General features: G+C 37.6%; 1 protein-coding gene across 1 annotated transcript; it reads left to right on the forward strand.

Moving 5' to 3' along the window:
- The first annotated feature begins 1682 nt into the window (after positions 1 to 1682).
- LOC140161001 (coiled-coil domain-containing protein 138-like) lies at positions 1683 to 42277 on the forward strand. Its single transcript, XM_072184368.1, is given in 15 exon segments — positions 1683 to 1866; positions 9964 to 10012; positions 11674 to 11868; positions 12636 to 12901; positions 14662 to 14814; positions 16372 to 16491; positions 17191 to 17397; positions 23607 to 23747; positions 24770 to 24895; positions 28378 to 28476; positions 28479 to 28581; positions 37247 to 37299; positions 37301 to 37424; positions 37538 to 37676; positions 38780 to 42277. Coding segments are annotated over 15 exon segments (2004 nt in total). The 5' UTR covers positions 1683 to 1800; the 3' UTR covers positions 38943 to 42277.
- Positions 42278 to 72089: the final 29812 nt, after the last annotated feature.

Genomic DNA, 72089 nt, shown 5'->3' on the forward strand with positions numbered 1-72089 from the left:
GTCCCCACCCCAAGCCTCAGCTGAGTCTAGGCCTATATTGGGAATTCCAATTGAATGAATGCAGCTTTCAATAGCGTGACGATTGTTTGCGTACACTGCGCGATGTACGCCAGCGTGTGCAACTGTGCGTGAGTAAACGAAAGTAAATCCAACCATCATGACCATGCCAACACACTCATGATTGGTTAGCATTGTATCACAAGTGCGTTCGCGTTGTAATTTGAAATATGCAATATACGATCGCGGTTGGATCGAGTACAGCTGCTGAAAGCTGCGTTTATTCAATTGGAATTCCTACTATAGGCTAGGACTAGTGTGCATGCACATGTGCAGTCCTGAGCTAGCAAGCATGACATATGACTAGTTCGCAAGGCAAACTAAAAAAAAACGGGCAAAACAGACGTGTCATTTATCGGTATGACATTTTCGTTATGATGCTGAGCTAAGTACGGTATGGGTTCCTCGTACTACATATGACCCTTTTGCATCGGAGTGGCGAGCTTCCAACACCACACCAATACTAGATATGTCCACAATGCTTATTATAGAAGGCGACATTCAACTCAAAAAGCTCAAAAAGTTGCGACCACAGTAAATGGCTTAACTGTGTAATCCCCATAGCCTAGAAAATACAAAATTTTGAAATTTGGACACCAGAAACTTGGAGACGTAGTCTAAAAAGTGCCGGTACTTTATCCTTGATACAAAAGTCATCATACAGTGATAGTTAGATTTCATAAAATAAAATCGCCTTTGTGTAAAATGGATCATCGTGGTGAAAATTGATGCATTACTGGCTCTTTTGTACAGTAAGTCATTGTAAGGCATTGTCAAAGATGGCCACAGAAAAATGAAAAAGTAACAGACATTTACCCATAACTTTATTGATATTTGAGCTACAGACACGGTTGACCCCTCATTTTTTAAGTTACATGATCACCTTTTTAAACAAAATAATTTCCATGTGAAAAAACCTACTTGAAAATTTTGTGATCATGCCTACCAAGACTAGGTCTAGGCGCATCATCATCATGACCATCATTAACAACTTTTGCTTTTCCAGGAGTGATCAAGTCACTCATCACTGACTGACCGACATTATCATGACATGAACAAGGTATATTATTACAATTAATAAATCTGAGCATGTGAGCAACTGAGCATGTGAGAGACTGAGAGAGCATACAGAGAGAGAGGAATGATGATGACATTGAACATCATTCATGCATTTCATGATTAATATTCATCATGTTCATTTGACATTGTCAAACTTACGCGAGAAACTTTTTTTTTAACTGAAGTTTGTCTTCATGACAGGAATTTTATTGATCAACTTCAATGCAATCAGCTAGGCTCTGTCCAGTGTCCACCCTCCAATCAATCATGCAATGATCCATCAAAATCCAGGGGTGTCAACAGGTCAAAATCAATGACAGGATAGGAGGCCATCAATTTTTATCATGCACAACTTTTTTGTCCAGACGTGCTTGCGGTGGCGCTATACCAGAGGTGTTTTTATTAATTACTTTTTTCAGGTGACTTTTTTAATTAATCACAAGTATACCGAGGTAATTTCTAATCTTTAGTCAAGTAATTGCCAGCATCTAAATACTCACTCAATACCAAAGAGCTTTTTAGAAATAAAGGAGCTTTTTAGAAACTTGAAAATACTTTGCTTTATTATTGTTTATAGAAACACCAAATGTGGGCACCAATTTCAAAATGGCGACGAAGTCTGAAATTTAAGCTTCCGTAACAACCCAATAAACCCGGTTTTACCGCGGGTATACAATCAGCAATATGTTTCGACCAGGTTTGGAAGAATCTGATACGTTCTATGAACATCAACCAAAATTAACACGGAGGGTAAGCGGCTTGTAAATAAGTATATAAGCGAATTAAATACGGAAAGTATCTGTTCTATGTTAATGTTTCGAATTCGAGTGTCATGGTCATTTTTTGTCGTCATCGTTTCATATCATGATACACCGCTGTTCATATCGCGCTGTAGCGACAACTCAGTTACAGCGCGGGCGTAGACTTATCTATAAACGCGCAGTCGTTTTCCTATCACGAGAGCGCGGTGTAACATGGCGATGTCCATGTAACCGAAGAGCTCGAAGAGAGCAGACAAAAAAGCTGCTAAGCTGGGGTTTCCGTCATATTGATAGAATTCATTCAGTATGCTGAAAAGAAGACATTTCGAGCAACTATTGGTGTATTTAATTTCGTTGTAGGGATAAAAATTTAAGTAAATATGCTCGGTCTAATTTGCGCCAAGTCCGTGCATCCGTCAGTGCGCGATGTACAGGATCGCTACACGTTAGTCGGTAGTCTCCGTGCGGAGTGATTTTGTGGCCAAGTTTTTACTACATTATGGGGTTTACCTTTCATATTTATTTGAATTAAATAAAATTTAACATATAAACAAGCTTATCTATAAGCTGAAATCACGGTAGCAGATTATTTAAGTTCTCAAATGAGTGTGTACAATAGTGCGTTATTTAGGGAGTGTTTATAAAATACTTTGGTATGTTGGGTGAAAAAACTGGCGCTTGGGCCTGGGACACAAAAAAATTCTTGTTTGATCCCTTTTTTAAGGTCTAAATATTTTTGATTCCCCTTTTTAGGGTCTACATTTTTGATCCCCCTGATGTTTATAAGACAAAAAATAACAAACGTTTATATAAAAAAATCTAGGCCCACTAAACTTACCTTTACTCCATATGTTACCGGTATTCATATGACAGGTAGGCCTATTTAGATACAAATGTGTAAATAGGCCTACTTACTAGGCCTACTTGATAGTTTTTTTTTCAATGTAAAATTAGCTTTGTTAGTAGTTTCGTTTTTTTCCAAACTGTGCTATAGAGGAAAGGAGGAGGCCCTTTTTAAATGTCAAAGGATAAACCCCCAAACCCCCTAGAGTAGGCCTACCATGAAAAGTCTTGGAAATGATTCCATGTTCTCTAATAAACGTTTTCCTAAAGTATTTCAAAGTCTAAAAAAATTAGAACATTCTAATGACTTCTGACAAATCCCAGAAATTGAGGAGGGAGGAGCGAGAACCATGACATTAATTTTATATGGCATTAGGGGGTTGAAGGGGGTCCCAAATTAAAAAGTCGGCAGGAATAAAATAGCAACCCCCCCCCCTATTAGCTCCTATTTCGGCAACAAAAAGTTGATGACCCCACCCCCACCACCGATACACTTTAGGCTAATTAAAATTGTATTGAAATGGCAGTCTTTTTGAATAATAAACATCGCAGTTGTGACTTTTTGGTTATTATCAATTTTACCCCGTGGCGGGGCGTGAATTTTCTTGTCCCCCCAGTTTGCCGCCTCCCATTAGGCCTACCCCAGAATTACGTAAATTTCCACTTTTTGTGTCAATTTTATGCTAAATTTGTCGATTTTTCACCCTGACATTCACTTTGTCCCCCCTGCCCCGGGAATAATTCCTGGTGTCGCCACTGCCCCGCCCCCCTATTTTTCTTTTCAAAAATTTATGACCCCAGTATATTTGGGATACCCCCCCCCCTTAAAAAGCAAAAAAACCAGCCCCTTACTTTGTTTCTGAAATTGTTTCTGAAAAGACATGTTTAGAAGTTCTTGGTTTATCAAAAACACATTGCAAAAACTTTGAGAAAGCGTGGACGATAGTCATGTTATAGTGCCCTAATGCATGATTGTATACATAGGCCTACGTGCATATTCGTGCCGGCCCATGTCTTTATATTAAATGATAGTGAAATATAGGCCTAATAATAATCAATGTGTGTATTCACTTTGCACCCCGATATGCAGTGCATGTAAAGATGCATTCATCAGTTTTGTTTATAATATTTAATTGACATTTTGCATATATGATGTAGGCCTATCCCTAGACGCAGACTAAAGACCCATTTAGTGATCACTGCGAAAGTGTAGGCCTATATTGAAATTGTTTGTAAATATAAATTGCTTTTAAAAAAGTGAAGGACAAGTCATTCAAATTGTGATTTAGTATTTTTGAAATGAAACGTTGGTAAAAAACGAATAAAACAGCAAAAAGGTACCAGTGGCGTACATGTATAGCCAACACTTTTTCAGAAGGTGTGCAGGAGGTGGGGGAGGCAACTTTCAAGGGGTGGGGGGCAAACTTGGGTAATGCTTTAATTTTTTTAAATATCAGGACAGCTAGTATCCCAGAGGGACAGGAGGAAGCCCCCGCCTGGGTGGGCCACTTAAACGAGCTCAGGAACACAACCTGAAAACCTCTCTTCCTAAGTCATTAATTTGTGAAAATCTTCTGGACGAGACCCTCTTTTTTTTTACCTTTTAAGTTGCGTTTTGGACCCCGAAAAAACTCAGGAAAGTTTTCTGGTCATTTTAAGCCAATAAATGAGATCAAACGAATAAAAACTGACTTTCTATCTTGGCTGCTTAGACCCTAAAATAATTATAAAATTAATGTTTTGGTTCTCATCCCCTCCCTCCTTAATTTCTGGGATTTGTCAGATTTTGTTTAAAGATTTTTCACCAATTTTTAGACTTTGGGATACTTTAAGAAAACTATGCATAAAAAAAAGTTTAGGCTTATTTATAGAGAACACGGATCACTTACAATAAACTTTTTGTGGTAGGTTTACTCTATTAGCCCTCAAAATCTCACATTAAAAACAAAACAAAATATTCACGAACTTCCTCTGGACGAGAACCAAAACATTATTTTTACGGCCTTAAAAACTATCATGTATGGTCACGCATGACGGATTTAAGCGTTGCTTTCCCGGATTGCTTTGTTTTAAAATTATGGATTATTCTGAATCCAATTTAACTGTTTAGGCCTACTTCGGACATGTGTAAACATTATTATCATGATTAGGCCTGTGCCAAAAAAAAAAATCAGATTTGTTAAATGATCAAACTCCTTTTCAAATACCGGTATCGTACATTTTTATCACAGGCTTCGGAAGATGTTAAATAACTTTTTGATTGAACACCGTCAGGCATCATCATGCCGAAAATTATGACATCCGCATGCATGGCATGATGACTTTAGGCCTAGCATGCTTAGGCGAAAAAAGAAATTAAAAAAAAAAGATGCTACCAGTTGAAAATACTTTAGGCTTAGGGCCTAGGTCCTAACTAGTAATTCAGGAGGTCAAGCCAAGACACAAGAAAGAAAACAACAATGACAACTCCATGCATTGTCATCCATGACCCGATTGAGTCAAAACAAAGTCATGAACAAACTTCCGCAGGCTTGCATATCCTCATTCCAGAGGTAGGCCTACTAGAATGATCAAGTGTGACTATGGTATTTCCCCGGGCATTTCAAATAATATTACTTCACTTGATTGGAAAACTGCCCATTCATAGGCCCTATGCCTAGATAAATAATATTCCACAGTTAAAATCCACAGCTTTTTATATCCCGATATCGATCATGCACTGAATGATCCATTCATGCAATGAATTTATAGGCCTACTTCTTGACTTTCCGCGATCTTTCCAAGAAAGCAGTTGCAAGCAAACTTTTCATTTAAGAGTTCCACTTGATAAAGAGCATGTTTACTGCAAAAATTGTGTTTTATGGTTCAGCTTTTCTGTCACTCCCAAAAGCAAAAACGTTAACGTGTAATTGCGTTGTGATCACTCCCGTGTTTACCGTACGGTTCCACGGTGCATTTTGCAAAAAATACACATGTAGGCCTATGTGCGCGTCTAGTCTGAGGTTTGCAACATCGGGCCAGACAGAGAATCTTCTCTGATTGGCTGCAGGGCCGGGTATTCGGCTGCACCCGCACCCCCAGATGTGGTACATAACTCGTCAAGTACCGTACGTACATGGCTAGCATGTAGCATCAACAATAATAAAAACAATCAATAATAAATACTGGGATCAGTGATGACGGTAGGTTTAGCTTTTTAGGCATGAGCGTGCGGGGTTAAACAGTGTACATCGCGTGCATTGTGACTTATGAGGCCTAGGGATCGACGACTCGTGCAAGAAAATAAATTCTGCTACCGGGGTGTCGTAAACTGTATAATAAAGTTAAAAGGGTGTTTTTAATAAAAACGTCAACATTTCTTTCGGCTAAACCACGCCAATGATAAATATAAAGCGATAAATATTGTGGTTTTGTGTAAAAATATCAACAAAATCAACAAAATTCTTCTTTTTTAAAGAAAATTAAGATATCAGAAAATTTATTAAGTAAAAAAATATAAAGCCACCAAACTTCAATAATTATATCAACATTGTTATTGATAACAAAAATATATAGACGGTAAAACACAATCTCGAGGCGAATTCCTGTTATGAGGTATGATCCGATGCGCCCTGCTATGACTGTACGGCACTTTCAGCGAAAATAATCAATTTGCGCGGGAAAATAATAAGCGGATATCATCGGGATATGACGTCACGCGTGAACTCAGTTACTTGGTGAGAACAGCGGTGGATATCGACACAGTTGACACTAGACTGCTGCCCTCAGTCGTCAACCGTCTGGATTGACGACTGAGAAAACTACGTGGAAAAAAAGTGACGGATTTTGCAACAGGATTCCTGTGCTGGGCATAGAGCGTGCGCAGTTGTGTCCAAATTGACCTTTTGACCGAGTTTGTTGTTTTTAGAAGTTCAGAGCGCGATCCGTTACAGCGGCGCGGTACAGCGACGCGGTACACGGGCGCCGCTAGTCAGTCACGCTACGGCGCACAACCAAAGTCGCATTGCATAGTTTTCAGAAGTCCGTCATGATATTGGCTGTAAGATAATCAGTCGTCACTACGAAGCATACACAGTACATGCGAAGTGTAGACGGCTGATCGGAATTAGTCTAAGTTGACATAGACTAGTACAGGGATCTATACGGTGATTTTTTTATTTTGGGTGGATCACCGTATAGGCATTTTACAATGAAAATACATGTCACCCATGCTAGGCATGATCACAAAATTTTCAAGTACCGGTACGGTAGGTTTTTTCACATGGAAATTATTTTGTTTAAAAAGGTGATCATTTCTGGTTCTCTGGAGTCTGGTTCTGGTTGAGTTACCCTGGGTAAAGATAAACACTTGTACTGAGCATCAAATTGGTCACTTATCGCTCACTGTTCAAAATGTGACATCTACACCAATTACAGTCCCCGCAACTGCCTACTTTTTAGCCGACCACAATTCCGAAACATTTAGTGATAGTTAAAATCGATCCCCAACCCTTTGGTTACCTTTGCCTTGGGCGAATTTGCAAAATCTCCGCTGAGTCTCCGTGTCTGAAATTCCCCGAAACAAACATCGAAAATGTCGCATTTCTCAGTCCCGGTGATGATACTACATGTATATATCCACATCGCTGTTTTCATAATATGCATATCTCTTACCCCTGTAAGGTCAAAAACGTGGCGTTGATTTCAACCAATCCGATCCACCGATTGTGACCTTTTCATGAATATTTAATAAGCAGCTTGATACTGACGTCATATCTGAGGTGACAGGAGGCAGCAGATACCATTTTGGTCAACTGAACTCGACTTGTGCGTTCTTTTGGTTGACATAAATCGAACAAAATTTTCAATAACGGGTAATAGTAGGATTTCAATTTTTTATTAGTGAAGTTACTTGTAGTTTTGAGGAATGACAAAGTTGTTTTTGGAAACTTAGATGTTTGTTTCAACTGATGATATAGGATCGCAAGGTGAGTGAATTCGTGAAGAGATTTGCTTGTTTGAGTGATAGTAGGATACAGGATGTATAGGCTAGTCCTCTGTGTTTGACCGGCTCCGACGTCTCAATTCACACGGAATTATTCGTACCTGCTAACCAGACAGCAATACTGCGTATTGCTGTGTGGAACCAGACATATGGTTGAGTCAGCATTGCTGTACTTCACCAACTTCGCGGTCAAAGGTCTATGCGCATTTAATGGCGTCGCGTCGCGAAAAGAGCTAATTGATGAAGATTATTTTTGAACATTTCCCCGCTCGTCGCTGTCACTGTCGTCTCGTCTCGTCGAGGTCATTCCAGTCGGTCGTCGTTCTGTGAAAGTAGCTGAATTTGTGTACATCCTTCCTGATCAGCTCCCTTTTGAGTTTCCTGCTGTTTCCTCTTGTTTTCAATCCCGCTGTTCCAACCTGATGAACATAGTCTTCCGCTCTGATTTAATGTAACTGGTCTGTTTCGGACGTGACAACTTGTTTAGGAAGTGACAGGTGTTAATGGAAACTTTATAATGCCTCGGAAATTTAAGCGATAGGGTACTTTTTCGTACCTGTCATTTATATGTGATGTAAGTACTTTAAGTAAAATTTTAGTGTTAAAAATAGAACTGCTACTGCCTATATTAATGTTATGATAAAAAAAATTAGTTGTTTCGGATGTGACCAAAAAGCTAACGGAAATGTTAACACTCAATTTGAAACTTTCACAATTTTGTTTTAGGTCACAGATGAAATCTTTTTTTACAATGTATATAGTTGAAGCAGCATTAGTAGTTAATCACAGGAATGACAGGATACAGTTTGTGGGTAACTACAAAAATTAATCTTGTTTGTAGGGAACAACAGGTATTCAAAAATAGGCATCAATAATTGCTAACGGAAAATGTCACCTCCGAAACACAGATTTACATCAACGTGTCTTCAGAAATTAGATGGATAAAAGCAGGGAAACCACGCTAGCGTTTAAGTTTCGACACTTGCCTCTTACAGCAACTAAACAACAACTATGAATTCAATCCCTATAAAAAGTTGAGGCCCTGAAACAGTTACCCTTCAAGTGGTAAGATAATCACCATGTTATTGGCTCCCAAATCTGAAAGGAGAAAGCTAGCAAGTTGGTTATGCTACCTGAGGTAGCCCCTGGTGGAAGTAGTCTCCTTGCAAAAAAAACAGCCAAATCAATCATGTTATTAAAAAATTACATACCATTAACTGTCAATATTGAAGTTACAACATTGATTGTGAACAGAGCCATACTTTTTATTATGTACAGCGGTTGAGTTTTGAAAATAACAGGCTTGCTACAAATTGCACTTCTGGAAATGTTAAGGGGGCTGTCAGGTGTGCTATTAAATTGCACTTGCCAACTTGGTAAGAAGTTTAGGACTTGAGGTGTGCTTATAAATTGCACTTGGACAGATGATTTAAGGTGTGCGATCGCACCAAGGTCGTTAGGGAGGAATTGAAGGTTTGAGTGTGTAAATTCAAAAACCTGGGTGTGTAAATTAAAGATCTGTGTACAAAGTATAGACCATGTGGGCAAACTCAGGTTGTGTATTTATTTAGGTGTGTAAAACACTTCCCTACACACAACCAGTGTAAAAAGTGGTCATCCTGAAGCCCAGATTTGCTGGCGGCTGACCAGAATTTCACTGCAGGTTGTCCGTTGGATGCCCATACATTTTTTTTTTAAATTAATATTTTCCCTTTTGGAGTGTTACTTGACCTAGAGCTAATTGCTAGGTAAATAATACACAGATTACCAAAAATTTTGGCGTATGACCAGATTTCATGACCTGGTCATCCACTGGATGACCTGATTTTTTTTTCTTAATTTGCACACTGCACACTACTGTAATCCAGGAAAAAAAGGTTGCCATGCTTTGCCTATCTTTTGGTATATCTCTGCCTCTGCTCCCCCCAATTCAATATTGGACCAAGCCATGTTGTCAATAGGTCCGTAAGACTCTCCAACATTGAAAGATGGGGAGTGGGCAGTGGGGAAAGGTGAGATATAGGGGGAGTCTGTACTTCACATATATTGCATGCATGTTTCACTTGCCTCTCCAATTTTGATAGGGCACACATTTCCATTGTTTAGTGCAAGTGTGCCAACTATTTTTTTTCCTGTATTGTGGGTGCATAAGCCCTTGGATCGCACTCACACGCCTTAACTCAATCCCTGACTTAATCCAGTGAATGAAAACTTTGTTTTGTATAACATATAATTAAATTTATATTTGTTCTTTCACAGGGTCCTTCTCTACTTGCAGAGAATACTGTTTCACCTGATGTAGCCAAATGTAAGTCAAATGTAAAAAATTAAATAAACTTGCATGTAGGCATGGGAACGTTAAACGCATGTACCGTTAAACACACGCATGATTGCGGTAGACGTGTTCACACAATTCATTTTCAACCTTCAATTTTCCATTCTTCAATGCTAAAGAACATGTAGCGATGCCACACATCAATCGGCGCTACTATTCTGTAACATGTAAAAACTTGCTCTCGGAGAATTGCCCTAGTTCCATGAATACTTGAAATATTTTGCTATAATAAGTATGTTTTAACTAAATAGTAATTCAAATTTTGAATAAAAGCTTGGAAAAGTTTTCCGTAAATAAATTGTAAATTAAGTGGTCCGAAAATCGTGATTTTTGAAATGACTCCAAATGGCGATCTGCACATTTCCTGGTCATTGTGTGGGTAAAACATTGTAAATACGCTAGAAACGTTATCGTTATCATACGTTATCGCTCGAGGCGTACGGCTGGTGACAAAGCATTTCGTGTGGTTGACCCATATCTTTGGAACCAGCTTCCTGTTGGCATCAGAGAAACGGCGTCCGTCCAAATCTTCAAACGCCATCTGAATACCCATTTATTCCCTAAAGTTTAGGGATTTGATTATTATGTGCTTCTTTTTGATTTTTGCTTCTTGGTTTAATTGTAATTTTGTATTATTGTAAGGCGCTGTGATCTCTGTAGAGTGCCATATAAGTTTTCGTTAATAATAATAATAATAAGCAATATTGTACACACAACAACTCGCATATCAACTTGACATTGATGCATGTTTAAACGTTAAATGTACGCATCACTGATGTGTTTAACATTTAAGAAAATAATGACACATGCCTACTCGCGTGATATCAAACATTGATTGTCACAATTAACATTTATATTTTTAGATGAAGTTTTTAGAAGTTTAGCTATTATAAAAATAAAAAAATTTACAATTTTAAAACTGTGATGTAAAAAGAACTTTTGAAGTGTAGATATTAATATTGAACAGAGGAGTAAAGATTTGGAATTATACTACAAGAAAATACATGTCAAAGTATAGATCTGTCTGATAATGTAATGGGCTATTCCAGTTGAAATCCACACTACCCCTGTGGAAGATAATTTAGATAAAGTTTTCCACAGAGGGAGTATGAGTTTCAAATATAAAACTTCCATTTGAAATACTCACTCCAGTTGTGAAAGATATAGGTAAAGCCGTAATTCAAAATGATCAACTCTGACCAATTACATTTGAAAAACATACTCACCCTGTGGAAGATATTTCCAAAATCTTCCACAGGGGTAGTGTGGATTTCAATTAGAATAGCCCAATAGATCAGATGCTCTAAAAGGGTATGGATATATGTGAATACATTGACTGTGCATAATCAAACAGTCATGTGATGCAATTGTACTATTGCAAGTGATTATCACATACCCTAAAATCCTCATATAAAATGTTTACATGATTTCTTTGGACATCAGTTTAAAAACTGTTCAAATAATCAATTTTTCCAAAACTGCATTTTCTGGCATCAAATGTGTGCCATAGCTCTGATCTTTGTACATGTAGGCAAACAATTTTGCAATTCTATAATTTGTTGGTTCTTGTCTGCCAATATTTGGGCCCAAATAGTTGAAATTTTGTTTTCAATCATTTTTTCACTTTTTTCTAGACCTTTCTCCATCCAGAAGTTTAACTACCACTGGGTCTCCGTCACGACTGAGCACAAACGAGAGAAGACACTACAACCGTGCCTTGAAGGAACTGTGTAAGATACTGACCCTAGAAGGTCAGCAATTAGAGGAGTCACAGCTTGCTGAAGATTGGAAAGATACAAGTTATCACAGCAGTGGATTTGTTAGAAATGGTAAATATTGAATGGTTGGTCCCATTGACCTGAGCTAACACTTAATTCACTAGATAATCAAGATGGGTGGACCTTAGAGTCTGTTGCCACATGAGGCTTGGGGGAAGTAGTACTCTTTTTATGATAGGTTGATACTGCTGGGTCTAATTCAGTTCAAAACAACAGTGAAAACTTGGAAAATGTGTGTTTTATCAAATCTTTTGTCAGCTTCCCTCTGGAATCATTGTATGCTATAAATTACTATAGTTAATGGTGCAATCACATAATCATACTTGGTCCATGAATCCATGTGAAATGGATTGGATTGATTTGAATAGATTGGATAATGATTTATCACCCATGGCATGAGCAAAGTAATTCTTCACCCAGTAAGGAACAAGTATTCCAGGTATCTTTCTGTTCAACTTTAAAGTAAGAGCCCTGAAAATTGTGTTTGCACACAGAATTAGAGAAGAAGAACCAGGACTCGACCGTGATCATGATACAGGCATGGAGCAAAAATTAGGGGTATTCATTTTCCCTCAGAATGCGTTAGAGGCAATCATTGTCATGCAAGCGAGAGATGTACTTGATGCGACCTGCACGCAATACCAAGCCGCTTCAGATGAGACACAGAATTGTTTTCCTTCGGCAAAGACCCGAATACCCCCAATTTTCTCCCCATAGCTGATGACACTATTGTATGTGGCGGTATAGGGAGTCTGGGTTCTCCTTCTCAAATTCCGTGGGTTTGCAAGTACTCAAATTTATTTACATAAATTTCACAGATCATCTTGCAACAAGTGATGCAGATGCTGATGTCGATACCGATGGTCTGACTCCAAGTCTCTATGAAGATGAGAATGACAACTTCCTTACTCCAAGCGCTCATCTAAATCATGAGAGAAAACCAAGGCGGAGAAAATACAAGGCACAGGAATCAGCGATGAACAATGACGATGGAGGGGATGATAGGAGCCTGAAGACAGTTTTGTCGCAGACATCAATGCAAGCTGTGTATGCAGAGCTGGCTACTATAAGCCAGAAGCTACAGGTGAATGGGTTTTTATTTTATTTATTTTTTTATTTGATTTGTTCGGGATAACCCAAGAAAGCCTCTATTAAAACTTATTTCCATTGGGATCGATTTGCACACCGGGACGAGTTAGGAATAGTCAGGGGTTAACACCCTACTCTTTTCGAAACTGGCTGTGAGATACATGTACAGGTATGGCTCTCTGTACACAAGACCGATGGCTTAACGTCCCCTCTGAGTAATTTCATGATTCACTATACCCAATTCTAAATGAACCATGGGGAGAGCGGAAGTCTGAATTTAATCTACAGATGTTGCCAATTAATTTCAGATGTTTTTCCCCAAGTCAATATCCCAGCAAATCCTGGGAATTGAAACACCTTATGCACTAAAGGCAAGTACCCTAGCTAACCATTAGGCCACACTCCCCCTATAGACGAATCCAACGAGCCAAGTCATGGTCAGGATTTGGTCGGCCATCTTTGGTTACCCGCTAGCACCAACCTGGTGTTTTGAGCGCCCAATTGTGCAAATAAAAGCCGCCTAACACTAGAGAAGATGCCAGGACGAGGAGGGTTAATAGAATAATACAATAGAGATAATTCCGCAGGTAATCCCATCGCATCTATTCATACATAGTCCTTTTGTTCGCAAGTACATCCATTTGTAGCATTTGATATGGTGTACTTAATCCGATTATTATGTTACTTCAACAGCGAATAGACCATGTAGGAGCTGTGTGTTTGGCCGAAGGGAACTGTAGAGCCTGTTGTGTTGTAAACTTTAATCATTCTTTTGTCTACCTGTGTTTTCGCAGAAGGTGTAAAACGGGTGATGGAATGCAGTTTAAAATTTCTGCCAAGGCCGAATCATTTCACATTTTGGGTGCATTGTAGCCGACGGGTACCCAACTAAAGGCTGCTAGTCAGGTGTAGGAATGCGTGGAATTGGATTCGTCTATAGACCATGTTTCACTATACCCCATCATGCACTATTCCAGGGTGCCATGTCCCCAGGGCCATGTCATACCATGTCATGAAACCCCATTATGTTATTCTCATATATATACACATATGGATTTGCAATGGGATTACTGTGCAACAGTAACACATATATTATAACAGTGTTGTAACGAGTCTGGGTCATTACAACACAGCATTATGACACAAAATTCTAGAATCCTGGTGACATATCTTGACTGATAACCACTCTGGCTGACATTTACATCCCCTTGCTGAGATGGTTGGAAGGCATATAAGAAAACATCAGTTTCATTTTTTGTTTCTTTTTGAGCAGTAACATTAACCACTCAACCTTTGTTTGTTTTTAATTGAAATTTAACCTTTTATGTAATCAGTAATGTACTATGTTGTATATTTCCGAGATATTTATATTGTTTTGGATGACTATACAAGAGATAAGAATTTGGTTATATCTTGGTTATTGTAATTTGTGTTGATTAAGTTGTCATTTTGTATAATTGCTGTAGCCAAAATATTAAATTCTAGATCATGAGAGCCAACTTGGGTACGCACAGTTATTTGCGTCAAGCATACTACGCAAAGACCGGCGCTTACGGCGCAAACACAGCTTTTGAGAATTGGCCAATCACACGGTCGTTGCTAGGCAAGGTCAAGGTTCGGTCATGTAGATCGCGCGATCGTGTTATTCTATGAAAAGTACGCTGACGCAGAAGGTACATCCTCTCATGATTGAGAATTTGTTATTTTGGCTATAATAAATATGATACTCGCAATACTTATATTATTCCATCACAGGAGCAGAGCATGATTCTTCACGAGCGAGAGCGAGCTCTACAAGAAAGAGAGCAAACCTTGAAGGAGCAGTTGGAAGCCAGTTTTACAGAGCAGAGCAAGGCAACACAGAATGCTCGCAGAGAGATGACAAGGAGATTTGTTATCCTACAAGAGGTAAAGATGCCAATAGAGAGGGTGGTGCAATGATTTGAGGCACTGGTTTTAATCCTCCTGGTGATAATAACTTAATTGGCTTGGGGAAAAAATCAGAATTTTATAAATTCCCGGTATATTCAGACTTCTGATCTTGCCATGGTGCATTTTGTGAATCCATAATTGAAATGCACACTGACATTTATGATTACACTAGAGTAATATGCAGTACAACAAGTCAAGTTAGCTCAATCTGTGATTTGCAAGTTAGCTCAATTGGTGTGGTGTTAGCGCTCTGGTGCATTGGGTGTATGTTTGCCGATGCGAGTTCCCGGCACAGTGTTTCCTTCTCAATGATAATTTAGCTAACTTGGAATTCCCCTGGGCAAGGAAGTGACTGCTTATTTCTCAGTTACCCTTTCCCATATGAGAACTCTGGGAGCTGATCCTGACTGTGATGGTTTATTGTTGTGGTTTACATAGGGTATGCACTTCTTAGCTGCAATTCCTGCAACAACCTGCAGAATGCAAGGTGCATTCTCTATAGTAGAGATCAGTTTCTGATTGTCTATTGGTAATGAGAGGTTGAAACCTGCTGACTGTCAACATGTCAAATTTAAGTTTATATTATTGGACAAAATTAATTTCTGTTCCCTTATGTTGGTTTCATACTTTTCTGCCGCTTTGCTGCTCTGAAGATGATTTTATTTCACTGCGCAGTCGTACCAGAAGCGCTAGCGGTGACCAGCGGCAAGCCGATATATATCGATCACTCCACCGCTTTGCCGCGGTGGCAGCACCGCTGGGAGTTGACTTCAAATCAGCTCGGAGCAGTACCGCTCTGATGTATGACAACAAAATAACAACAAATTTTGGAGCGGTGCTGAGCGGCAAGAGTGGCTTTCAGAGTTATGCCGCTCAACGGTGTGCCGCTCCGCTTGCAGACAAGTGCAAGCAGCATGATGAAGCGTCATGCCCCTGCAGAAAGTATGTAAACCAGCATTAGTCTTTGTAACAGTTTTTTTTCCACTGCGATGGCTTGTCACATGCGAAGTAGTTTATGTGATTTATCTCAAGACTGGATGTCTCAACCGTATCAAGTACAAGTAAACAACACGATGTTGTTGTTTTTTAACAAAGTGTTTCAGTGACAGCAAGTTGTGTATAGCCATGACAACTTGTGGCCAATTCCTGACCACTTTTTATGTGTTAGCACCATTTAAGAAGGCACTTAACTCTCACCATGGCAACCTGGGTTTGATTCCCTGCAATGATGAGCATGGTTACCCATCCATTGCCGTCCTTGGCATATTTTTTCCCTGGGTACTGTTAGTAGTTTTTTTCCTGGTTTTCTTCCTGCATTCTAAAATCAGACTTCTTCCCATATTCCTGTCCGTCCCATCTTATCCAGCTTATCTCGTTGCTTCATTAGATTGCGCTTCACAACAGCATCTTGGTGAATATAAGTCATGTGTTATAAATCCCTACTTTTTTTTAAGGAAGCCGGCCGTGTTGTGACTGATCATTATTTGATCACCATTGGAATGGGTGTAATATGTTTGCATTTTCTTTTAACAGGAACACAAGGCTGAGCTGATAAAGATGGAAGAAATTCTGAAAGACAAAACCAAAGAGAATAAGAGAGTCAAGTCATCGTTTGATACACTGAAGCAAGCTAATGATGTGCTTAGACAACAGGTAGGGCACAGAAAGGTTTGAAATCAGAGACAGGGGTGTGTTTCACTTAAATATTAATCCATCATAGCGCAAGTAACACATCATGTAGTTACGATAATTGGCACAGCGCACACTTACATGAGTTTACATGATCGTAAGTTTGGATTTTATTGATGTGTTCAGTAACAAAAAATGAGTAATTTTCGCTATTTTTAAGGTTGAGCAGAGTATAGCAGCAAAATATTGGTGCAGAAGAAGAACATGTGGTGTAGATGCAGGACTGGTGCTAGTATTCAACATGTACTATAGAGGCCCTGCATGAAATTATTGATTGGCTCCAAACAAAGGATTTGTACCGGTGTCCTTCACCGTAGTTATGGCGGAGTGCAGTCCATTCAATCAAATGTTGTCATCAACCTATTTGATCGTAGTGCAGGGTTATGTGTTTGTGACAAACTGTCACGGTAGATTGCAATCATGCTTTTGTTGAATGCATTTGAGTAGTCCGCCATATTTATGGGATGATACGTCACATGCAAGGCCTCTATACTAAACTAGTTCTAATATCTGTATCAATCAGAGAATTGGCAACATTAAAATTATTAGGAGAAAACTCACTGTACAAGTGTCTAAAAAACTTTTTTTTGTTTGATTTTTGTTTACCTTATCATTAAAACACACACATTAATTTCTTATTTTCTTATCACTCTTAATCTGCAGCTTGATGAGCTTCAGGCTCAGAACAAGAAACTTGAGACACAAGCTGTCAGCGTGCAACACAGACTCACTAACTTGCAACGTCGTCAAGAGTTATCGGAAGGACAAAGAACTATGGAAGCTGTGTCATCCAAAGCCAAGGCCGATACCCAGAAGAAGCTTACCAAAGAGATGGGGGAAAGTAGAGGTGTTGGGAAGCAACTGGCAAAGGTAACCATGTGGCAGGATTGTTTGAACCATTTCAAGAGTTTATTTATTTATTTATTAACCATATTTAAACAGGGTAACCTACTCAACAAATATTACAATGTTGATTTTCAGTAGGGCCCTGAGACAAACATATATAAAAGCATTAAATACACGTAGATTATACATTATTAAAAACCATAAAAAATATTTTTAAATGCATTAAAATACATTATATAAATATTATACAGCATGAAAACCAAGTTTTTGTAATTAAAAATAATTGAAAGAGAAACACGTAGTATTTAAAAACATTTGACATGTATGAGCTGCAGAATTAGTTGTGCTACAATTTCAGGTCTTCTTTGAGTTTCTTTTTGAATTGCTTTAGTGAGTTGACTTGATGAATATCTTTCGAAATAACATTCCATAATACGCTACCTTTGTATTGGAAAGAGCTTTTACCATAATTTGTATTGCACTTTGGAACATATAAATCGCCATTTACACTACCTTAACAGAATGAATGATATTAACTGGACGAAACAAATCATTGAGGTAGGAGGGTGCAATTTCATTTTAACTTTAAACATACATCCAGTTAAGAAAATAATACGGTCTCTTATATTCATGAAGTATGGTACACTTAGTATAATTGGCATTGCCATGTTTTGGAGTTTTTGAAGCTTATTTAAGTTTATTACACTGCAGCTACTCCAAATAGTAATTGCATAATCAAAATGTGGTAAAACCATAGTGTTGTAAATAGTAATCAGTGAACTTCTTGGGACAAACGGCTTAACTCTTCTCATGACTGCAAGACTTGTACACACGTTACGACAAATATTGTTGATCTGCTCTTTCCATTTCAAGTTAACATCAATTTGAACACCAAGATATTTGAAACATATGTGACATTTTCAATCTCAACATTATTCATATGCACTTTGACGTGATCAATTTTACTAGTTTTTACAGGTGTACCAAGTAACATAACTTTTGTTTTCTTCACATTTGCTTTCATAAGATTATTATCAAACCATTTACAGAGTGCATTAAGGGGGTACTACACCTCACGATAAATTTGCGTCTATGTTTGAATTTTAAAAAAAAACTAATAACACAGTGGTAACAAAGTTATGTATATTATAGGGGCAAGGAATCCAATTACTACGAATTTCAGTGACCCAAGACAAGGGTTTGTTATTTATGATCAGAAATAAGGTACCGCTAGGATGTACCTCGTTTCCTATCATATATACTGAACGGCTTGTCTTGCGTCACTGAAATTTCAGTGTAGTAATTGGATTCCTTGCCCCAATAATATACATAACTTTTGTTTATTTTTTGAGAAAAATGCAAAAATAGTCACAAATTTACCACATGGGTGTAGTACCCCCTTAAGATCTTCATTTAGGTTATTCTCTATTTCCTTAACATCTTTGCTACAAACATAAATCAAGGTATCGTCGGCATACATGTCAACAACTGAATGTTTTAGATCATTTGGCATGTTGTTAATAAATAAAAGAAATAAAAGTGGCCCAAGGATAGAGCCTTGTGGAACTCCAGATGATATAACATGGGGCACAGAAATGGAATTATTAATAGAGACATATTGGGTACGCTTTGGTGAGATATGTTTCAAACCATTTTCTTTCATTATCTTTAACACCCAATGCGTGCATCTTTTGAACAAGCAGTTTATGATTTACCATGTCAAAGGCTTTACTAAATCTACAAAGACTGCGCCAACATAATTACCATTATCTGTATCTGTACTCCATTTATCAATCGTATTAAGGAGAGCTGTACAGGTGGAGTGTTGTTTACGAAAACCAGATTGACCTTTGTACAAAATATTGTTATCGGTGACATAATTATATAACTGACTATGAACAATCTTTTCCAGTAGCTTTGAGCACACAGGTAAGATAGAAATGGGCCTGTAGTTGGAAAACTCATCTTGATTACTACCTTTATAAATGGGAATGACACGAGCTATCTTTAGATCATCTGGGAAGCAACCTTGTTTAAGAGACATATTGAATATTTTACAAAGAATAGGAACAACAGCTTCTTTACCATATTTGAGAAGTTTTACACATATGTCGTCCAATCCACTAGCTTTCTTTGGCGAGAGAGAATTGAGTTCGTCCATAACTTGAGCAGTTGTGATCTCAATAAATTTAAACTTAGTGTCAACCACATAACCAGGAATGTGAATTTCACTGTCAGAAACTGTATTGTCAAGCCAAGTTTCTGACATTGTGATTATATGAAATGGTTGACTTTTAATCCAAAGTTGAACTTGAAGTTCATCAAAACTTGACATGAAACTTTGCATGTTAAAATGACAAACCTTTAAACCTTTCTTACTGAGGTTGGAGTTACGTGAAACAAACATTTGATCTTTAACTCTGTTATGAGCTTTATTTTTAGAAGATAACTTTGCTGTTTTGTTTAGCTTCACATCGATACCGTTAACATTAACATCTTTACAACCAAGTACATTTTCAACGTTAACATCGGCACACTCCGCGTGGTCAGATCTTCAACCATGAAATTGGATAGATTTAAATTCACAGTACTTTGCTTTGTGTCCAAAACCGTTACATTTGCGGCATTATAGCTCAGAATCATAGTAACAGGTATCAGCATTGTGATTGAATAGTCCGCATTTCCAACATCCTGAATAATCCGAAGAATGTCGGTAATACTCTTTCTTGGTCTCTGCTGCGATTATAGTTTTGGTCATTATGTCCAGTCTTATCGCGAGCACGTTCAGTGAAAGATCTTGAGCGGTTTCCGAACGACCTTGTGCACGGTTTAAATTGCTTATTCTTGTTTCGCGAAAGTTCGTTTTCCGGAGTTTTGTGACACATATCATTATTTGCAGGCTTTCTGTTTTTTCTAACTACATCAGTCCACAGCTTGTCATGATTAATCGAAAGAACTGCAACGGAAAATGATTTTAGAAGAATACGCGTTCCACTTTCATTCAAATGAAGACCGTCAGCATATTGGTTAGAGTCAATAGTGCCGTCCAGGTAAGTTACTTTCGGTCCAATGTCAACATAGCCACAGGAAAGACGAGAAGCAAGATCCTTGAAATTTTGGTTGAACACCGCTACTTCTTCACTTTTTGAGGTCCGTGGACAAACCGCTGATATGTGTATGGACACGGTCGGCGCTTTGACCATAAGAGTTGTTATTATGGCTTCCATAGTCTCGGTAACCTCTTGGACATCATTGTCCCGTGAAATGTCATTGGTTCCAGCATGAATAATGATATCACCAAATGGTTGGAGTTCATTTGAGTTGGACATGTTGTTGACTTCCCCGAGAATACGTTTGACCGTGGCACCGCCTACAGGTTTGATCATTTTGATCTGCCTTTGGGATATCACGCAACATTGAATCCCCTATGATCAGAGTTCTTTGTGGTTTTTGAATTGTGTCTATTGCTGTTGGTTTCTGAGTAGACACCGATTTCTGTAATTCAGTTACTAGTTCAGAGAGTTTTGTATTTTCTTTCTGAAGCAATTGGTATTGGGTTTTAAGGTGGTTTTGGCTGGATGTGAGTTCGGTGACAGTTTTCTGGTGCGAATTCACTGTTTGACAAAGTGCCCTAATTGCAGCATTGGTGTCTGATCTGCATTCCGGACAGGACCAGGCTGTTTTTGGGCTGGTCGCTTTTTAAGTCCAACACATGCGATGTGGTATTGTCTTTGGCATATGAAACACTTGCATTTGATTGACTGATTTGGGTCTGATGGTTGAGCACATTGGAGGCTATTGCATAGATTAATGACATTAATCGTGTTTATGTCTTCAACATCACTTGTAGCTTCAGCAGCTGCTGTCTGCGTTGTGGGAATGGGCGAGGTCTGCTGTTTGGGGGTGGTTAGCGAGGTGACATATTCGGCCAAACCATTTTCTTTTGTACTTTTGACTACAGTTTGTTCTTTGGCACTTTTTTCTAAATTCTGTTCCTTTGCCTTCTTGGTAGCCTGGATTTTATTGTATGTTATATCATCACATGCATCATAACATTTCCTCACACTGTCGTACTTGGACTTCTTTTCCTTTATTTTGTTTGCAGTCATAACAGCTTCTGTATTTAATGGGCATGTTTGAGAGAAGATCATGCAGATGACACAACTCTTATTTGTAGTTCTAATGATGCAGCAACTCTTCAAGCAGAATTAAATGAAAATTTGTCAAATGTTGCCTCTTGGTTGAATGAAAATAATCTCACCTTGAATATCAAGAAAACAAAACTCATGATTTTTGGTACTAGTTATATGCTGAATACATTTGATGACATTGATGTTTCATACAATGGTAATAATATTGAAAGAGTTGATAAATTTAAGTATCTTGGTGTTGTATTTGATCAATTATTATCTTGGCATGAACATGTAAACCATCTCTCTTCTAATATCTCAAAACGTATTGGCATTATTCGTCGACTGAAATATTATCTCCCAAATGATACCCTTAAAATGCTTGCCAATGCCCTTGTCATGCCACACTTTGACTATTGTAGTCCTGTTTGGACAAATTGCATAAACTCTCTTTCAACTTCACTTCAAGTACATCATAATAGACTTGCTCGTATTCTTTTATCAGCGGATATAAGAACACCTATTAAAGACATGATGGATTCTCTTAACTGGGATAAACTTCATACAAGATGGGAGAAACAACTTTTGATTATTGTGTTCAAGTGTCTTACCCATAATGCACCATCATATTTATTTTCTCAATTTTCTTATATGCAATCTCTTCATACTCATGGTACTAGAAGCCAAACTTTCAATTCTCTTGTCATTCCAAAATGGAACATAAATCCTGGTAAGAGAACTTTTCACTACAGATCATGTTATGCTTGGAATAGACTCCCCCAAGACATCCGTGGAAAATTTGATTCTATGACCGTTCATACTTTTAAAAACTGTATTTCAAAATTGTGATTTGACTTAATTTTTGATTTCTTGATTTTTTTGTCTTTTACTCCCTATTTGATTGTAAAACTTGTACAATGTTATTCTATTACTGTATAATGTAATTATTACTTGACCTGATGTACAATGTAAATACTGTATTTAAGTAACTTTTGCTTCCATGCATTGCTTTTAATTGTTATCAACTTATTTTATTATATTGTGTACTGTAAATTGTCACTCAGGGCCCCCTTGGAGATCAGTACCAGTTACTGAAGGGGCTACCCTGGTTAAAGAAAGAATAAATAAATAAATAAATCACTAGGTCCACGCTTCAATAAGCACGGTGAAAGGTGTTTATCACACGTTTGAAATAGGCGAACCGAGATAGTTATTTAGATCCGAATCAATGGTGCAAAAAATACAAAGTCACAAATCAATGCAAGAATCGATCAGTCAATAACAATCAAGATGTAGTGAAAGGTGGTGAATTCAATGTACTATTCGTGAAATATTAAAGACAAGTTCTTCCCGAAATCACACAGATATCTAGATCCAAGATAATTCAAAGCACCAAAATGAATCCCGGAAACTTACAAGAACATTTACAGCTGTTTAACAGTACCTTATTTGCGAAAATACATGCCGAAATCGTATAAATTGGCCAGTAAAATCAAGAGGAAATCAATCGAATGTGTGTCCTCACTCCTTAAGTGTTTCTATGATAAAATATTTGGCCTGTATAAGTCCTCAACGAGACGAAAGTATTTAATATACAGCACTCTGCATATCCTTGGGTCTCTGCTCAGTTTTGGCAGAAAATTCACTTTGTGACCACTGACTCTACTCGCAATCGGGACAAGAATATGAGTCGTATCTCCAGACTCGCTTACCACAGTCGACAAGCTGTAACTCCCAAACCCGTCTGTCAAAATGAAGTACAACTCGCCAGTTGGCGACGTCATAGTCTCTGACAATAAATGAAACACACAGGACCAACGAGAGCCGATTCAAAATTTATTGCAGGGCCGCACCCATCATAGTCATCTAAACCATAGGGTTCATAATCACATCGTTCAAAGTAATCCTCTGATATGGTAATATCTACTAGTGTAGACTTTATTTTGAATGGTTTGCTTCATCCATGTTCAAGGGCAAAAAGTACATATGAAGTTTTTCCCGCCCAGTCCCAAATCTTAACTCTGACCCTAAAACGCAGGATGCTGAGGTTACTGTGAGGTTATGCCAGCCTGTTTAATATCTCATTTCTCTATTCTTTGACAGCCTACCAGTCAAGTATACAGTGTACTAGGTACTCTGTTGGAATGGGTGAGTGACGTACATCTGATGCACGTCTCCTTGGATACATCCAAACCATTAGATTCCTTGCCTGCACCATCATTAACACATGAGAGATGTATTAAGGTAAGCAGTATACTTTGTGAAATATATGTGTCTAATTGTATGACATAGAACAGAGTTAATGAGAGTCAAGTTACATCTGCCGCAACATGGTCTCATCGTATCCCATTAACCCCCACCCCCCCACCCGTCCTAAACTGTAGAGTCCTAAACTTTCTGGGACTCAAAGAAGAACAGATAATTAATTGTGTTTTCAACTGAAGTGCCCTGTCCCAGGTTACTGAAGAAATAAATCAAACAAACAAAGTGTAGCACTACCCTTGGTGCTGAAGGTATGCCTTTTTTCTGTTTTTCATTTTTTAAGAACATTGTTCATTGCTGCAACATGTACATAACATTTGATTGGTCTTTTTCAATTTTTTCAATTTTTGCATATTTTCTTTTTTTAACTTCAACTTTATTTCCCATAACCCATGAAACAACAAAGAAAATAAGAAAGTGAAATGGAGTATGTAAGAAAACAACCAATTATAACAACAATTTAAGTTAGTATATTTAAAATAACCAAAATAGTTACACAAAACTGAAACAAACAACACAAATTTCTGTGGATTTCTCCAATTCATTTCAAAGTACTAACTGATTATTTTGATTTTAAACTTAGGGTGTCAGATCCCGGTGGAACAAAACTTATTTTCCATTTCTTAACAAGTCCACTTGGAACTTGGAAGACATGGTGTGCAATAAAAGTTCAAATCCAAATAAATGATCTCATCTTTTCACATTGTTTATATTGTATTGGCTTAATTGCCCTCCAAAATCAGGTTGGTGTTAGGGTTGGGGTGGACTATATTCTGTACACCATTGTATTTTGTTGTGATTTGGAAATTAAGTAGAAGTTATAGGCAATTACCACCACAGTTTAGCTACATTTAATATGCTTTTTAAAGCATATTTAATGTAGCTAAACTTTAAAAAGCCATAACCAATAATTAATCTACCTTTCCAAATCTGATCCTATTAGGACCTAAGTGTGTTTACACATGGAACAATTAAATAGATGTTGCTTTCTTCATTCCATTCAGGTGTTGCCATCCCTTGTTGAGATCCTGCATCATCTGCCAACTATTTCAACTGCCAAGATACACTTGCCATGTCTACAGTTCATCTATTGGTCAATCATGCACATTGATACAGGTCAAGGGTCACAGGTAGGTCACAGAATAACAGAGGGTTAATTATGCCTAATGATAATATGTTTGTCAATGGTTCAGTGTGAGAAGTTTAGTGTAAATATTATTATTGTAGTTACAGTAATTGACATCACCTGAATTAAAATACAAAATTCCTTTTAAAAAAAATGTGCGTGCTACTAAGTGTCTTGTGCATATTATTTTGTGCGAGGTCAGAAGGTACACGCTTGACATCACGAAAACACACTACGTAAGGACTACGCCTAAAAGAAATCATGCTCTGTAGTTTTAAGAGTTTATGAAGTAATTAATTGGACATTCTCAGTTAGATTTGTTTGAAACGCTACTTTAAACCAACTGTTAACCAAAATATACCACTGTCCATAAAAACAGAGCAAGCAAAATGAAATGATGTCAAGGCACCTGCTTGAGGGCCCACGGTGGGTTTCAGTGTCAAAACTGCAGCAGAAGTCCAAGACTAGAGCTCTGGTAGGGTCCAGTTTTAGTCCATTAAAGAGACTTTGAAAGAGCCCACTTTTAATGCAATTTTTCCAGTGAGCGCACTGAACATACGAGGGCTGGTCAATAAATTCCCGCAATGTGTCTAAAATTTGAAGTATAAGGAGCTCAGACCTAAAATTTTCGGGTTTTCAAAAGAATTCTCCTCCTGCATCTACACACTTTGAGCCGACTTATCCAGTCTCTGGACACTGCTGGAAAGGCCTCTTCAGGTTTCAAGCACTGATGGATAGCACTTTCTGCAGCACTTCTCTCATTACACAGCAAGGTCAGCAAGGTCAGATTTGAGCCTTGGGAATAGCCAGGTCTGGATTGTAAGGTGGATTCGGGAGGATTTGTAGTGACAAAGTCTTCCACAAGTGCAGACTATCGTGCTGTGGCATTTTTATGATACAGACAAATCTGACATCCCAATCTATGGGCATTTTGAAACTTCTGCACCTTGACGGGCAGTACTTTTGTGCAGTAGTACTTGCCAATCACAGATGCACCCGTAGGTGTTGGACTTTCCACCTCAATTACATGTGCGTCAAAAAAAGGTTATGTACAAAACCTTTGTAGTGCTGGTTTGGCGAGGAGCTGTATTAGGCTTTTTGCCATCTTTGTCCACCCAAACTTTGTACTTTGCCTTTGACTCAATGTCCTAAAGGTGAATCCAGATTTCATCTCTGGTAACAACTTCCTTTAGGCATCTTTCATTGCAATCTTATACATAATCATCTAACATGTATTGGGCAGTTTCTACCCTTTGTTGATTCTGATCTTCACTCAAAATATGGGGCACCCTTCTGGTGCAAAGTTTCCTCATTTGAAGGTGGTCTTTCAATATTTGCTCAGCAGCTTCCTTTGAAATCCCCACCAATGCCGCTACATCTTCCATAGTTATTCTTTCGTCTTCCTCTGCAATCTTCTTTTACTCACCTTGTTGACCATTTCTGGTGTCATTGCAGGCATCTTAGGTCATCTCTGGTGGACAAAGTGACTTCACTTTGTATACAGGTATTGAATATCAGTGTCATAACCCTGGTGATAGCTAAAACACATCTGTGTCATATAATAGGCATTTGTTTGAAAGAAAACCTTTATGATTTAGAGATTTAAGGGGTTTGTGGGGACTCATCCCTACTTGTTAGTTATTAACTCTAATGCCCCAGTTGCTTTTTTGGGGAGGGGGGAGGAAAGAAGGAAGAAAGAAGAAGAAAAGGGTTTGGTTTTGAACCACCAACCCCTCGAGTGCCAGAGACATACACAGGCCTACCTTGCCACAGGGGTTTAGCTTGGCCAGCCAAGCTTTCTGTCACCATTTGACTATTCACATGATGACGCAATCGCAGTATGTGGAATACTTGCCCATGCATCTGCTTTTGGAATTATGGTTTTTTGATGTTTGGTACAATTAGGGATAACTTTATTCTATTACCCCCACAAAAGTGGTATATTTGAGTGCTGTAGAGGTATAACCAATAAGTGGCATACCATTGGCAAGCTTGGACTTTTAGCTTTTAGAAAAACATGTTAATTTGGACTATATTTAAAAAGTTTAAGGACATTTTTGGGCTATTTTTAGGACAAAATTTGGCCTAAAATGGTTAAAATTTGCAGGTTTCCAACATTTTAAACCATTTTATGTGTAAATGGTAGGTTTTTGGAAAAAAAAGGGTTTTTTTTGTTGGTAGAGAAGTCATAAATTATCAAAATTGTTCAAAAGATAAGACCTTATTTGTGAAACTGAGATAAAGGTAAAAATATAGAGTAAAAAACAACAAAATACATAAGAAAATAGACGTCAAAAAACTTGATAACTTTAGAACCAAGTATGCTAGAGCTTTGGTGTTTTCAGTAAATGATAGCCTATTGTATGTATAATTAGTCCGGCTGCAAACTATTGTTTTATTTGGTTAGATGGTTTTGCCAGTTAATGTGTTTTTCTTTGCTGATTATTAATCTATAGGTGGTACAAAATGAGATTATGGGGGATGTAGAATTGTCACCCCTGGGCAATTCAAGATTTCCAAGGTCAAAGTTTATACAGGGGTCAAAATTCAAAATTGCACATTTTTTTTAAAACTCATACCAAATTGGTCCTCTGATCCTCAGGATTCAGAAAAAGTATAGTTTGACCACCTCCGACTTATCGTTTCGGAGTTATAAGCCAAAAGGTCAAACTTTGAAGAAGCACAGGGGCTGAAAGAGATACAATGCTCCAATTTTGATGAAAATGGTCTTGGCACTGTTATCTCAATCGAATAAAGAATAGTTATTACCAACTGTAATGACTCGTTACCTAGGTAAGCATTCAGAGAAGTACCAGTAGGTCAACATTAGTAGGACTCAATTGACAATGACCTATTTTGATGTGTTACCATGGCAACAAGTCATTCTAGGTAGTTCAAACTATTCAATATTCGAGTTGTGGTACAGAAAGACTAATTTGAGGCCATTTTCATCAAAATTGGATCATTTTTCAATTTCAACCCCTGTGGAGTTCTCTATTTAACCTTTGACCTTTTTGCTTATAACTCCACAACGACAAGTCGTAGATATGTGAAACTATATATTTTCTGAATCCTTATGACAAGAGAAATAATTTGACATATGTTTGGACAAAATTGGACAAGTTTATAATTTTGACCCTGTATAAACTTTGACCTTGGATATCTCGAATTGCCCAGGGGTGACAATTTTACATCCCTCAGAATCTCATTTTGTACCACCCATAGAACAATAATCCAGAAACAAAAACACTTTAACTGGCAAAACCAACCTACCTTGGTCTGCCACCGGACTATAATGTAATAATTACAGTAACTCAATTTCCAAAATGCTGCCTTTGGCCCCATGGACCAGATCGTGTCACATTTATATGTAAATATTTTTTACATGCATATTAAGCCATTTCATGCCATATGGCACGGAATTGATGGGGTAATAGGATAGGGTTAATAATTACATAATTTTGCCATCTTTTTTTCCCCACACAGCGTACCTCTCTGTCAGCAACCTATCGTAGACTAGGCGAGGAACTCTACAAGCCCTCAATGGTGAAGTCTACCAGTGAAGATGGCAAGGACCTACTGGGTAGTTCCTCATCGGAGATAGACTAAAGGCAGCTATTTTCTACAGGAGCCCTAATCTTCATATAAGATTCTTATCATCATTGATCATCCTCAAGACCCTCTCCCAAGGTAAGATTTACTTGTCAGCTTGTCGTCCGAACTCAAGGCAGCTATCTTTGTTTCATCATACATCATTGCAGGAAAATGACTTAAACCATCGTCTTACTAAGTTATGGGATGTACCAACCGTCCCAAACCGATTTTTCCTAGTGCACTTGGATGCTGAAATTAACACTCAAATGTCTTGGTGTAATCGTAAGTCAATCCTTTGTGCTTATTACCCCCGGACAAGGTGGTTTTCACTAATTATAAGCCAAACAAACATTAAGTGTTCACCTGTTCACATTCAAACTCAGCCTTTATATCAGGGCATGGAAATGAGAAGTCCTAAATTCTTATTTTTCAACCCAAGCAAGGGCTCAGAGCAAAATTGTACACTTGACTTGTTGGGAGTTTCTTTTCCGTGCTCTTTTTTCTTCAATTCTTTATATTCTCATCATACAGGCCAACATGCTTCTATAAGCTTTTCAGTGGCTTGAGCATTTTGCTTGAACCTGGTCCCATCAGGACCAGGTGTGTATGTGCGTAGACAAAGACAAAAATATGGAGGCTACTGATAACTACCAATAAGCTAGCTGATGCTTAAACAAAGGGTTAACAAAATGAAATTCATGACCACTGCATGACAACTGAACTAGTACGTATCATCTCCAGAAGAAACAAAATCTAAAACTGGCGCCAGTGAGTGTTAGGTAGAATGTTATTTTAAAAATAAGGCAGCTAAATTTAGATATTGATGGAATTATATCATTGGCATGGAGGAGTTCAGCGATATGCGTTGTGTTGATGCCAACCATAAGTGATTCCAGGAAGCATGGGCGGTTGTTCGCCTGAATCAACCTATATTTACCTGTTTTCCTGTTGTGCTATGGCCAACTTGTTCTAGTTTATACCTGGTGTACACCTGTGTGCAGTCATTAATGCTCTGCATGCTGGCCATAGGCTTCAACATTAAAAGTTCTGAGTTTTTAGATATTTTCTCAAAATATCAAGAGCTATCTTAAGAACCACTGAACCAATTGTTTGTACTCATTTGAATGCATTTTTCATTTTGATTTCAAATATGGTCATGAAAATTCACAATTCTGACATTTTTGACAAATTTAAACAAAATTTGAAACTTGTCGTCTGCAGTTGACACACAAGTGGAGAGACTTAATGCATACTATGCTGAAAAAGATGAAAAATATTTCTTAAAAGTTGAGAATTGGTAGCAATTCTCTGAAATATTTTGAATTTCCACTCTATTTTATGTAAGAGAAGAGAATTTAGTCATTTATTATTTTGGTAAAATATTTATTAAAGATATCTCACAGGTGATTACAGGGTGATTAAATATCTTTAAATTTTTGATACGAGTGCAGCAGTTTCAAAATTTGAAAGTGAAATGTGTGTAAAAGTGTTAGTGCGCCCTCTATAAAGAAGTCCTTTAAGGTCTGAAGTCATGATGTAAGGTATTTTTTGGTGCATTAATGTCGTGACTTTGTTGAAAATGCGCATAAGGAAAGTCTTTTAAATTCGCTGTCTACTCCCAATTCCAGAAAAACGCAGCACTAATTTTTAAAGAAATTAAAAAGATATAATATCCTGTTTTGCCAAATGAAACATAGCTAAATCCTAATTAGCAATAAAAGTCCAATTTAATTATTTCTGCAATCAGAAGGAAAATTGGCCAAAAGCATGCCATTTTGCATGTTTTCTTACAATTGCAGTCCCAAAATTCAAAGACTTAGAACAAATCTAAGCACTTAAGTATAGGCTAAAAGTTGGCTACGCCATTGAGTGGCTGTCATTTCATTCAGTGTTTGTTCAGTGTATAGAAAACTTCCAGTATAGAGTACCTGAAATCTCATGACATTGAAAAAATATTGGTCAATGTCATGAGAATATGAGACGAAAACATGCAAATTATCCACACTCTACCCCTGTGGAAGATTTTGGAAATATCTTCCACAAGGGGAGTATAGATTTTAGGTGGAATTAGCACATTAGGCTGCTCCATTTGAATTTCATATGCCCTCTGAGAAATAAAGATTCAATCTGAATCTTCCACTGAGGGAGAGTGCGTTTCAAATGGAGCTGCTAATGTGTTTATTGTTGGAAATCAGAGTTAATGAAACTTCTACTATCAATAGAAATGACGGCAAAGACATCAGTCGTATGTGGCGCTCTCTATTTTCAAACAACCAATCACAGAGCGGCTAATCTTATCACATCGTATGTGGCGCTCTCTATTTTCAAACAACCAATCACAGAGCCGCTAATCTGTACCGCGTCCGCGATTAAGTGATATAAACGCTCATCGTGCATACAATCAATCAATCGGTCCATGAGTGGCCAAATGGTTCCTGGTAAGCCGTATACTTCTATTACAGTATATGCAGTCTACATGTTCTCTGTTGACAAGGGGCAGTCTTCATTGAACAGCTCTTCCTCAGAGCGAACAAACCTTTAATTTAGCAGATAGGCGAGGTCTGCTTGTTTTCTGTTGACAAGGGGCAGTCTTCAGTGAACACCAAAACTTGCAAAATCAGCAGATAGGCGAGATCTGCTTGTTTCTGTTGACAAGGGGCAGTCTTCAGCAAACGGCTCTTTTCAGAGCCACCAAAACCTTTATATTAGCAGATAGGCGAGATCTGCTAGTTCTCTGTAGACAAGGGGCAGTCTTCATTGAACGGCTCTTTTCAGAGCCACCAAAACTTACAAAATCAGCAGATAGGCGAGATCTGCTAGTTTCTGTTGACAAGGAGCAGTCTTCAGCAAACGGCTCTTTTCAGAGTCATCAGTAGACAAGGGGCGGTCTACATGTCTCATTCTTAGGTACTTTGTCCTGAAGAAGTCAGAGCTACTCCTGACGAAAGCTTGACAGTTCTAAACTTGTCCGACGGCGAACCCGCTAAAAACCCACTAATTGTTATGAATTCCCGTCGTAAAAGCCTGTCCCACAAAATGTGTTTATTCCATTTGAAATTCATACTCCCAAAAATCTTCCACAGGGGTAGTGTGGAGTGTAAATGGAATAGCCCAATTCATGATTATCCGATTTTGATTCTTTTTTGAGTAGTGTATTTGACATTTAGAAATAAAAAGAGAAAAAGCACACATCAATTTCTATCAATGCCTCAATTCAGCTCCATCAAGTGGAAAACAGGCAATTTATTGCCCTAAGCATGTCACATCTTTGAAATACTTAAACTCACCAGATGGAAAATTGTATAATCTGTGATTGGCATCTTGTCTTTAAATATTAATACTAATATCAAACTTCAAATCCTGGGCACAGAGATAAGACCAGGTTTTTTTTACTTCTGTGTATGTATGTGACAGGAAGTGTTGAAAAGCTCGCTCGAACAAACCTAGATTTACCTTGAACAAACTTTGATTTACCTGTTTTCCTGTTGATCGCATGGTGCGTAGTCATCTACCTGTAACCTCATCCAGTCCCGGAGGAATTGAAGGTACCAGTTGAAGACAAGTAGCCACGCTACAGCCAGGGTTATTTATAGTGGCGTACTAATGGTTTGGCTAGTCAGAGATTAACAACCATAATATACATCTGATTTCCTTTTGATCTTCTTTTTTTGTGCCCTCGTTGTCACTGCATGATATTGACAGTTGAGTGTATATGTAGCAGAAGATATCATGTTTTACGCAGTTTTATAGGTTGGAATAACTTCAAAAGTTAGTGGGTCAAAATTGTATGCAAGGTGAAACCTTTAGTTACAATAATGTATCTCACATTGAAACAGTACTATAGCTATCCATCTGTCAGTGTGGACAGAGAATTTGCTCCGCTCCTGAGACAGGCAAAAGTAATGCATGTGACATGCGCTATAGCTGTTGTAGAAGTTTTATTGAACTCAGAAGTAGATCAAATTCAAATGAAGGCCAAAGCAACACATAATAATGAACTCACACTTAAACTGAATCCTTAGTAAGATAATAGGCTTGTTCAGACGATCGCTTGTAAAGTCGCTTGTAACTACATTAGAATGTAAGCTTGCATGTCGTGCCCGTCTAAACGCACTCGCATGTAGCTACATGCACTCGCATGTAGCTACATGCAAGTTACAAGTGAAGATTTTACATGTAAGATACCTTACATGTAGCGAGCTACATTCGAATGGAAGGCCAGTGTGAACAAGACTTGCATGTAAACTCACATGTAAGCATGACCTTGATGACCCAATCCTATTCTGATTGTGCATACTAATGGCATTGAGTAGGCTTACAAGTAAGTCCCGTGTGGACACACACTCTCTTGTAGCATAATTTAATTGCTGGCTCGCTTGTAAGTTACATTCAAAAGTAGGCTACCGTCTAAACACACCTACTGAAGCCTGGTTAGTGTTTATAAGGTATAGACACAACGGTGTTAGTTTTTCTTTATTTGTTATGTTTATGATTTAGATATATTTAGATAGTAGGAAGTCATTTAACATATTTTTTATAATTGATATAAAATCTGTTTAATGCATGCAAGTAAGGTGAGTTACACATTCTGGGAAAGCTATTTTGTGTTGGTTTTTGGTTGAGTTTGTTTAGTTGTTTTGTTTGTTTCAAACACAATCATTTTGGAAAGAGTTGGAAGTCTTGTTTAAGGTCAATGAAGCAACTGAGTAAGATACTGACAGTCAATAATGAAAGCATAATGCATACTAATGCAAATCAAGTTATTTGATAACTCACTGATGTCATAGCTCCCTTATACAGTTACATGGATCCAGCAGTAATTCAAAAAATCCCAATGATGAAAATTTAACTTAGCCTAAGGATTGTTGTTTTGATCTTTCAAAGTTACATTCAAATTAAATGTAACTTTTTTCATTCTCTGACATGTCTCCAAAATGAAGCCACTACAAATTTAGTGATTTGTGATTTAGTTATTAAAAAAAAACAATGAATATATATGTTCTTAGTCATCCAGTCATTGAAATCACAAACTTGTTAAATTTAATGGAGTACAGGAATTTGCTCGGTATTTCAACTTGTTATCAAGTACCGTAAAACCCCGTCTACAAGCATATAGAATGATTCTGATGAAATCTACATTAATCCAGGCACCATTATGGAGTTCGAACAAATAAATTACGGATCCAAGCATATGCAAACAAGTATTATTTTAAGACCAATCTATTGTATTGGTATATTTGTGCTTGCTTCGAATTAATTTGGCTTTCATAAAAAACACTATATATGCTTGTAGACAGGGTTTTACGGTATGTCAGTTGCCTAAAAAGGTCTGATAAGCTTAAACCAGTATCAGACACAACTGAACAAGTTGCAATGTCAAGCATTATTCGATTTAATTCAACAAATTCAACTGAAAACATATTTTAGTCTTATATTACCAGAAAATCACTTTTCAGTTAAGTTTGGCACTCTGCACACCCCTACCAAAATTAAAGATAAGTGCCCCCCCCCCCAGTTGCACACCTGATAAAATATGCAAGACAGAGATAACAGGAAGCAGCTATTTATGTTTCCGTACTATCACACTGACAATACTTCTACTTGCTGACTCACCTGAGTTGGTTGTAAATAAACTTTGTAACTTAAAGAAAAACCATGCAGCAATATACCACAGGGAAAGGAAGTATACCTGAGTTGTATGAAACGGAGCAAAAATGTCGCATTTCCTTGACAACAAGTTATTTTCAAATCTGATGACACGTTTATTTGAATGAATGAATTTGTATTTTGATCGTTGTGATTTACGACTCTGTGATCTTGAGTAAGTCGTTCTCGTTGACTGATGCATGCATAGGTGTGTCATGTGAGGGGTTATTAAGGATTGATGAGCGTGTAGTAGTGATATTACGAAGTCTTGAATATTGGGTTTTGCTTGAATCATTTTGAAATCAATTCCCTGTATGAGGATCTTGATAGTAGTGACATTGAGCATTGCAAAATAGGAATATACAACTGCAAAGCACAGTATTTTTGTGGCAACAAATTTTTGTGATTTGGAAAGAAAATTTATATTTTGCTGCATAAGATTTCCACAAAATTGTTTAATTTCTGTTCAACAACTCTTCCTATACCTTTGTACAGGAGCCAAGCGTTGTTAATCGGTGATGAATCCACACTTTTACTGTAGTGTATACACAAACGCAAGCGCACCTACGCAAGCGTACAAGTTGAAATTTGTATTTTGCAGGTAGCGGCTAAACATTGCTGTTATATTCTGTAATTTTATTGAAGATATCAACAGAGAATCGCTGAAGTTTTTTTTAGGCTTAGTGGCAATGATTAACTGACATTCCTCATTAAATTATCTTGTGAATTATACAACCTTTAGCCTGTTTTTATTGTCGGGCAGCTTTTTAAGTAAACCACGCACATGACGCGGCCGCATCGTTATTAAACGGTGATGTACAATGGTGTAAAATGATTGAATCCCTAATAAAAGCATGTCTAAAATAAATCCATGTGAGCATGAAAATTTTGTGAAGCCTTATTATTATTATTTAAGTTAATTGTAAAATCATGATTTCTTTCTCGTGCATGCAAATAATACTTTCTTTTTTAAGTATATTTGACTAAGATCAAAAGTCGTTTTTTGTTGTTGCTTGTTTGGTTGGTTTTTGAATGGGTACTGGGTGTTTTCCTATTTAGGGGATGACTGTTGGTGTTTTTTCTGTGAATAACTTGTTGCTGCATTTTCTTTTGAGTCACTTTAACTATTTTAACCTATCAGATGGTGGAAATATCAAAAGAAGTATCAAGTGAGACTTTATACTTAATTGCCCAAATATGGAATGATTTGTTAACCGTCAAGTTTTAAATTTTAGAATAAAGTTGTGATTAAAAAAAACCCTGACCCAGCTACTGATTTCATCTTGAAAATATTTTCTCCTTTAAGGTTATACGAAGAAACGTATAAAAAACGTATAAAAGACGTATAAAGTTGTTCTCTAAAACCGCGTTTTCTCAGCAGTCAAATATCGCAGTGAGTCAAATGTTGGTGCACGGATGTATCTTTACATTATTTTTGTGTGTTTATACAAATTTTTAGAATCCGTTTGAAAATCCTTCGTTAAAATCGTTTTTACGCACCATGTTCACAAGATCAAAAACACGTTCCATGAAGTTTTTTTCAAATGTTCGCTCCGTATATAACCACGCCGAGTGATTGTTTTCTTCTTTTTTGTATTGTACTACAAATCGATTAAAGAAATAATGTTGCCATGGGGAAGAACCAAATACAGTACCGATTAAATTTTAAAAGCCCGTTTTGGGGAACATTTTCGAGAATCTTGCCTGAGAAAAAACTGTTTTGTGAAATTATCGATATCTTGATTACGGGACGTTAATTTAGACATCTGAATACCTACATCATTTCTCAACATTCTGCCAATTGCTATCCCATTTGATTTTTACTCCAAATTGAAGCTAGTATTGCAAAAAACGAGGTTTTTCCTCAATCAGTTCGTTCAAAATTTCAGCGCCGACATGCGTGTTTATTCTTAGAGCCATTGTGCGGACGCGATTGTAATCACGTAATTGCATCTTATTATAGTTATATATCCGCTTCGAGAACATGCAATTACATAAGCTGATGTATGGCCGAGTGGATAGAGCGTTGGACTGGGAATCTGTTATGAAACTTTTTTGTGGGTTCGAGTCCCCGTGTAGCTGAATTTTCTTTTTTTTTCTCTTTTCTCATTTTTACTTCCTTTCTTTCCTCTATTCTTTCTCCTTTTCTTTTTTTATTTCTTTTTTTTTTCATTTCTTTCTTTCTTTCTTTCTTGTTCGTTCTTTTCTTTCTCTCTTTCTTTCTCTTTTCACTATTTCTTTATTCTTTCTTGCTCCTTTCTTTTTAGTTTTATTTGATTGATTCGCTGACTGCAGTGAATCGTGATTAATTGTTTTTCACTTTATATAATTCAGATATTTGTAGGCCTGCTATACGTCTGTCTTGTTGAATATTTTTCCCAAATTTGATTTGCCAAATAATTGCTTTTTGATATTGTTGTTGATGTTATTGCTGTACCCTATTACATTGTAATCAGGGGAATAGTAGCATTGATTTTTTCATCAAAGATATCAAGGCTTTAAATTCAAAATCAACACATTTTCCAGGGCGTAGCTTGACGAAGTGCCAATCAATTTTAAAATTGATAAAATCCTTATGAAAATTGCCGAAAACGGCTTGTTCCCCCCCCCCCGGCATCCGACCCAGCATGCCGCCCCTCATGACACCTCCTCGACTCACGAGTGGCGGCATGCCGCCTCATCACACCCCCCTCCTCGACTCACGAGCTCTGGGCACGAGCTAAGCCAAGTTTCATAGCCTTTTCATGTCTTGACCGTGGATCGATATTCTATTGTAAGTAGGCCTCACGTCCCGACGCTTGTTCATTTTCTGCATGGCTGTTTCTGTTATGAACTTACGCCCCTCTGAAATGAAGCGCATGAAAAACTCTCGGCTAACCTTAAGTGAGCTTGTTCTACCATTCGTTTAGCATAGGGCTGCCATCATACATACACAATTCTTTATTTGAAATGGAAGTAAAAATAAAGCTCAAACAAACAGTAGAAAAAATGAAGAAAAAAAGAACAGTGTTCCAAAATATAACTTCACAAGTGGAACAGATCTTGTCAAATTTTGTTAATGTTAATGTTATTGTTATTAATTAAAATATTACCTCTTCTGCTTTATCAATTTCAGTTGACTATCTTGCCCAAGTTTTTGACACCCTGAAGAGTGACTTGAAGGACGAGAGAGACCAAGGAGCTATTCCTGACATATCATGCTACTAAAGTAATAATACCACACATGAAGGCTGCTAATAGAGCACTTGTTGGGAGTGCTGTAGATATATGTCTACAGATGTCTATGGAGTCAAGTAAGTATTCCTGACATACATTCTGAAAAGACTCTGAAAACATGATAATGAGTATTATCTTTGCAATTATATTACTTTTTATCTTATTATTGTGATCATTTTCATTTTCATAGTGCTGATGCAGCAGTTTCTAGACACATGCAGCACGGAGGGATGGTTTAGAGCCTGCTCCACAATGCTACACACACCAAAGCTGGATGTCAAGATATGGGAGAAACTCAGCATTGTGCTACAAAAACTCTCCAAAGTCAAGTAAGTTACATTTATATCAAATGGGGACAAAGTAAGCACGTATTTTCATCTCAAACCAACACTCAAAAGCTTGAGAAGCACACCTTGTGATGGAAGATACCAGGGGTTGAGTTTTGAACATAACAGGCATGCTACAAATCGCACTTCTGGATATGTTAAGGCCGGCTGTCGGGTATGCTATTAAAATTGCACTCGGTAAGAAGTTTAGGAATTGAGGTGTACTATAAATCGCACTCGGACAGGTGATTTAAGGTGTGCGATGATGTGTGATCACACTCGCTCGCCTTTGAATCCAGTCAAGAGAGCTCAATTGATAAGATGCTAGTCCCGGATGCTAGAGGGTATGAGTTCGAGCCTCAGTGGTGTCGTTAGTTTACCCTTGAAATTTCTTGGACACAAGGTAGCTTGAAATTTCTTGGACATGGAACTTGCTGTACATTACTTGACCTGTTGTAAGTCCTGTTGGCCTGATTAGATCAGATTGTGTCAAAGATGTTTGCCTGTCTTTGTGAAAAAAAGTTTACACACCTTTTTGAGAATTGAGAAAAAATTGGCAGTGTAAGAGCAAGTTCTTTGGAGTATTTTGTGATCCTAGCATCCTCTTTTGGACAGTTTTCAGTAGCTTATATCCAAAATTTCAATTGATTCCGATTTTGTGTTTGAGAGTTATGCATGATTATGTGTATTACACTGCTCCATAGACCACTGTTTTGTAATTATGTTCTGTTAACCAGAACGTAGTACAAATTGACAATATTTTTGCTAAACGAATTAATCTGCAAGAATTTTTTTGTACATAAACATTATGAAACCAGAGGTTCCCAGTGGGATAAAAATCTCAACTTATTTTGAGAAAAGTGGGGGGGGGGCGAGGCTGTGGATCACGAAATGCCCCTTAAAGCAAAACAAAAATTTAACTTGTGGCAGTTTCACCTATACTAGGCAAGAGACTGACGACTTCAGAATGATGATGGTTGAGCAACTGGTGACTTTCTAATTGTAAGATAAAGTTATGGTTTCCTTTAAAATAGATCTACCAACAAACCCTATTGAATCTATTTAAGGATACTCATTCTTTTGTTATTTGATGATCTCTTCCACAGATCCAACAAGAGGTACTTTGAGGTGTTAGGAATCAGCAGTGCTGTACAAGAGATGATCCACGCTGCTGGTCCAGAGAACGCATTCCTGTCCCTCAATCTGAGGTCTATCTTGTTTAATTTGGGTGGCGCTAAAGGCTCACCTCCTCAGCAAACTCATCTCTAAAGATTTGACTGAGATTACATTCCTGGTTAATCACTTGCTGGCATGATGCTAGGCGAGTGGTCGCTTTTCACAAATATCAGTATTTGGGTATAATCAAGTAAAGCCTCAGTCTTAAAACGGTATTTATGTATTCATGTTGAAATGCGCACAAAGTGCGCTAAAATTTTTAAGTTTCTCCGTTTGGAGGGGGCACAGAATCAATTTAATGCTGAATTGGCCGATTCTATGGCAGATTTTGGAAGATTCGCAGCGAGTGATATTTAGTGTCTATGGGGAGTGGAAAATCACTCACTAGAAATCAAGTTTGGTCGAGCGGTGGAGAGCGAGAGTCTCAAACGGCAAGGCCTGTTTCCTGTCTGTCATTCTGAGAACTACCTTGTTCAATTTGGTTGGTAACTCTCCACCTCAGCAAACTCATCTCTGAATATATGACTGGAAATTGACTATTCCATTTAAAATCCACACTCCCCCTGTGAAAGATTATGGAAATATCTTCTACAGGGGAGTATGAATATCAAATAGAATTGACACATTAGGCATGCAGCTCTATTTGAATTTCATAAACCCTCTGAGAAAGATTCAACATGAATCTTCCACAGAGGGAGGGTGAGTTTCAAATGGAGCTGCCTAAATGTGTTAATTCCATTTGAAATTCATATTCCCTCTGCTGAAGATATTTCCAACATCTTCCACAGGGGGAGTGTGGATTTTAAATGGAATAGCCAGATTGATAAATTCATCTGTGAATATTGGATTGAGAATCAGATATTATCGTATGAATTTATTTCAGGTTGGGCTTCAATTTCGCAAAGCTTTTTGCCCATAAGGCCAAAATGAAAAAAAAAACATGTTTGTTTCCTGTAGCAGGTCAAAAAAGTCAAATGCGAAATGCGGTTTTTTTTAATCCATGTCTTCAAATGACAAATATACCTTTTTTGGCTGCAAATTGGAATGGGGATTTCCAGTGGGTCTCTCCGACACACACACAAAAATCATATTCAAGAATATTTATGATCCCCTTTCAACCTGCAGATTAAAAAGTGCAGTAAAAAAAACTGCTAACTGCTAAATTGTTGGTCTTAAGTATATAAAAGTATACATATTTAGAATGGCAAAGACTTAATGAATCCATCTGTGAGGTCAAATTTAGGCAAACAATTTTTTTTTTATTCTTGAGTAAAAGAAATGTTCTTATTAATTTTATTTTAATAGATATAAATATCTAGGACACTATTTAAAAATTGTTTGAATTTTGACCAACTTTGAGAAATTTTCACCAAATATGATTAAAAAATGCTTAATTCTGCTCAAATATCATAAAAAAGACTGATTTTCACCCAAGTTTCAAACATTTTTGGTGAAGTTGATCAAAATTCAAAAATTCTTAGATATTTATGAATATATGAATGTAGTAATTTTCTTGCTCTATTGCTCTAGTAATGAGATATTTTAGACAATCTAAACCAAACCATTCCTTATCTGGTTTATAACAAACAATTTGAATCCAGTTTCATTAAAATCTTTTTGGATCCTAAGATTTACCGCATCCACTTCCACTGCGCATGGTAAACTTAACCTCATTGGGCAAAAAAAAAAATAGTTTCCTTGCCTTGTCCGCCACAACTTTTTCAGAATTAGGTTGATCTGTCGGGATTATTTTTTTTAAATATTTGTTTAAAGGTCATAGCCAAAACATAATTCTATGCCTTTAATTAGCTTAACAAATAGCCCAAATAGTTGTGAATTGGGATATTTCTCTACTGTACACCACTTCATTCATGTTTATAAAACAGTTGAGAAGTATGTAGAAACTTTTGAGGATGTCCAAAAAACTTTTTCTGGAATTTCCAAAATTAGGGTTGGTATTCATTTGTGCAGAAAAACAAAAAAAAATTTGTTTTTCAGATTTTCCAGATAAGGGTCGATCGGTGGAGGACAAGCAAACAATTCTTTTGCCATACTTTTATTTCTCTAGCCTTACCATTGATGAATATAAACTGTAACTCCTCAGTGTAACTTATGATGGATTGTCAGTTGTACCGCCAGGGGGGAGCATGGGAAGCAAATGCCTCCCCCTCTCCTCAGTCAGATCTCGGGGTTCACACCAACCTTAAAGGCTGTTTCTACGAAAGACTGACTATAGAAAGACAAACTTTTATTCTATCAACATTCAATTCAACCTAATAAGCACCCAGTATTTTTACATAAATCCTGAAGGCACTTGGGAAAATCCTGGTTGTTGAGAACTTGTTGATTTACTTTTATTCTTTTTACCCCAATTTCACCCAAAAAATATTTTACAAAGTGGCACCCAACTACCCCATGATTATACCCATAATGAAGAGGGGTTAAGATTTTCCCCCTTTGACATTTTATTCTCTCTTCCCCCTCCTCTTTAGGCTGTTTATTCCACAATATCACACAAGCAATCATGGTTATCTATGAAGCATAAATGATTCAAAGTTTAAAATGTTGTTCTAAACATTTAAGGAATGGGATATTAACGTTTAGCGACATTTTCACGTATTTTTTGTTAGAGCTGAGAGTACACCAGACTTATCAAATTGCATTCTGAATATTTTTGATATTTAACAATCCTCGAAGTAAACTTTATAAATCTAATGATATGTACTGAAAGTGTATGTAGCTGGGATGAAAAGCCGACGATCAGTTGAAAATGTTGACCTTTCATATTATTGATATACATTTTTTTTCCAAAAAGACCTAAATTTTTTTGGTGTTTTGGGGAAAAAATTCCATATCTTGAATTCGAGAGGTCGACATTTTCAATTGATCGTCGGCTTTTCTTCCCAGCTACATACACTTTAAGTACATATCATTAGATTTATAAAGTTTACTTCGAGGACTGTTAAATATCAAAAATACCATTTTTAATCATTTGCCATAAAATGTGTCCTATATTGCGAATTTCAAAAAATCTAAATTATTTGATATCAGAAGGACATTCTTCGTATTCAGAATGTAATTCGATATGCCTGATGTGCTCTCATGTCCCACAAAAAATACTGTCCAAACGTCCATACCCCATCCCTTAACTCTAACAAGATCCCTTAACTCTAACAAGATCGTTCCATTGAAAATATGTATATATATTTATAGTGGAAACTAACCAACAGTGGAAACTAACAGCTGATTTTATATTGCCCAGTGAAATGTAAAAAAGTGCCTTGAATTTTCATTGCGAAAGTACACTTTTGAATCAAGATTGTAAATATTTTTTCTATTATTTAATACCCACTTCTTGTCTATAAATGCAGAAGTATTTTGTATGTGTGTTTCAAAATAAATGTTGAGGCAAGTCCTCAAGAGAGTAAGCCTTTTTTTCCAGTGCAACTTCTTTGTGGGTCATATTAAATAAAACAACAATAATGCACAAAATTGCACCAAATGACCTTATAATTTTAAACATTGAAAAAATATTAAAATAATTATGAGTTTTATTTATAATATTGTTTCCAAGCATTTTCCGTTTAAGAAATTTGACACGGGTTTTAATGGAAGTCGATGTCTCAACAAACCAGCTTACAGTAAAATCTACAAGTATTGTCAGTCTGACTGTTCACAGGCCTGACTGTTGTTGAGCAACTTACTGCGCCCTCCATTTCAAGTCGTGTATAAAGATGTGGCTGTTTTAGTGCGATTCTTTACAAACAGGCTGAGAAACGCTACATAAGTCCATACGCTGGGATTAATTTACCTGCTTTCTCGTGACCATAATTTGTGCAGCATTCATTTGTTGCGAAGCACACTCAAGCACTACATGCGATTTCTTCCCTATGTATAGTATGTGTAAATGTGTTGTTTGTGTATAAGTTGTAAGCATGGGGGTAAATAGGGGTGTAGGCCTATGTGTTAACCTCATATTTTGCATATATTTATTCGACTTTTACACCATATTTTCATCAGTTTAGCTTCAACATGGCAACATTTTCGCGTGCTTCCCGCGCAGTTGTACCATTAACTTGTCATTGTGTCGCCCAAAAGGTGCTGGATTCACTATACTTATATACACCCCCACCCCATGTCAAAAAGAAATCTACGCCACTGGTTGGAGGTCAACTCAAACAATTCAAGCGCTAAATGCCCTTTAAAATTGGCTAAAGCATGGTTAATGTTAAACTTGTTTGGCTTTTTTTCGGTTTTTTTTAAAGAGACGGATAGGCCTATATGAAGCTAAGGCCTCTTAGCCTCCGTTAATTTTGCACAGCCTATAAGCATTTTCGAGATACGCGTCTCTTATTATTATGCTGCACACATAACCCCGTTTCAAACGTTTTCATATTGTATGAGCTAATTTTCTCCGGTTTAGAATTTAGACCGTACATGATCTTGACACTGAAGATTTATAATGCAAATGTTTCTGTTTTAGTCCACAAAGGAAGATCGCTTTATTGACAATATATTCAAGTAACCATTGGTAACGTTGCTAATTTTTAAAACCACAGATTTATATTAGTGCAATTACATTAATTTTGTATTTATTACGTTTGACGCTAACATTAAAGGATAGCCCTAATGCGATTTACAGAAAGTCGCTGTCCACTATATATGGTCGAAGATATATATACCTTACATTTATAAACCATTATCATTATTTGTTGTTGCAGCTGTATACAGACCCAGATCCCTTGTCAGCCTACTTGTATGATAACCATCGCAACCGTATCACATGTTACTTTACTTTTCCATATCATACCCTAAAATAATAATAATTTAAAACACATTTTTGCTTATCATTAATGTTTTGATCCCTTCAACCACTTAAATCCACAGAAAAAAATATATATATCATGCAAATGTTATTATCCTATAAAACACATGTTATCATATAACAAACATTTTGAAAAATGTCATAATAAACGGTTAATCATTTCAAGACGAGCAATTTGAAATGAAATATAAATCCCAGGTTCATACTGTCATCAAACACTCGGCTCACTCGAGCTAGCCTGGTCGATTTGACAGTCAAGAAAAAGACAGAGAGAAGGAAAAAACAGGTATTGCATTTACACATTTACACATTTTGCTTCTCGATAAAATGTCAAATAACGTTTCAAGTTGCCATAATGCCCTCTTCAAAAGGACAAATTATCGATATTTATTCGGCAAATCAACTAAATGACATTTGTAACCGGCACCTGCCCGCGTAGCCGATCGAAGTTTTATGCAAAAACATCGCCGTTGTCGCTTGCCGATGTGTTAGGTGATCCTGCTTGCTGCGGAAACAGTACGATTGTTTTATGCCGAATGTCGTGACAGATTTTCAGAGAGCTAACAATTCCGATTCTGAACTATAATATGAGACTAATTTCCTAAAATTAACCGATGGACCATACGACTGTCAGAACTACTGATAATGGTGTCAATTTTGCTATATAATTCACTTTATCGTTATGTAATTAAAAAAATATGTAATGGTGTGATGGAGATACAATGTAGGCCTATATATTATCAAGCGCTCCGATCCGATACAAATGTTGCACTTGATGTCGGACTGCATGTGAAAGGTTAAAAACGGACAGTGAAATATTAAAAATAATAGGAAAAGTATAAAATAACATAGGAAACTAAATCATTCGAGTTTAAAAACGAACCAGTGTGCAGACAAACTGTCATCATATGATATGAAAATATCATTTTTGTATCAAATTGAAACAAGAGAACTTGTTCATACGCTTTAGTTTATTGTCATATTTTGTGTTTTTGTGACGAGAATATTAAATGAAGGCCATCGGCTCAAGTTGAACATTCATTCACTCACCTTAAGGCTAATAATTTCTCGTTTCCCTGCATTAACGTTTAATTCATCATGTCACAAAATTGTTTTCATTTTTTTTTCTACGTTTTATTTCAAATTAATTAATGACGCCGGTGTGTCTGTTTTATTTGTACAAGACAACAAGTAAATAAACCGTCTATCAAAAAGATAAATGGATATTGACTGCGTTTTCTGTCTGTCTGTCCTTTCTTTATTTCGGCTTTCCTTTCTGTATTTCTTTCTCTCCTATTTTCTTTCATTCTTTTATTCATTATTTCGTTTTCTTCATCTTTCGTTATTGTCTTTACTGTCTTGCTTCTCTCCTTCTCAATTCAGTTTTCTTTGTCTTTCATTGTTTGATTCCTTCTTCCTCATTTCTCCTAATCTCTCATTTACTTCTTCGGTTCTCCGCCTTTCCGCTCTTTCTTCTTCTTTTATTTTTTTCACCTCTTTCTTTTCCTTATGCCTGTTTCATTTTAGTTTCCTGTATATGTTTTTGTGAGGCCTTATGTATGATTTTTCTTTTGTTTGTTTGTTTTTGGTGTTTGTTTGGGTTTTGTGTGTGGGGGTGTGTGTGTGGCTGTATTGCTGTTGTTGTTTTTTGTTGTTGTTTTTGTTGTTGTTGTTTTGGGTTTTTTTTGCTTTATGTTGTTTTGTTTGTTTGTTTTTGAGTTGTTGTTTTTTTGTTTTTGCTTCTTTGTTGCTTGTTTTGTTTTTTGCTTAGTGCTTATTTTTCAGTTGTTTATACACGTCTTCTTCCCGTTATTTCACTTCCTTTATTCTTTACATCAGTTTCATGTCTTTCCTTTATTTCAATCACTGCTTTCTTTCCTTGATTTATAAATTAATAAAAATTCCCTTTAAAAGGGAAAGCCAGCCTCAATGTAGAAGAGGTCTTGTAATTAGTTTTGGTCAATGTGAAAGGCATTTTTAGGATCACGCTTACATCTACATGACAGTCCACCAAACCATCAACGATGAGAACATGCACACTGAAACAGCAGAAAACATTAATTCCTAATCTCATGTCAACTCTTTTTAATTCATTACATGTACTCCAAATTGTTCTGGTCTGTTTGTTTTGTTGTTGTTGTTGTCGTTGGGTTTTTTGTCTTTTCAGCTTTTTACCCACGATATCTCAATTTCCAATTTTGTAATACCAGAACTTACGAACTCAATATCTTCGCTTAGGAATGTCCGATTTCACTGCTTTCGATATATACACTGCCGGTTTGAGTTAACTTACATGTACATTTTATTTTAAAATAACTTAATTAATTCGCAATGTATAGTTTAAGCCTACTATATTATAATAGATAGTGGCCAGCACATTTATAAAGGACTGGTTACTCACTACAATCTTCACTCTTAAACTGTGTTTTTCTGAATGTGCTGATCATGTTGATTGCTAGTCGGAAACTCCTGCGAAGCTATGGACATGGCATCTTACATACTCCATTCTATAACAGTCTGCCTAGTGCCTTGAGTGTTTTCTCTTCAATCATTTTGTTGAATGTAATTTTATGAATCAAATAGTTATGTGTCATTTTATTTATAATAAAGAAGTTATTAAATTAATAAAGTAAGACAATTTATTTATCTATAAGTGCATGTCAAATGGGGTACATTGTTCAATACTATATGCATAAATTATGCCCATATTATAGCTAGGCCCTAAAACTTTATTTTGCATCGGATTTTTGCCGTTGAAAAGACAAAACTGATGTTTATGATAGCAACCATTTCATCAATAACATTTTGAGTCATTTTTATCCATAAAACGACACAGGATATGATAGATAACTACTTTCACATCAATATGGTCCATATGATCACAGATTGTTGAGAATCTGTGATATGATCCGGGGATATGATGAAGATTTTGATTCTATAGATCTGTTATCAACATGATATCACGCTGTTCAGTGGTCAAGGAGTAAGGACCCCCGGTCAAGGACACTGATATGACATCATAGGTGATGTCAGATTTTCTTCTGCTGACCATATGATGCTATATATATTAACTATTATTGTTACATTTAGGCCTTTAAACTTTTAAAGTCATAATTAATTAGTTCAAACATAACTTTGGTAATACTCACTCGTTTTCGTTCGTTGAAACGGCAAAACATACTTACTTTTCCTAACAAATCGAATTAAAATATTTTTAAAAAATTTAACCACAAAAGTATTTTAAAAAAATCATTCCAATACCACTAAAATATAATCTCTTGAGTAAACTGATCCCAAACCTGAAACAGGTACCAGCCCCGAATGGGCTGGCGAAAACAACCGCTACTGTAACACGCGTAGTGTCAAATGCGTTTGGTCCGTGTCATTTCAATTATACAACCGACTCATTTCCACAATAGAGAGAGGGGTCGAGAGCTCACGCTAGGATGGGCCGAAGTGACATTTCCTCCTTGAATTTGTTTTTGAAACGACTTGTACAATTGCAGCGTCATCTTACGCGACAAACGGATACGTAATTTGCGGCCAACCTCATATGTCATCACGAGTTTTACTCAGAGGATGATTTAAGCACTTCCCAGCAAGTCTTGCGGTTAGCACAGCTGTGTGAGTGAACATGACACCACTGCCCGCCCGCTGCATACACACGTACATGGTTAAATTTGAATTTGGACAGATATATTTACAATAAAAACACCTTCTAAAAGTTGGTCGATTTCACATTTTATGTTATGTACAGAAGGTGTGAATTATCCTTCATGCATACATCACTTTAGATCTGAAATCGACCAATTAATGACGACACACGGGCAATTCTAAAACAACATCTTTTGCACAGAGTTCAATGGGATTTGAAAAGTAAAGTGGCAGTTGAAACTCAAGTGAGAACACTTTTACAGTGCATGATGGGGCTTCCTTAAATCATCCTCTGAGTTTTACTGAGACGGTCAAACATCGAGTCAAACTTGGGTCAAACTTCCCGGACCATATACACACCTACTTATGTTCAACAGACAAAGCTCAAGCCCTTTTTATTATTTCATGATCTCGTGTCCAGTTCTCTACGGTCATGTTTAGTTGTTTGGACAGTGCATGAGCCGAGAAAAAGCCGCGAGGTAGGTATGAGATCAAATTCAGGTCGATGAACTTGGACTTGAAGAAAAATGACCAAGAAAGAAGGGGAAAAAAGACTTGAAAATTCACCATCGCGGTTTTATGGTCAAGTGAGTTTTCAGACAGACCATGAATATATGATTTGTTTTATCACCTGAATTTATTCAATTAAGTTACAATTAAATGAATCGAAAATTTGATATTTTACACCTTAGCGCGCACGTTAATTATTGGAGTTTTAATTCGTTTCGGAATCACTTGCTTAATATTTTATCACTTTAATTCAATCACTACACTGTGATTCATTTTTTATATCACTAAACAATACACGGAAATATGACTATGATGACAAAAGATTTAAATTTATGATAATTTGCAAATAGCACGCCACTTGAAACTGCAGAAGAAGACTTCGGATAATTAAGGGGATATGTCTTTGTTTGTTTTACTGTTTATTGTTGTTGTTGGTCGTTTTAAACATTAAAATGCGTTCTTTGTTTGTTTTCTTACTGTTTATTGTTGTTGGTCGTTTTGTTTTATTTTTGGTTTGTTCAAAGTAAAATAATTATGCTGATGATGTGGATAGTCCAAAGGGTATAGTACGAACAAAAACCCAAATAAACCGTAATACCCGAACCTATAAAATAATAGCTCGAATCCTACTCCCTATTCCAGAAAAATGCAGCACTAATTTGTCTACATTAAAAAAAATATTATCCTCTTTTGCCAAATGAAACATAGCTAAATCCTAATCCTTTAGTTCTAACTGGCAATAAAAGTCAAATTTCCATATTTTGTCAATTTTTGGAATTAAGGCCAAAAACATGTGTTTAAGGTTCTTTTTGTATGCCTTGACAATCAAGCCCAAAGACTTGTACAAAGACTAATTTCAACATGTTCAAGTTATGCATTCTAATTTATGGAAAACACATTTTCTAACCTTTTTCATAACCATTATCAAAAATAACACAAAATATTAAAATTATGACCTAACTCTTAGCCTATACTCAAGATTTTGAATGCTTAGACTTGTGCCAAGTCTTAGAATTTTGTAAGTAAAATTGTAAGAAAACAGGCAAAATTGCATGTTTTGGCTCATTTTCCCTCAAATTGCAAAAATATTAAAATTTGACTTTTATTGCCAGTTAGACCTACTAGTATGTGATTAGGATTTAGCTATTTTTCATTTCACAAAACAAGGTAATTTTTTTTTAAATAAGCACTATTTTTCTGGAATAAGGAGTAACCCTAAACATAACCTTAACCATAACTCTAATCCTAACACTTAATCCCTTATCCTAACCCCTTAACCTAACCCTATATCCCTAACCATATAACCCTAATCATAACCCAAGCCCTAACCCTAATCCTGACTAAAAATGCCCTAAACCCTAACTTTAACACTTTTGGACTAATGACGCTTCGGACAAACGGACTGTCCCCAATTTGGTGGCTATCACGATCAGAATGCTGGTTACAAATTCGTGGTTAAAACGTACACTTAGAATCTGGAACAATGATTTGTTTCTTCCACGAAATAATATAAGTTGACCGACTAAAAACGAACAATCATTCTGGAGCAGGATATACGTTTCTTCTATTAAGTTTCAGATTAATTCCATGACTGGCCAAGTAAGATAAGGACCTGCCACAAATCAAGAAATACATAGAAACAGGATCCACCCAGCGGGATTCAAAATCGTCAATCCTAATACAATTTAAGTATATAGATATATGATATTAACTCTGTGTTCCTGTCTTCATTAAAGTTTATCGATAGTCATCGGAAGAAAATAGTCTCTTAAACATATTGAACTCGTGGTTATGTACAGATGTAGTAAACAGAACCGATATACACTTACGAATTTGGATGTTTCGTTTGGCCGTAGCAATACAGTGCGCATAAGAATTAAGGTATACCAGTTATGTTCATCTCTGGTATATTCTAAACAAAGTCAGATATGTCATAATTGGAATTCAGCCAGTAGCTGTATTTTTAATTTAAGACCTCATTCGTTGAAATCGTTCAAGAAATAAAGACACGATGATCTAAAGGAAGATGCGAATTTAAAAGTTGCAATTTGCTTCATTGCATACCCTGTTGATCTGTGTGCACAAAGCGTTCTCGAACAAGAGAACTAGTGCTCTCCATTGATTTATCGTCGTGCTTTCATTGATAAGAACATTTAAAGTGCAACTTTTGATTTCATTTACTTAGGTTTTAGATCATCGTTCTTTAATTCCCAACCAATTTCAACAAATTAGGTTTTAAATTTTAAATTATATGATATCCAGTTTTTAAAATGCACTTTTGCGACCAAATAAAAGAAGGAGGGGCGAGCGATTATGACAGGCGTCACAAGACCAAAAAAGAGGGGTGGAGGTGGGCAAGCAATTTCGGCAGACCGAAAAGAGGGGAAGAGATGTTTGGCAAGTTAAAAGGGAAGTAGGAAAGAAATATGGGCGCGTGTTTATGAGGCACCTTTTAAATTAAGCTATATAAAAGGTATAGGAAAACGGAAACCGCGTCAAATATGAAAAATTTCCTGCTCGCTACGCTCGCAATATACCATCAAATTGGAAAACATTTTGACTTGTGCAAAGGGGCAGGGGTAATGTTATTTGGGCAGGCCGAGAAGGACGGCTGAAATTTTTTGACATGCAAAGAGGGGTACAATCATTTGGGGGAGGCAGACCTTTATAAAATTTGCCCCACCCTCTCCCCGAGAGATCATCATGATCATTATTGCACAGCCTTATTATTTATTATATTACTTATAACGCAATATTTACGTAATGACAAGGTAAAGAAAAGTGTTCCAAGAGTGCGAGTGCCAAAGTTGAGTAAGAGTTGTCAATGAGATTGATAGTTTGATGATGATGACTTAGCAGTGAGGTAACGAGTGATGAACTCGTTTTAAATACTAGTGCACCTGCAGCTGTGAGAGCCCTGATGCTGTGAGAGCACTGGCATGATAGCAATACTGTTTGACCCCAGATGACCTATGACCTCGGTGCAATTTTTTTCATGCTCCCCTCATATGAAGGATTCCACCTATCAAGTTTAAGCCCAATAGGGCAAAGTTGAAATTTAGCCCCTACATGACCTTTGACCTCGGTTGACCTCAATTTTGTTTTGCGCATATATTCCCCTCGTATCAAGGATTCCTCCCACCACCAGCATCAGATAGTGATGCTGTTTGACCCCCCACTGACCCCATATGACCTCTGACCCTAAATGACCTTGGCTTGATCCCCTTTGACCTTTGATGACCTCAGTTTTATTTGATACATCCGTTTGAAATTTAGAAATCATTTTCAGCTATGAATGCTGGGAAGACATTGCAGTCCTCACAGGGAGTGGTGAAATCTTCCTGTTCCTGTCATATTGAGAATTCGTTATACCATGTTTAAGCCCTCGTAGCAAGGACTGCACCCACCAAGTCTGTGCCCGATCGGACAAAGTTTGAAATTTAATCCCCTCCGTAATGACCTTTGACCTCGGTTGACCTGAATGGTATTTTGCGCATATATTCCCTCGTAGCAAGGATTCCACCCACCAACTTTGAGCCCCATCGGACAAAGTTTGAAATTTGACCCCTCCATAATGACCTTTGACCTCGGTTGACCTCAATTTCATTTCGGGCATATATTCCCCTCGCATCAAGGATTCCACCCACCAAGTTTGAGCCCGATCGGACAAAGTTTGAAATTTGACCCTCCGTAATGACCTTTGACCTCGGTTGACCTCAAATTTATTTCGGGCATATATTCCCCTCGTATCAAAGATTCCACCCACCAAGTTTGAGCCCGATGGAACAAAGTTTGAAATTTGACCCCTCCGTAATGACCTTTGACCTTGGTTGACCTCAATTTTATTTCGGGCATATATTCCCTCGTATCAAGGATTCCACCCACCAAGTTTGAGCCCGATCGGACAAAGTTTGAAATTTGACCCCTCCGTAATGACCTTTGACCTCAGTTGACCTCAATTTTATTTCAGGCATATACTCGCCTCGTATCAAGGATTCCACCTACTAAGTTTGGGCCCGATCGGACAAAGTTGAAATTTTGACCTTTGACCTTGACCTCCGATGACCTTTAAAACTACCCCATAAACGTGGAATGCCCGATACCTATCTATATCCGAAATATCGGAACGATGCGTCGAAGCGCGGCGAAACGCATAGCCGGACAGACGGACAGACAGAGCTCACGATTTTATTAGTATAGACTAGTGCACCTGCAGCTGTGAGAGCACTGGTTGACCTCAATTTTGTTTGCGCATATATATTCCCCTCGTATCGAGGATTCCACCCACCAAGTTTGAGCCTGATAGGACAAAGTTTGAAATCCATGACCTTTGACCTTTGACCTCGGATGACCTCCATATAATGTTTTTCATGCTCCCCTCATACAAAGGTTTCGACCCACCAAGTTTGACCCCGATCGGACAAAGTTTGAAATTTGACCCCTCCGTAATGACCTTTGACCTCGGTTGACCTCGATTTTATTTCGCGTATTATATTCCCCTCCTATCAAGGACGGCACCCACCAAGTTTGGGCCCGATCGGACAAAGTTTGAAATTTTGACCTTTGACCTTGACCTCCGATGACCTTCGAAACTACCCGGTAAACAGCGCACGCCCGATACCCATCTATGTGTGAAATATCGGAACGATGCGTCGAAGCGCGGCGGAACGCATAGCCGGACAGACACACAGACGGACAGACAGAGCTTATGATTATTATAGTATAGACTAGTGCACCTGTAGCTGTGAGAGCCCTGATGCTGTGAGAGCACTGGCATGATAGCGATACTGTTTGACCCCAGATGACCTATGACCTTGGTGTAATTTTTTTTATGCCCCCCTCATACAAAGGATTCCACCTATTAAGTTTAAGCCCAATAGGGCAAAGTTTAAATTTAGCCCCTACGTGACCTTTGACCTTGGTTGACCTCAATTTTGTTTTGCGCATATATTCCCCTCGCAGCAAGGATTCCACCCACCAAGTTTGAGCCCGATAGGACAAAGTTTGAAATCCATGACCTTTGACCTTGGATGACCTCCATATGTTTTTCATGCTCCCCTCATATGAAGGTTTCGACCCACCAAGTTTGAGCCCGATCGGACAAAGTTTGAAATTTGACCCCTCCGTAATGACCTTTGACCTCGATCGACCTCGATTTTATTTCACGCATTATATTCCCCTCGCATCAAGGATGCCACCCACCAAATTTGGGCCTGATCGGACAAAGTTTGAAATTTTGACCTTTGACCTTGACCTCCGATGACCTTCAAAACCACATGGCCAACATGCTTTTCCCGATACCTATCTATATGCAAAATTTCAGCGCGATGCGTCGAAGCACGGCGAAACGCATAGCCGGACAGATTCCACCTATCAAGTTTAAGCCCAATAGGGTAAAGTTTAAATTTAGCCCCTACATGACCTTTGACCTTGGTTGACCTCAATTTTATTTTGCGCATATATTCCCCTCGCATCAAGGATTCCACCCACCAATTTTGAGCCCGATAGGACAAAGTTTGAAATCCATGACCTTTGACCTTTGACCTCGGATGACCTCCATATAATGTTTTTCATGCTCCCTCGTACGAAGGTTTCGACCCACCAAGTTTGAGCCCGATTGGACAAAGTTTGAAATTTGACCCCTCCGTAATGACCTTTGACCTCGGTTGACCTTGATTTTATTTCGCGCATTATATTCCCCTCCTATCAAGGATTCCACCCACCAAATTTGGGCCTGATTGGACAAAGTTTGAAATTTTGACCTTTGACCTTTGACCTTGACCTCCGATGACCCTCAAAACCACATGGCCAACATGCTTTTCCCAATACCTACCTATATCCAAAATTTCAGCACGATGCGTCGAAGTGGGGCGAAACGCATAGTCGGACAGACAGACAGACAGATAGATACACAGATAGACAGAGACCGCTTATTATTTTATTAGTATAGATATAGATTCTATGAATTCCGTTTGGTGTTGTTGCCCTCTCTGTCAGAAAACTGCCATTCATATCCATTGGTTAAGATGGCTTCACATTTGTCATGTTTGTACTTAAAGTGTATGTAGCTGGGAGGAAAAGCCGCTAGCCGTCCATCATTTTAACATTTTGACCTTTCGTATTAAAGATATACATTTTTTTTTCAAAAAGATATCAAATTTTTAGGTTCGTTCGGGAAAATAACAACCTCATATTTGGCCATTTTAGCCCACAAAGTGCCAATTTTTTCGCGCTCCACGAAAATGTATCCCACTTTTGCACCATATTTCACCAGTTTAGTTTCAATATGGCAAAACTTTTCGGGCGCTTCGCGCGCATAACTTATTATGTCGCCATTAGGCCTATGTACTAGATTCACCCCTATGTTCCAGACGACAGAAAAAAATAGATAAGTTTGAGCCACCCTGTATATTATAATATAGATAAACAAAAAAATTATAAACAAAAAAGTATTAAGCTTTATTTGAAGAGTTCAACCTTTGTGCCATATCTTTCCAAGAAACCAACCAAGTCAAAGAACTTTAAAATATTCAATATAACTTCTGCATTTGGAACTCGCGGAATTTCTATAAATGAATTAGATTAACACTTTGCCTTTAGGTGAAAATAATTCATTACAGAACAGCTATTTTTATTGGAATAAAAATGGTTTCACTTCGCCATATGGTGCTTTGATCACTTTTGTATGCAGGGCCTAAACTTCAGAATTTTGACAGTTACATTATGTCTAATTTTGGATATACAATATGGTGTTGATGAATTCGCTATCTTTGTTTGTTTGTTTGTTTACCCAGGTTGGTCCGTGAGGAACACATGCTAATCCATGGAAAACCATGGACCGTTCCAAGCTCATACAAATGCACAAGCCTGGATAGCCAGTGTAGGCTAATATATGCCCTGTTTCATGAATTCTTAGATCTGAGCCTCACAGGCAAAACCTGTAATTTAAGAAATGTATACAGAGTCAAATTAATTTTTATAGTCGGATCATAAAATGATATTGACTTTTAAGAATTTCATCTGACCAGCAAAAAAGATATACACGGCGACTTTAGATCCTTTTTTTGCATTATACTTATATAGTGATATACTGATGCCCATGGCTGTTGCGTCCTGAACATGCTGAACTTGGTATCAAGGAATGCGGCTATAAGTGCGTAAGTTCACAATTGCCCTTAGGTAAACTTTGGCCACAATTTGAACTTGCACTTTTGTGTCAGGGTGTTTGTTTTGCCTTAAATGTTAAAGAAAGAATTGTGTTAATAATACTTAAGCTATTGAACTGTTATGTCAGCCAATAAGTAATTTTAAGAAAATCCTCTGGGTCCCATTTTTCAATATCTTCAAAATCTGAATAATTTTTATTAACAAAATCGTTAAAATGATGCTAAAGGCACATTTACACAAAAATGTCGCCACACTGTAAATCTGTAAGAGTGGGATTCTGGACTCTTTTTCTGATTTTTTACTACCTTGCAAAGAAGCAAAAGGGACATAATAGGGCCTATAACATATTTTGTAGAGCTCATTTTGAGGGAAATTTTCCTGTCCAATATCTCAAAAAGTGAAAATGCAAGAATAAAGCCCATTTGTGGTAGACGGCACATAGTTATGTTAAGACTTTGCAATGCCGTATCAGGTCTTGTGCTACTTGAATATACTGCACCAAATAGTACCTGAACAATTGGGGACAAAATCCTAAAACTAAACCATATTTGAGTGGTCTTTTTTTAAATTAATTCACTAAATCCTAATCCTAATCTAATTCTGCACATTATGATGACACCCCTTTTAATCCAATATAACTTCTGGTAGTAAAGTTACACGCATTTGATTAGACGAAGGATACGGTTTGTCACTTTTAAAACTGGACGTTCGTCTAATCAAAATGCTTGTAACTTTACTTCTTGAGGACACATTAGATTAAATGGGGTGTCATAATGTGTAGGATTGGATAGTGCATTAATTAAAAAAATACTCAATTAGTTTTAAAATTAAGATTTTTTTCAAGTGTTCTGGTACTTTTTGGCGCTGTATACATGGTAAAGACCATATAAAACGGAAAGATTTTTTTCAAGAATCACAATACCTATTAAGCTGCAGGTGCATGTGCATATCCAAGATCTTCAGACCTATTATCGAACGAGTTGCCAATAGATGATCAGTTTTAACATTTGTTGTAAAATCTTAAATAGTCATTGTCAACCCAAGTTAAGGATATCACACGCACCCCTCCCCACCTTCTCTCCCTGCACACCAGTGGCGTAGATTTCTTTTTGACATTGTGGGGATGGGGTTGGAAAATATTCTTGAAGTATAGTAAATGCAGCATCTTTTGGCGACAGAATAGGCTTATGGTACAAATGCGCGCGAAGCGCGAGAACAATTTTGCTATTTTGAAGCTACAAAACTGGTGTAATGTGGTGCAAAAGTGAGTAAATGCTCGCAAAGCGCGAGAAATTTTGCACTTTTGGGGCTAAAATGAGGTTAATTTTTGGTCAGAAACCTATTCAGTCGTCAACATTGGGATGTGATTGTATGGACCACCCCCCTGGCAAAATCCCCCCATCCCCCGGGATCTACGCCTGTGCCTCTCACCCACAATCCTTAATCCACAACACATGCGTACGCGTATACCCAAAAAGAGCAGGTTACATAACATTGCTACCAAACTTGAACTGTTTCTTAAGTTGTGTAATAGCACTTAAAACTTTCTAACAAGATTCAACAAGTGTGATCCAAAGTGTGATGTTACACTCGTGCAATCTTTAATTTGTGTCGTTTCTCGGTCATGCTTTGAGAACGTAATGGGTTAATTGATCGCTCGTTGTAATTATTGATCGAGTAGTTTCGTGTACCAAATGGCTTGGTTAAGAAAAAAAACTATAGAACAAAAAGCAAAATAAAAAACACGAAACGGCTTCTGTACTATATAGTATGAGGAGACTTACAAGTTGCAACCACAATCCGGCAGAAGTGTCCCAGCTCATTTTGCATGCATCTGTTTAAAGTAAATGAGCAACGACATAGTTTCTCTTAAGAACAAAACACCTCAGCACGTGGGTTTCATTACCAACTCTCCAGCTCAACGTGCCGATTTCATTCCTTCCTTTCCGTTTATTTTGAGTGAACGACTGAGTGAGTCAAGTGAAATCAGGGAAGAAAATCGCATTCTATATTCTTTTTACCTGCGGCAAACACGCTCTGCCCCGCGGCAATCTGTGAAACAGTAGCGCTATGGATGGAGCAAGTTGTCTAAAACAGCTTACAAACTCTCAATTTTAACAACAATTTTTCTTTTAGTACTTCTTCTTGGTTTGTGTTCCAATCATTTAGCATTTCCTATGTTGGTTGTTGACGCAAACGATCGTTGCGATAAAAGAGCTTTTAAAGAAAAACTAACATGTTGTTCGGAAACGCATTACGGGCAATTAGTTTTTAGAGTTGTATGATGGTGTGACTGCGTTGACGAAAGTGCTGGATAAATTGTAGCTTTCCGTTCTTATTTCTAGAAGTGTGCATCATTTAAATGTTTATCTCTCGTCCTTTATTTTGTATCTTGTCGTGAGAATATTGCTCACCTTCGATTTATTATTAACTATAGAACTGGTGGCTTAATGGTATTTTCAAATCGTTTCAGATTGCGGAGTTGTTGTTGTTGCCACAAGTCCAACCTACACATTGCTATTAAGATTTAGAACACAAACATACCCCCACACACCCCCACACCAATACCCCACACAACATTTTGTATCTTCAGTAGATAGCTGCAGATTGCCGCAAATCCTACGATCTTCAGTAGATAGCAGATTGTCACACACACACCCCCACCCCTATCACACACAACATTTTGTATCTTCAGTAGATAGCTGCCGATTGCCGCAAATGCTACGATCTTCAGTAGATAGCAGATTGTCACACACACACCCCCACCCCTATCACACACAACATTTTGTATCTTCTAGCTGAAGATTGCCGCAAACCCTATCTATGCAATCTTCAGTATGATAGCAGATTGTCCCACACGCATCCCCACCCCCACCCCTACACACATGATCCTCTTCAACTCGCAACTCCCATGCATATTCCCCTCTTAGCATGCTTAGTCCGACAGAGAACCATGCAAAGTTAAATGGTTTGCCAGTTATATTTTATTGATTTCCAGATAATCATGATAATTTAATACTCTCTTGATTGGGTAAAATAAGTTCCCGGTGGGTGTAAAGTTGTCACCTTTGGGCAATTCGAGAATTTCAAGGTCAAAGTTTACATTGTGGTATAAATTGGCCAAGAATGACAATTTTACACCCCCAAAATCTTATTATGTACCCCTCGAAGAGCAATCATAACTTGCAAAACCATCTTACCCACAAATGTGGTGTTCTCTGCCGGACTGGCTCGTTCCCATTCTCTCTCCCTGTCCAGTCCTACTCCCGGTCCTACTATACGCCTTTCTCTATCTTTCGTTGTCTCTATCTTTATCTCTTGCTTTTTGTTTCTCCCTAATTCCCTGTTACGCACTCTCTCTCCCTCCTTTCTGTTTTATTTTCTTTCTCATTCTCCGGTTTTTTTCCTTTCATTATCTCTTTCCTCGTTTTCAAACCGCTGTCTTTCTTATATCTTGTCCTCTTCTGTCTTGTTCTTCATCATATTTGATGGAGTCAATTCGGACACTCTATGCTCTCTTAGATGTAAGGTGTTTTTTCTTGTTTGTTTGTTTGTCAGTGGGCATGGGGTGTTTGTTTGTTTATGGGTAAGCCTGTGCATATATGTGTGTGCTTGTTTGTTTGTTTTTGTTCAACTGGATGTTTGTTTGTTTCTTTGTTGTTGTAGTTTTTTGTTTTTTTTGTTTTTTTCATTTTGTCCCATTCCAATTTCAGTTCTCCCTGACCGTAACTATATCGTATAATTATTCTAATTCCAACTGTAACATTTAGCTGCATGCCTGGTCATTCCTAGTCCAGCCATGTATCCCGCTTCAAGCGCACGGCGTTGAACAAGCCAATTTCTCAACTTCAGGAAGTCCATCGTCTTGCGATTTAATTGTTGCTGCCACTTTCAGTTGCGCGCTTTTTCTGAAAACCTTTTTTAGATAAGTGCTCTTTCATCTTGATCAAGCACCGGTCATTCCCTTCCGTCAAGAACAGTATAGCCAACTTGCTGCGTCTTGGTCTTCCCGATTTGACTGTATAGTAATGGACTTCGTTATAACCTGAATATGAACTTAGTTTAGTATATAAATGTGATAATATATGATTGAAAGAAAAGTTTTAATTATATTACATGTTCATCGTTTGATTTCAGACGAGAAGCCATTTTACGAATTATATAAACATTATACGTACGTTATGCACTTCAGAATATAACAATTTCAAAAGTAATGTTAAGCCCGATTCATATTTTGGAACTGACTAGTCGTAAGTGCTAAAAATAATTCTGTTTAAGCACATATCATAGGTCAACGATAAATACAGCCAGCACATCATTCATGTAGTCTCATCACAGTTAAACCCTCTGTCTACCACTTTGTGATCCTATACACAATTTGTAACTGATTTTTATATTATATGTATTTCAATATTGATGAATCATTGCTGTTGGATGTGTTGGCTGCATGTGCGATTTGGAGCTCAATAATTTGGCGTGAAATTTACTTGTCTCCGTGTATATAAGCGTAAATGAGTACTCACTTTTTTTAATGAAAATATGATTCTAAAAGTTGAAAATCATAATTTGTAAATGTTCTAGATATTCAGCATCGAAGTGGTTACGTACTTCTCTTGGTTACCGGATCACGCTACTTTGGTATGCCTTCGAGTGCCATATACTTTATGTGGTGATCATTTCGATCGTGGTTCATTACTCTAGCGCGTGATCCCGTTTACATAGTAACATTACGTAACTTCGATACTGAATTACACACTCCAGTAGACTTAATCATTCAGTCGGTTATACTGCGCATGTATTTGTGTTGACGAACGAGGGCGTCGGTAGTCACGCTGTTGTTGTTGTTTTTTTGTTTTGTTTTGTTTTGTTTTTTGATTTTTTTTTGGCTCCTAATACTAGTTTGTAGGAATGGAGCGATATCAACGTCATTCGTAAAGGTTTTTAGAAAGTTGATTCACTTTTTTGATGTACACATTCATATCAATACATTGGTATACTTTTTATTTCAAATATTTTAAATTAAAAAAAAAATCCATGAGTTGCCATGTAAAATTCACTTTTTTGGTCAAAATTGAACAAAATCACCGAAATAATGCATTGCCCTTAAATATTTTATCAAAATATAAAGATGCAATTTTTGTTCTTCACGAATACTGAATATACATGTGACATGTATTCTCCACAGCAAATATGAAGTTCATACTTTATTTACTTTCAAAGTTATAGCTGTTTTATTGAACTAATTGACTCTTTTTTTATTACATTAAAAGATTTAATTAAAAAAATTTGATTGGAAGAAAACTCTTAAAAGACCTTTAAAAGACAATGGGTGGTCAGAAGGACCATGGTTCGAGTCTCAGAACAAACACAGGTGAATTATCATACTGCGCTTAAAGTTTATGGCGCTATGCCGAACGCACAAATCTTAACATATTCAGGAAGTCGCTAGCCAACATCATTCAGGAGCGTAATTCATAGGCAGGCAATAAGTCCAATTTCGGAATCATGAACCTCATGCGTACTTTCAACATGTTCATTGACTTTGGAATAAACAACTCACTAAACCATCGTAGAATAGGATTTGCATACTTTAATGTGTAGCTTATACACGTGTACTACTAGAACATAAAGTTTTAATAAATGATGTTCGTAACATTTATCATTTCAAGCTATTCTCTATCTACCATTTTATGGATTTTGAAAGAGGTCAAATTATAGTAATTCGAGTTTACGATGAGTATTTGAAAATAATTCCATACGGTGTTTACGACCTATTATTTCTATATCACAAAACGTTGTCTTTTTCTATCACAAGAATTAGTCTGCGATATCTCAAAGTTACACAAACAATTTGTCAAATTATATTTCAGTCCCACACCTGGATTGTTATCAATATGAAACAGAGCATCAGTAATGAAACTCAACTGGAATAGATGAAATTATATATCTATGGTTGGCCGATTAATTCAGGAGGGGGAAACATTTCATCCCCACTGGGACACGTGAATAGAATGAATCAGATTTGATTCAGCTTTAGAGTGAGATTGAGTTACAATTAAAGAACATAGGTAATATCAATGAAATCCTTGGAATGTTACCGGGACTTTGGTTTATAACCAAAAAAAACACGTTATTGCGTTATTAAGGGTAGGAGCCGCGCGTTTCCTGTCTGGGTTCGTCTTAAGGGTCGCATCTCGGTCGCACTTCACGCCACCATGCATATGCTGGCAGATTTTCCCATTCCAGTTTTATTGTTTTTTAAAGCGACTAACATGGCCAAGGTGCATTTTTTTAAACCAATCCACAAGTTCTATATGTCAAGATCGGTGTTTTAACAGACGTATATAACATGCAATCGCTGCCATAAATGAGAAATTGACATGGAAGGTAATAATTACCATAGAACCAACATAATGTCGATTGCTGGAAAAAAATTAGCATTAATTATTTTAAAAGTTGTGTGTCGAATTTATGAATTTTGATTGGTGGCTGAACATTGTCTTTCACCTGATTGGTTGAAATTCTATTCAATTCAGGTTTTACTGAAAAAGACATTATGTCAATTTTGAAATTTCTTCATTTATGGCAGTGATCGCACGTTATAGATGTACGAGTTTACGAGTCATACGAAGCTGCATTGTCATTGGGCCCCAAGAGCAAACAATTCCAAGATGAAGACAGCAAACAATTTCACGAGCAAGGCGTCAACAATGCTTTTGCGGACGGCGATGCTGAAGAATTCAACGCACCCCTTGCTTTTGACGAGGCCATCTGTACCTTCGATTGGGTGAAGAAGACCCTTGCAGCAGATTACCCTATTGTAAAGACATGGTTATTGCTGATAAAGGAAAGTATGATGCTCTACCAAAAGGCTTCAGACATACATTCCTTATTCGTGATCCTGTCAAAGTATTAATTTCGTTAAGGAAAATGGTAATGCATGTCATGGCGCTTCCTGAAGATCAGCAGAAAGCCTTTCACCTCACCGATATGCCACCTAAAATGCTTCCCATCAAGTACCTCTTCGGTGAGATGGTGGATATTCTTCATTAGCTGCAGGAAAACTAGATAGAATCCAACCCAGTGGTGATTGACGCTGACGATCTTCAAAGCCATCCAGAGTCAATCTTGAGACAATACTGTGAAGCCGTTGGAATGCCATTCAGTAATGATATTCTACAATGAGAAGCTGGTGATGACATCACCTATACATGGATCGCTGCGAAGAAAATAATGAAGACAAACAAAGCAGAACGGGGAGGGTTTTACGGAAGAGCGCTTTCTAGTAGTAAAATTGAACCAACGATTACACCGGCACCCGATAAGACTCAGCTGACAGCCGATGTCATAGGCCTACAGTTGGCTGAAGCCTTGTAAATATTACAAGGAACTCAAAGAGTTACGTTTGAAACCATAGATTATTTTATTTCTTAGTAAGCGGAAGCGGCAAATGAATGGGATTTCAAAGAAATTTAGACAGATCTTATCCGCAATATTCCTTTCTAATTATTATTTTTAGGACGCCCTCTGTCGTTTGTCACAAGGCAAGATAATACAGCAACGTTATCATGGTTATTGCAAACAAAATCAACTTCGTCCATGTAGCTAGACCATAGGGCCTCAGCTCACCAGCCAATAAACCCTTTCAATAAAGGGGCATTCTGAAATTTCACAAAAAATGCGCCCTCAATTTTAGTCAAAGTCCAGTTTTGGATGTTTGCAATATTTGTCCATATACAAATCAGCATTAGTGAACCTTATTTTGGAATTATAACACAAAGTGACACGAATATGTTAGGTTATTTTTGAATGCTTACCGACAACCCTCATAACCCAAGAGAGCCTCTAAAGGGCGTCTTCCTTCGGTATGGATTGAAACGACTCCTTAATCTGACTACTCTGACTCCTAGATACATGTACAGGTTTGGTTCTCTGTACACGTGCCACTGATGATTTAAAGCAATAATGTGTGATTTGCATAAAGAATATAGATTCCTATTTAAATGTTAGTTTTCACTGATACTACTGATCACATTGTCCCCTTTTAATTTCGAGCCAAACAAATGAGGTAAAACGAAGAAAATTGCTATTTAATTCCAGCGCCTATATGTACAATGCGTGTATCAGGTCGCTGATCGTATTATTGTCATGAATATTGGCGTAGTTTTACATAGTTAGGACGAACCAACCAGACGTAAGACGAATAGCGCTATGCACACAGATTATACGTCAAGACGGACAGCGCTTACAATGCGTGTATAATCTCGGCGATCGTGTTATTATCATGATTATTGGTAGAGCTACACGCAGCTGATGTGATGTACAAACAAGAGGTAAGACGAATACCGATATGCATACAGTTTATCTATACGTCACTGATTCAATGATTCACACGTACATCCAGTACACGATCAGTGATAAAAGCACTTCAGGCTTAGTCTTTCACAGGGCATTTATGTACACCAATGGCCATTACAATAACAATGGTGCAAAAAGTTGAAATTCGAAAACACAAATTGAGGGCGTTCCTGTGGAGCAAATGACACATTATGGCTTTAAATGGCATTGATATATATTATATCGTTAGTCCTTGTCGGAAGCCAAAAAAAAAGTAACAATTGTTATTTTTCTCTCGTAATGCATCACACGACTTGTAAAGCCAATATTTTAACTAAGTTCGTTTAATGAGACAATTAAAAGGAACTGTTTTAATTTAAAAAGAACTGTTCTAGTACAATGTGCTGTGACTTTTCATCGCATATTATACAGATCATAAACGAGCCATACGCAACTACAATGGTATTTAGCCCAGAAAGCAAGCAATACCAAGATGATGGTACCAAAGAGCTCATCGCAGAAAACCGATTCAGACATCAAAGCACAGATTGCAGAATTCAACGCACTCCTTGCCTTTGACGATTCCATCTGTATACCTACGATGGGGTGAAGAAGACTTTAGAAGCTGATTATCATGGAAAGAATCTGATCTTCTGTAAAGACATGCCTTCTGTTTTGGAAAGCAAATGTTACGCTCTACCAAAAGGCTTCAGGCATACAATCCTTATTCATAATCATTTGAAAGTCTTTATTTCGTATAGGAAAGTGATCATAGATGTATGTGCGCTTCCTGAAGAACAGAAAAAACCCTTTCGCCAAGTACAGCTTCGGCGAGATCGAGATGGTAGATCTTCTTCATTACTTGCAGGAAACTGGGATGGAATCCAACCCGGTGGTGATTGACTCTGATGATCTTCAAAGCCAACCAGAGTCCATCTTGAGAAAATACTGTGAAACCGTTGGAATACCATTCAGTAATGATCTTCTACAGTTCTACAGTGGGAAACTGGTGATGATATCACCTACTAGTATACGTACGTGGATTGCTGCGAAAAAAGTTATGCGGACAAACAAAATTGAACATGGAGGATTTTACATCAGAGCGCTTTCTGATGTTAATTTGAGCCTTTGAGTACACCGGTACCTGATAAGAACGAATTGACGCCTGATGTAGTACAATTTTACCAGTAAGGTTTTTAATCTTTTAGGGATCGGTCAATATTTACACCAGGGGGAGAACTAAGGGGAGATTTTACGGAGAATCTGACAACCTTGTGAGCCATTGAAGAGGAATATGGTATAAAATATTTGTTTGGATTACGAAGCGAGAAATGGTAAGTTAGAAATGTAGAAATTTGGGAAAACACGGATTGCCGAAGATTTTTAACAGACACGAGGGGACCGCGAAATAGTTTGTTTCTCATTTCTCCCATTCCGGCATAAATATTGAACGGCCACATACTCAAAAAATGAATTTGGTCCTGGTCCTGATGGTTAATATCATATTATTATGTGCAACAATATTTAATGTAATCGTGGATAAATATTACAAGGAGCGGGTTAGTATTTGCTCGTCAAAAGTTTACCTATTAATATCAGACGACTCCGTGGTGAAATTTAAGGGTCGATGTTCTATTGATGGTCCAAAGTTCCTCTTATAGTATAGGCTACATGTATCTGCCTAAACCAATTGTACAGCCTTTACTGTATATAATATATATAGTGACCGCGAGTTCTGCACCAGGATAGAAGGTTATAGTGCAAGTTTTAGAAGAAAGCTTCCCCAATCGTATGTACCATGGCTAGTTCCAATCCTCCGCCTCGTCGTGTTATGTTGTGGGCAGTTCCTAGATCGTTGTCAACTGTGTTTCAAAAATGCATGAGTTTTGTTGACGGAGTGCAGGTATAGTATAGGCCTACAGGTGAATTAGGAATTCAATAATGTTTCACCGTTGTTCATCACCGATTAACAACGATGCGTCCTATTGTTGGGAGGGTAGCAAAACGATTCTTCTATTCGTAGATTTGATTTTCCTTAGGGCGGTAGACCCCGGGGGGTAGGGGAGAGCGGGGAGTGTTCGCCCTAGGGGCAGGTTCGCCCACCCCTTGTTTCTCAGCACTACGGTTATCTGGGGATTTGGTGATGGCAAAATTAGATGACATAGGTCATTATAAACTACTCATATTAGCTACGCCACATATAGGGACGTGTTCGTCGAACTGCAGCCAAAACAAAAAAATTACACCAAAACGTAATTTTTTCTTGCATTAATAATGTTGTATTATCATTAATACATAAATACAGATGGTTTTAATGAAAATCTGTGTTTGGAACATATGGGGTTTGTTAAAGATTTAATGCAGTTATAAACTCCTTATTCGATTTGTATTTTGCATACCCTGAAGAAAGTACAAAAATGTGCACAAGGGGCATGTTCGCCCTTTTGAGGATGGGGCATGTTCGCCCTATATCTTCCCCGGGCGGACTTACCCCAAACTGCAGGGCGGACCTGCCCCATCAGCGTATTATGCAAAAATTGATAATTATACTATTAAACAAGGTAAAACTACTGAAAAGCATGTTTTTTAAAGTTATGTGGTATAAGTATATTACTCATACCACCGTTTATATCATAATCCATAATCACCCTGAAGTTGTAAACATGATACGTTTAAGCTCACTTTGGACCCCTACATTTTACCCTGACCCGACCCCTGCAACAAATTTATTGACTCCCCAGAAGAGAATGAATGCCCTGTGTACTCTTGGCTAAATGTTTGCGTTGAATATGTTATTGTTACGCAATGTTTAAACCTTTTTTGTGATTAGGGTGAACTTACCCCACCATATGGGCGAACCTGCCCCAATATGGGGCAAGTTCGCCACTTTGCAAAACTTTTTTATTTGCTCTATCCTGTTGCTATTGTAAGGCTTATAGTTCTGGGATTGTGGTCGTATATAGCCAAGACATAGGGCTTTCACATGGGCTAATCAGGTCATCCCTAACCGTAAAATTGACACCGCTAGGCTGGTCAGAAAAAAATAGGGCGAACACTCCCCGCTCTCCCCTACTCAAGTTTGGTTTTGGTAGGGACGTGCCGCTGAGATTTTGGAAGTAGACCCATAAATATACCAATTTTTCAAGAAATTTGGACCCATTGATATACCAAAAGTCAAAATTTTCGGCCGAATTTACCCATTATTATGTTTTGATGGATCCAAGTTGTGATAATATTGGATCCAAAACATAATAATGATAAAATTGGATGCTTTACGCCCAATATTTATTGGTCTCGCTATGAGTTGTAAAATATTGGACTCGACTCCGTCTCGTCCAATATTTTAAAACTCATAGCTCGACCAATAAATATGGGCTCAACCGATCCAATTTTATATCAAAATTGTCTTAGTTTTTACAAATTTTCCCAAAATTTTGAAAAAAGGACCCATTCATATACCGAAATAGGCTTTGAAAAAGGGGTCATTGATATACCAGAAGGCTGAAAATGCTACCCATGTTTGCGGCACGTCCCCGTATGGTCATTTGTACTGAGTACCCCCCCGGGTAGACCCATGATCATAGCCTTCAAAGGTTTGTAGGTTCAAACCTTAGGGGGCAAGGAGGCGGGCGCTACCACTAGGAGGCGCAGTCGGTATCACTTTAAAAAATATTGAACCGATGCCATTCCCACACCCCCGCGATTAAGATATTCTCGGGTGGAGGTAGGGGCGCCAATTTTGTTTCTTTTCCCGGGCGCTACCAACCCTAGTTACGCCACTGGCCGCGATCGCTAGTCTCGCGTGAACGCTGGTAGCGATTGTGCAACCGTTATGCCAGCATTTGAATTTTGTAGTCCCACGTTCATGACGTTGCGTCTGCTGTATGATCTAAAAAAGGATTGTTGTTTTTGACCCAAATGTGTCGTATACATTTTACAGATAATAAATGAGCCATACGTAACTGCACTGCAATTCGGTCCGGAGGGAAGACAATTTCAAGATGAAGGTATGAAACAGCTCATGGCGGAATCTGATACAGAGATAGAAGCACAAACCGAAGAATTCAACGCACCCCTTGCCTTCGACGAGGCCATCTGTACCTTGGATTGGGTGAAGAAGACCCTTGAAGCAGATTATCCTGGAAAGAAGCTGATATTCTGCAAGGACATTGCACCTGAAGGCAATTATCACGCTCTACCAAAAGGCTTCAAGCATACGTTCCTCATTCGTGATCCGGTAAAAGTATTTATTTCGTTTAGGAAAATGGCCTTGGCTTTTAATGTTCTTCCCGAAGAGCAGCAAAATAACTTTCGCCTCACTGACGTACCACAAGAAGTTCTCCCTCCCAAGTACCTCTTCGGTGAGATGGTGGATCTTCTTCATTACTTGCAAGAAAACAAAATAGAATCCAACCCAGTGGTGATTGACGCTGATGATCTTCAAAGCCATCCAGAGTCCATCTTGAGACAATACTGTGAAGTCGTTGGAATACCATTCAGTAATGATCTTCTGCAATGGGAAGCTGGTGATGACATCACCAATACATGGATCGCTGCGAAGAAAGTTATGAGGATGAACAAAATACAACGTGGAGGGTTTTACGCGAGAGCGCTCTCCAGTGTTAAATTTGAGCCGTCGAGTACACCGGTACCTGATAAGAGCGACCTGACACCTGATGTAATACAATTTGCTGAAGCGGCGGATAAATATTACAAGGAGCTTTATGGGATGCGTTTAAAACCATAGATTATTTTCTGTGGGTCAAAATGGGCTATTTTTGACATACAGTGTGGGCCAAAAACAACTTTACCCAATTTAAAAGGTTCATATCTCAAAATTGAAAAGTCTGCTTCAAATTGATTTCACATATTCGTAAAAAACATCTTCTTAAAAGTATTTGATGAAAAAACTATTCAAAAATGTATTAAAATAAAAACGTGACGCTAGTTTGAAATCAAAGGGTCAAAATTAACTTTGTCCACGCGAAGGCCTACTAGACGTCGCGTCGCATCGCTTGCAATAGCGAGTTCGATAGAGAATGAGAAAGACTCAGTATACGCACAAATTTGTTCAGCAATTTTATATAACACAATCAAATAAATCAAACATAAACTATTTAAATGTCAAGCTACGATATTTCGTCATGATATGCAGCTTTCATGCTGCAAAGATATAAAAACAATGCTCTTCAAATATGCGCAAAGCAATTGTATGTAACCTCAGACCTCATTTTTTGTCATTACGAAATTTTATCTACAAGAAAGTTAGAAGTTATTGCACTTACTGCGGTCTAGGTAGGCCTATTTTCGACAAATTGTTTTGTCGACAACTGACTCTGGGGTTAGCTGCAAGTTCCATTTGAACCGCTGCAATATTTGCAGCTGAACGGTCAGTTCTTAGAAGTCCGCTCCGTGCTTTGCATATTCATCACACTTCGAGGTGGTGAAAGTTTTCGTAGTATAGTTGTGGTAGGTTTCGGCGGGACTCTTGCGTTCGGGAAACGAATCCGAAATTGACGCTGCACTTCCAAAAAGCTTTCTGTTCTTAAGTATACCTCTGCCACAACATATCTCTGTTGTGTTGTGAATTGCCTTATCTTGACACCTTGCAAACCCATTTAGAAATAAGCCACGCAGTCAAAAATGCACGAAGGCCTATTTTAAATTCAAGAATTACGCCAGATGAAACCTTTGTAATTGTGTAATTTTTATGCTAATTATTGGTCAATGACAGGAGTGAAATTCGAGTACATGACAAGTAAATGGGGGTTAAAATCGATTGTATTTCTTTCATGAATGTAAAACAATCATCACTTTTCAAAGACAAGCCAAACGTGTTTACCAAGTACATGTATGCCTAACGCATATGTATGCCTTACTCTAGTCTTAGCAATCGGACACATCCCATTGAATTACGCGTGGACAAAGTCATTTTTGACCCCCGGACGTAAAACTAGCACCATTTTGTTAATTTGGCTTCTTTTGCTTTCATTTCTTCATCACATACTTTTAGAAAGATTTACATTTAGAATATGTAAAAATATTATGAATAGCTCTTCTACAATTCGCGCAACCACCCTCTGAAATTGGTTAAAGTTGTTTTTGGCCCACACTGTATTGGTGGAGGTTGGCGCATATAACGACTTAAAAAAGTTTGTAGAAATTTGTGTAAGTTGTGCCAGCTTGGGGTAGACTGAGATGGGGAAGTGCGAGCCGTAACTCTCTCCTATAATGGGTCGTTGTCGAGTTACTACGTGAACTTATTTTAAAACACAACAAACAAACATGACAAACAAAACAATATCCATGAAGCAGACTTAATTAGCGGAACTGATGAGCCACAACAACAAAAGAAGATTGTAGCAATCATAAGGCAGATCATTGGTGTTTTACTTGTTCAAGCAATTTTGTCCAATCATCCTATGTATTTGTAATAAATAATTTATTTGTTTTGAATTATAGACCAGTGTCTTAAAGGCCCATTCAGTGACTTGCTCATCCGGACGATCGTTAAACTCATCAAAATTCAGATGTTGGTACCTTTGTCATTGTCATAAATGTGTTAACATAGCCTGCTAGTGGTTCAGCCGAAAGCCTGTTTTTCATTATTTTCATCCTGGTATAGATATTGAACGCCATTTTCTCAATTGAACTTGGTCCTGGTTACCCTGTCCAATATTATATTATCCAATGTAATATGTGGGTTTTTTATAGGTCAAGAAGCATGAGTCATAAGGTCACACAGGGGGGAAATTCAAGTACCCCCATCACCAATATCATACCAAACTCTTTGTCTTGATGTAAGGATTTCAAAAATGTATAGTTTGTACATGCTAGCTTTACCTGTATTTTGATGAGTCTTACACTGTACACAACAAATAATTTACGAGCATATCGATAAGTATGATTACGAAAACGTTTTAGAATAACTCCTATCGGCAAATTTGTATAACAAGTTTATATATAAAATGTTATTATAAAACGTTTTCTGCTATATCAGAAATGTTTTGTCAATTTACTTTCAAATAACAATATGTACAACGTTTTCTGAAACCGTAATGCTATGAACAGTGGCGTACCGTTGCCGCTCCTACCCCGGGGGGCTGAAGAAAATTCAAGTTTGCCGTCCCTTCCTCAACAGCCCGAAAAGGTTGACCCATTTTTTTACGGTGGTTTGAAAAAGTGAAGAACAAAAAAAAAATGTTTATACTTTTAAATTTTTTTCCGCCCTTTTTACTTTACTAATTATTTTTGCCGCCCCTTCTTCTTCCTCCGCCCCTTCGTTTTGGCCGCCCCCTGCTTTTACCCCGGCGGGCTGGCGCCCCAAAGCCCCCCCCAAATACGCGCATGATACGGTCTGCGTTACAGAATACTCATTCATACATTTCTCATGTTTCTCTTGACAATATTTGTCATTTGCTCACCCTATTCCTTTTAAATGATTTTTTATTAGTAGGCTATTTGATCGTCAAAAGTTTATCTAATTTATCAGACCCCGGTGCTGCGTGCAAAACCACATACCTTTGCAAATTATGATATTTTGCATATGCAAAATTACATACTTTCCAAAAGTATGTAGTTTTGCATATGCAAAACTACATACTTCGGCAAAATATGTAGTTTTGCATATGGGTGGTATGCATCCTTACAACACACATCGCGCGGTGTTTCTTTATGCAAAATAAAAGTTATGCAAAACATCATACTTTGTTAGTATGTAGATATGAATGCTATACCGGGTATCAGACGACCTCGTGGTGAAATGTAAGGGTCGACGTACTATTGGTGGTCCAAAGTTCCTATTATGGGTAATGGGTACATGTATCTACCTATCTGCTTAAACTAATTGTACAGCTTTTACTGTATAGAATGATAGATGTACAGCGAGTTCTGCGCCAGTACAAGTATAGTACAAGTGCGACTAAGGCTTCCCCATCGTATATGGCTAGTTTTAATCCTCCGCCTCGTCGTGTTATGTTGTGGGCAGTTCCTAGATCGTTGTCAACTGTGTTTTAAAAATGCATGAGTTTTGTTGACGGAGTGCAGGTATAGTATACAGTGTAAATAAATATTAACAAGTAATATTGTGACAGTATCGTAGGAGAGAAGGCTACACTTTATTCCGAAGAATACACTGCAAAAACAGTGTTTAGAATGTGAAGGCAAGAAAAGTGTCCCTCCGACAAAAAATGAAAGAGAAAATCGGGAAGGCAAAGGAAAAGAAAAGTGTCCCTCCGACAAAAAATGAAAGAGAAAATCGGGAAGGCAAAGGAAAAGAAAAGGGCATGTTTTCCCAAAAAATTAATCCCGATCATGGGCCAAAATAGTGTCAAATACAAAATGTTTGCGCACGCATTGTCTCAATAAAGCCTTTTTAAGAAGCTCAAAGACTTTATACCTTTTACAGAGTTTATATTCTCTCAAAAGAAAACTGGTATATGTATAAATACCCACCGATAATACCGGATAAAAACGATGCAACCGGGAAATATTTTACGTCTTTGCCCCCGAAATTGTTATTTTGCACCCCCCCCCCCCCTGAAAAAGCTAGGCGCCAGACCCATGACCATGAGCCTTTAGAGGGTTGTAGGTTCAAACCCTAGCATTACTAACATATTGTATCCGTGAACAAGAACACACTTTATTTTGCTTGCCTCACTCAACCAAGGTGTAAATGGGGAGCTGTTTGGGGTTAGTCATATTATACTTTATATGCGATGATATATCAGATCTTGGAGGTCGTTTTA

The sequence above is a fragment of the Amphiura filiformis genome, chromosome 9, assembly GCF_039555335.1.
Source record: "Amphiura filiformis chromosome 9, Afil_fr2py, whole genome shotgun sequence".
NCBI classification, from domain to species: domain Eukaryota; kingdom Metazoa; phylum Echinodermata; class Ophiuroidea; order Amphilepidida; family Amphiuridae; genus Amphiura; species Amphiura filiformis.